A 72,089-nucleotide genomic window follows, 5' to 3' on the forward strand; every position below is an offset into this window, starting at 1 on the left:
TCCTTCCTCCTGTGTTTAGTTTGTGTCCATTTTCTTTGGTCTTTTCACCACTGAAAACAGCCTAGATCTCTCCTCTTTGCCCCCTCATTTCAGGTATTTATAGACATTAATATAGATCCTCCTGGAGCATTTTCTTCTCCAGGCTGAACAGCCCCAACTCTCTCTGCATTTTCTCATGGGAGAGAGGCTCCAGTCCCTTAATGATCTTACTGGCTCTTCACTGGATTTTCTCCAGTATATCTGTGTTTCTCTTGTATGAGGAGGTCCAGAACTGGGCCCACGACTACAGGTGTGACCTCAGCAGGGCCAAGTAGAGGGGCAGGATCAGCTACCTCCTCCTGCTGGCAACAGTCCTCCTAATGCAGCCCAGGACATCATTGGCCTTCTGGGCCACAAGGGCACATTGGTTGGTGTTACTGTCATATCAAGTACTTGTCATAAAATGGTTATTCCTTCTGCATTCCTATGAATTATTTGGAATACTTACTGAATTTTCTTGGTTGAATTCATTATTACTTCATCATTACATTCTCACTCTTTTTTTTAATTTAAAATTGTGTCCTTAGCCTCTATGTAATTACTATATTGCTGTCCATTTTATCTTGTTTTCTTCCCCAATGGGGACTTTATTTTTCTTTATATATGTCCCACTGTGTTTTTAGTTGCAGTCAATCTTGGTTAAATTTCCTTTTTGAAAGTTCAGTAGTTCTGCATTAATGCTCTTCCCATGCTTTTTAAAATCAGGGTTTTAAATTTAGTGGAATGACTAGGAGTCCAGTATCTTCTGAATTTCTTTTCAATGGCTGACTCAGACAATGTATTGGGTTTAGAATATCTTGTGAATTAATTTGACTGTGATAGGAGGAAACAACATTACCTTTACTTGAATATTCTTTACCTGAATATTCTCCTAGTCTACATATTTGGCTTTTGTCAGTGGTGCCAAACAATGCATGTAAACACATTCTTCTCTTTATTTTTCAAAGTAATATTTAGGAAAAAAAATTAGATGTTCCTATGCCCTTTCATTGGGAAATAATTTACACACATTTAGGCAATCTTCTAAAATATTGATTATTGTAAGTGCTTGCCTTGTCAGAACTTGTTATTTCATATAAAAATAATTTCACATTTTCAATTTTGGATAAAAATTTTTAGGGCTTTATAATGCAGCGGCCGTACTCAATGTAGAAGCCCTCAGCAGCTCTGATAACTTGAAGTTGTCCCTTCCACTATCACTGAACCTGAATTTTTTTTTTTCTGACATTAACACATCATTGAATTACCGAATTACTCATATATCTTAGTTTCTGTAACAATGTTCATAGTAACCCACGTAATCTGCATCATTACCATTTTTGCTTAATAAGTCTTCACTGCATTTTAGAAATTCTGTAATCAGGTCCAGTCAGATAGGAGAGAAATACTAATTATGTGAAAATTTCTGAGATTTAGTGCAGACAAATAAAGAAAAAAAGAATTCATAGATTATACAGTTTGGATTCTCTGCTACAAGCTCGTGAGTCACATGGAAATCTCAGGGACAATCTTGCCCAAGGCAAGACAAGTCCTAAAATGCTGGTGCTGTAAGAGATATATTAACTATCTTCATTCAGGCATGATTTCTATGAGAACTCTTGCAGCTAATACATGGTACTCAGTGGAGGACAAGTTGAAAACATTGTCTATAAAACTAGTGTCTTTTCTCAGGGAAAATAGTGAGAATAACTCAGGTGCTAAATTTATACCTATAGGTTTTGTGACATGTTATGAGGCTGCTCCAGAGCTGGAAGGGTCTAATGAGGACCCTGACAAAGAAAGGGATGTGTGTATACCTTTATACATAAAATTATGTGTACCCTCATATATAAAACTAGAATGGCTGTTTCTCTTTATCTGTATGATCTAATCAGCTATTGCCAGTAAGCATTTTGGCTGCTATGCAGTATCTGTGAAATTATCCGTAAATTTCAAAAGTTCACAGTGGAAGTACATTAGTATTGGTTGCATTCATGTTGAGCATCTCTTTAAATGTTTGTTATCCATTTAATCAGGAAGCAAACCTCCCTCCTGATCTGTGAATTACTCACTGGTCAAATGCCAAATCACCATCAAGAGCCAACAGCAAATAATCTACATGATTAACTTTTAGCATTTCAGGGAGTGGGTTTTGATCTCAAACAGTGAGTACCATATGGCTCATTGCCTTGTTGTATGATTCCTGGAGTGCTTTTCAGAAATTAGAATTACATTATGTTTTTATGATGCAATTACTTTCTCCATTTTTTCTCCTGCATCTTAGGTATCTAAACTTTATTGCATACTATGCAGAACATAAAGAACTGAGAGATAGATCTACTTCATTACTGCCTCTCTGTAATTAGCCAGCATGGGTGCTTCAGGAGGAGCAAAAGAGCAAGGCACCCATATATACTTCTCAATATAATTTCCCATCTTTTGGCCATCTGTGGTTCATGGGCTTCCCCAGGCATGAGAAATGTATTTGTGTTTGATCTCTTTTGGTATTACTTTCCTCTGTCAATTTGTCAACTCGTTTTTTGAGCCCATAGCAACACTTGTCTGGAAGTTTCAAATATTTTATTGGCTGTTTTTTTTATTTTTGTTTGTTTGTTTGTTTGTTTGTTTTTGGGGTTTTCTGGGGGGGGTTGATGATGATGATGATGGGGATGGGGATTATCTAGGGTGGAGTGCGCCATTTCTTTCTGACTGTAAAGAAACTACATACAGAAATTCAGCTTGAGTGAACACTGCACAGGTTGAGAAAAAAAGAACATAAATCAGAGAGAGGTATGTGTTTATGAATGCAAGAAAATATTGAAAAGTTACTAGTTTGTACTAAGCTTAAAATGTTCTAGCTGTATCAGCAACTAAGGAAATTTGGTTAAGGAATAAGAATAATTGCTCGATAGTTCTGCTAAAGAAACATTTAAAATATTTTCAAAACTGATGCAGTTCTGTATTTGCATTTGCAGGTTTATTAAGGAATTGATAAATGGAAACATTATTTTGGTGCAATGTATTTTCCCCTTGCAAAATCCAGAACCCTAACACTTTATTTTGTGTTTTATCGGTGACATATGCTGATGTACAATGATGTAAAATGTAACATCTGTATATGTATTTTTTCTTCAGTACCCTACATATTCCTATCATACCCATACAACAACTCTTAAAACTCAGGTTAAATGTCTCGTATATTTATAGACTGAGTAACCAAAACACCAAAATAATACAGGAAAATGTGCTTAGCAAGACATAATTTTTGTAATCACAAATTAAAACAACAGAAGGCTAGAAATGAGGATTAAAACCTTTACCACATTAGTAGGCTCTTTATCAAAGGCTGATTCCTTGGTCAGAAATTCTCTACATGGATATATACATATATTAGAGAGAGAAAAAGGCAGTAAGAAATTTTGTTTGCTAACATGATGACTATGCAACATGTTTTGGGTGTGAGAAAGAATTACACACTGACAAATCAATGGCTAAGTTTAAAAATGTGTCTTATATTACCTTCTTAAAAAGCACATGACACTGCGATAATGGACAAAATAATGAAAACCACTGATATTCTCTGTGAGAAACAACTGTCTGATTTTCTTCTCCTGTTTGTCTTCTGCAATGTTCATTCTGCATTGGATGCTGTATCTCCAATTCATCTCACATCCACAATACCACATCCTGGTGTAGAGTTGCCTGGATGGGTCGGTCATTTACCACTAATCCTGCCCCAGAGACAGTGCCTCAGTGTAAGAGACAACGTGATGCTAAAGCATGTGTGACATTATACACAGCCAAGGGACTTGGAGGACTCTCTGTTCATGTAATTGTAACTGGTACACGACCCAGTCTGTTCAGTCTTACGCAAAGGAACCTCTGGGAAAGGAGGAGCACTACTGAATCAATAAGTAAAGTACAGCTTCTTCTCTGGGAAACTTTGTTTTTCTCAGATACAGCAATTAAATACGACACGTCTTCTCAATATTCAGTTCTCTACATCAGTTTTTGAGCAGATGTCAATACATTAAAAGGATTGTCTTCTAGTGCTGTATGCCACAAAATGTCATGTCATCACAATATTTCAGCTGCAGAGATATCACTGCTAACTCTCATGGAAGCAGGGTGAACATGAGCGCTCGATTATATTTAACAACTCCAGCATCTGAAAAGTCTATTTTTTCAGCGTAGGGAGCTTGTTGTATATAGTTCCTTATTTTATGAATGCTAGTTTTGTGGTTGTGCTACTGTGGGGCTGTGGCTGCCGTGGTGATGCCTGCTTGTCCTCACTGTCCAGTGTGTCTATTTTACCACTTACACAAGCAGCCTGATGTTGCGGTGGGGACAGCAGCCAAAGGCTGGTGTGTGACATCCAATATACAGAAGGCAATTCTGTGTAACTGCTTCTTAACATATTAACCTATAATTAGTCCAGAGCCAGTAAGCTACAGAAGAAAAGAAGCTTGAAACAGAGCATTGAGTCAGATGGAAAGGATAGTTCAAAGATCCAATAACCTCTCGGAAAAAGTTCACCTTTCCCTTCATGCAAGCACTGAAATAGTTTGTTTTCCAAATCACTTCCTTTTGTATACCCATCCACTTACTACTCAGCACCTTTTCACTGGTGTGAGCTACTTTTATACTTTACTCTACAGACTGTTTTGGTTTGGATTACAACTGTAAAGCTGCAATGGTACTTGAGCTCAGTGTTTGCTTGGCAGAAGTGTGTCCTGCCTTCCACACAGAGCCCCTCAGGTTTGTGTTGCAGTCTCTCTGAAAGCAAGACATTCCTACTTGTAAATTATCTTGTGTGTGCTCTTTCCTTTCAGACCAAAGTGATCCCCAGCAAGCCATGGTGATCCTGGCGGCCATTAGAATCACAGCTTATCAGTAGTCATGTCACAGATGACAGCCTACTAAGATTTCCTATAACCTTAACTAGGCCACAGGATTGAAGCCAAGAAAAAGGCAGTAATCTTTTAACTATACTCTTCTGCATTATGGCATAGTGAAGAACTAGAAGCTATGTTTTGCCAATACCAGAAAGAAGAAATGATGCTGCCTAAATTGCTCACTGCATACAGAAGCTATCAGAAAACCGAAGAAAGTGTGCAAAATGAGGTGCTTTCACATCTTACTTGTTAAATATTTTGTGAAGGAAATTGTAGATATTAAAATCTACTATTATTTTAAGGGTAGGAGTGAAAGTGCTACAAATTAGTCCACTGGCATTGTAAAGAAGATGAGGAACTGAGACAAAGTACCAAAAATGAGAGACTTTTCTTCAAACCATTACTCAGGTAAATTTGAAGGCGAATTTACAAGAAATGTAACAGTCAGGACATGTGGCTAGCACAGACCTTTCCTGTGAGAATTCTTTTCTCTCTTCTTCCTGTGTTTTATAAACAAAGATAAAGTTTGGATGTTATTAAAAACAGTGTCTTGAGATTTGGACGGTTCAGGCCTGGCCAATCTGCCTAGGGGGAGGTTTTGAACTGACCAATCTGGGTGACCTTTGAACAGTCTATATAAGTTGGAATTAAATAATAAAATACTGTCTTTTATGCCACACAGAGAACCGGGTCTTCTTTCTCTGCTAGCGGCTCAACAGCAACAAGGACAAAATGTGGATAGAGGTTTACAAATAACAGAAATTTGGAAGTATCACCAGGAAACTACTCCATGAGACTATGGCTAAAAAAGAGGCACAGTTAAAGTGTCTTTGTCAATACTTTGTTAAATGAGATCTGGCGATTTGCAGGGACATAGAGAAGATGTCATTTGCTCTTCCAGACTTCAGGCACCTAAACTAGGAGTCTGAGCTCCTGTATAGCCAAAGTAGGGTGTTTTAGAGGTCTGACCAAAATGAGGAGGTTAACTTGGATGTTCAAAGTCTCCTTCATAATGGACATATAGGCAAACCATCCTCACTTAGCTACCTCCTTATATATGTTCCTAGTAAGAAGTTGTAAAAAATTTCTCTCAGATGCAGTAACGTTAATAGTCAGGACATTTGCTAAAGGAGCAGAAGCCACAATCCAGGTATGACCATTTGACCTTATGTTAGGAATATGTGTTCTGAAACTGCCACTTCAATTCACATAATTAACAAATGGATTATTTGTGTTATTGCTGATGACTAGGTCTAAATAAGGTTATTGGAATAAATTGACTCTGCTGTTGTGAGGAGAGTGAAAACCATGCTTGCCAATGAAAACATTAATAAGTAATGAAAGGACAGAATAAGATTTAATTAAAAAGGCATATAAAAGAAGGCAGAAAGGCAGAATAGAAAGACAGAGAAGTAGCTCTAACTAATAAATACAAATGAGGTGTTGCATTCAGCAGTCAAGGAAGGAAAAGAGACAGACAGACACAAGAGTATTTCCCTTATTTTCAACTACAGAGAATTACCAACTATAGCACATCCCCCACATGGAGTAAAATATTTCTTGTTGCAGGTATGAAAAGAAGATGATGATGCAAATCAGATTTCTCCATTAAATCTCTAAAAAATGGAAAATTGTAAGTCCAAATTCTATTAATAGTTTTCTGATAAGTAAAATTAATTCTCAAAAATCAAGTGTCTGTCTGAAACTAGATCTGCAGAAATGTAGGATAGTCTTTTAAGTAAGGAGGGTTATTTCGCTTAACAAAACACTATTACAGATTTTCTTTTAATGGGGAAAAAAAATGAAGTGCATTAAAACCACTTTCCTCACCAGGTGATCTTGGCTTACAAATAATCTAATTTAATTCATTATGTGTTGTTTTCATCAGCTCATCAATTTACCTGTGCCACAGCAATGTTTCTGTTAGTGAATTTAAATACTTACCAAAGAATTTCTTTTTTATCAATCATGTTTTCAGAGCTTAGTAAGAAATATATGGATTTTCTTCAAAGACAAATCAGCTTTGAAGTGGTTACAATTAAATGGCCCACCTGGAACTCAAAACAGCAGAAATATTATAAGAAGCATACCAGTTTGCTACTATCTGTGTATGATCACTGAAGATACTTTTAGACAATGAAGAGAAAACATGAGAAAAAACCAAGGTAGACTATATTTTTCAGTTCCTTATAGAAAAGGGAAATGCTTGCTGTAGTTCTTGACTCACTGATATTCCACAGTATGTCTAATAGCCATAAATTGATCGATAATCAATCAATCAATCAATCAGTCAAGGACATTGAAGTCAGGATCCATATTACGTTCTGTAGCCAAGTGAGACACTGAGGAGATGGGACTGTCACATGAAAGGGAGGGTTTTCCTCAAATCCTTTTTGTTTGTTTGGTCTGTCAGCACCCCAGGAAAGCCCAGATCCTCATGCCTGACCTGTCTGTCAGTGCCCTGTTATGGGGACTCTCCACTGCTGGATCAGAGGGTGGTTTGACCAATATGTTCAGGGACATAAACACACTCAACAGCATAAGAGGCAAATCCTCAGGGTCTCCACTCTTAGTCAAGTGTGAGACTTGACAGTGTCACCACTGTGGTGAGGTGTGTGTTAGTATTAAAATTAGATTATAATGAACCAAGTTCATCCAAGGAGAACCATTTCACCCCAGTTTTTGGTTCAGCTCAATACCCTCCCTACTGCTATGCAGCTTCTACTTCCATTCAATTAACTATTTTTAGCAGTGTTATTAAATTGATACTGTACTGCATTGCTACTTGAAGGGTAAAGATAAAAGCAGACATTGAAAAAAAGAAAATATAGGCACTTGCCATTTAATAATCAAACTTTTTCTGAAAATCTGATCTGTGTAGCAGGACCCAGATATCTTCTGTTGTTGCTATATTTGGTAATTACAGCAGGGGAAGACATGTTTTCTTGGGCCTCATCCAATTGTGTAGCCTGACCTACCATGTAAGGCTGGTGGAGTATAAGGAAAAGACAGATGGAGAGAAGACGAAAAAATAAATTCAAGGAAAGAGAAAACAATTATTGAGGAGCTGAAGGAAGAGAGACAAAGAAAAAAATGCCTATCTTGTTCCAAGAATGAAAAGAAAAAGACAGTGAGCATAAGAAAGGCAACAGGAAAGAGTTCAGACTTGTAAAACAAAACTGTGGAATGAAAGTGACTGAGAAAATTCATTCTAGCAGGCAAGAACTGGCTGGAACAATATTGTGGTGAACAAATAGTGGGAAATATTTTAAAAGGGCTAACAGTAGAAAAATATGGAATGTGAAAAAAGGTGGTTGTAAGTGCACAAAATATAGGGTATAATATTGAATGCTGAGCACACAAAAGAATCAATACATTCCAGCAAATCTTAGTGGATTCTTTGTGTTCAGTAGATAGTATGTAACAGTTTATGAGTTATTTAAACAAGCCCTCTGGAAAGGCTTCAAAATGTATCAGTCCTGGTTAGACATATTTTAGGCTCTGTCAAGGATAAATGGTTGTCCACAAGATCTGAACTGGCAGTTGGCCTTCTTGAGGGTTCTCCAGGATGGGTTGATACTTTCCACTTTCACAGGAGATGCAGTTGTAGGAGGCAGTGTGCAGCTTGCCTTGGCTTGTGTTACCAAAGGTACTGTGAGATTAGGGAAAATGTGGAACCACCAGAGGTCCAAAGCCAAGTGTAGAATATCTACAGTCCAAGAAAGAATCCAGGCTTCCCAAAAAGGTTTTGGGGTAGCATCTCATGCAGAAGGAAGGGCTGGTAGAAGGCATGGAGGTACCTCTGAGAACTGACAAAGGCACTGGACTGAGAGCAACAGCCTGGAAGGGTATGGAAGTTGAATAAGCAGTTGGTTGTGGGAAATGTGAAATATGATAGAAATATTTTCACGGTGATATTTTAAATAACTGCTCTACGTATGGAAATACTTACATTATAATTAAAGCTACCTATTAAAAACTTTAAAATTAGGAGGACTTCAGGCTTTTGTTTGTTTACAAAAATCCCTACAGACATTACCAATTCCAAAACATCTTTTCTACACATAATGCTGTTTATTTTAAGTGCCTTTGTCCTTGAAACTGTCTTAAATGTTGGAAGAAACTGCTTTCCTAGCATTTTTTAAAGAAGCATGATATTTATTGTACATCTGGAAATAATGCATTCTATAGCTCCCTCAGAACGTTTTTTCTAATGTGTATTTTGGGAACCTTAGAAATTTCAGTTATTTTTATCATGATTTGTTAAGTATAGATGTGAGTCTTGCTGACAGGTCATTTTTCAAAACCTTATCATATGTCAATGAGTGGGTGGTCCTGATGTCAGGAAGGGATTGAGAAGGGAAACCTGGTTGAGGTGAGAAAGCATGTAGAGTTAAAATCTGCCCAGAGGCAGGTGGGTCACCACATGAATGCTGTGTGGCTTTTTATTATCATAGCATTATTTTGAGTAGGTGATATGCTATCATTCATACATAGTAATTCCATTGTAAATTCATGTGATATGAAATAGTTAGGAGAAAAAGGCCACAATATATAAAAAATGTCATCCACAAGTTTTCACCAAAACCACAAAGATCAGTTTTCACAATCTTCCAAAAAAGCATCCAGCTTCTGAGAACTTTCTGAGAAGTATTTACCCCAGGCATAAGCACAATTTAAGAAAACCTCCTTATTATGCACCCTGACCACTTTGCACATCAGTGGCAGTGTTTTACCATTTCACTAGTTTTCAAAGTGCTATGATGAGACTTAAAAAGCAGAAACCCAAACCAAACTGCTGTATACCTCTTGCAGAATATATTACAAACCCTCAAGTATTAAAACCTTACTTTCCTAATAACAGACCAGAAACCAGAAATTTTGTGCTATTCTATTGCGAGACTGACAAGCAATAGCAAAGAACACAAACACAGCAGTATTTTGATTTGCTAACTGCAAAGGACATAGAGATTATCAACCATACATGAGGAAGAGCTCCTTTTTTCCTCCTCCATTATTGAATCAATATGATTTGCACAGAGGAAACAAATAAATCAAACTTTCCCCTTTGTAGCTATGCCCTTGCATGTGGGGAAGTTGCAGATCTGGTTCATTAGTGCTAAAAGCAGCAGACTCTGTTATCTTTCTCAAGTAGCCCAAATGTCCAGCTCCGTGCCATTACCAGATACACGTCTCCATAGCACAATCCCACTGTGACAGCCACAGGCACCTTGGCATTCTCTTTGATGTCTGCCAAAAGGATGATGTGAGGAAGCCCTCTAAACCCCTGTCTACTGCAAGATCCAGCAGTCCTACCACTGTTTGAACAATTCACACCTCCTCTCTCAAATAGTGCAAACTAATTAAAATAAAGCCATATCAAATTTCTTTCCCAAAGGAAGCGGACTTTGAGTAAATGTTGTTATGTTGCTTCCACTTGGCTGGACTGAATTTTATAGCATCCTTTGGAGGATCAGTTGCAAAAGACCATATGTCTCACAAAGCTTTTCCTCAGATTGGTCAGGTACTACTGCAAAGATGCCAAGATCCCTCCCAAAGCTCTCCTCATCAGGAAAGACCTGTCCCTTTCCCCCTTTTTTCAAGGCAAGAAGGAGCTGTGGTGTGTAAATATTGCAGTCCATACCCTCTGTAACTCTCTTGTTTGCACATATGAATACTGCTCCTTTAAGAAAAACAGACACTGGCACCAGTGTAAGAATGTATGTCTTAATGTTTGCACACATACAGATATCGGTCTGTTTAGAGCGAAAAGGCTGAAGAACAGGCACACACAACTGGCACAAAAGGGGAGCTGACCTTTCAGTATTTACCCTGGTGGTGTTTGCAGTGGCACCTACCTGGCTGACGTTGGCGACGCCGTTTTGGAAAGCGCCAATAGACTTCGCAAACCTGAAAGCTTCTTTGCAAAGCTTGTACTACACTGCTGGCTTGAACTTCCTTTGCTGGGGCCCCACATTCTGTAAGCAACTAATTATGTTTTATAACATAAACAGGTCAGTATTTTGATGTGTGTATCCTGCACTCCTTTAAAGGTGCTATTCCTTCAAAGCAGCAACTCAGATCCTCACATACCCTCTTGTAGCTGTAGATGTAGCTGTAGCTGGGTGGATTTGCCTTCCACTGCAGCAGCTGTGGGTACAGCATTTTCCCCAGTCTTGGCTGTGGTGCTCTGTTTTAACAGTGGGTCAGAGGAAAGAGGAAGTTTGGATTATGGGATGCAGAACAGCAGAATATGGAAGAATGATGAAATGGGAGATTCCAAGGAAAAAACAGTTCTCTAATAAACATCCCCTTATATTTCTCAACCACCTGTATATCCAGGCCCATACTGCTGCCAAATGTAGGATTTTTTTTAATGCACAGCCTTCCTACACAGGCAAAAAAGGCGGTAAATAAATGACATATCTATTTAGAAATATGTGCACAGTTATTCTGTATGGCGAGGTGGGAAGTCAAGGAATTGTAAAGACATCACTCCTGAGGAGTAGTCAGATTTCCCAACATGAGGCAGATAAGTAAATGTAGTAACAAAGTTGAAAAGGCAAAAAATAAAGGGCTGGGTCTTGCTGTGAGAGAGCACAGAGTTTAGCTGCTTGTAGGTGGAAGAACACAGCAGTTGTGTGGAGGGAGGGGGGAGTGTGGGAGTGGGACAGGAGGAAGTAGAGGGGAGAACTGGCTGATTTCCTTCAATTAACACTTGACAATGTATAGTTTAAAGAAGAAATGAGGGAAAAATGGTTCTTCCTACACCACCTGCACTGGAGGCACAGAGCTGAAAGCTGCTGCTGCTGCTGTTGAGGGTGGCAGGCCATCCACATCACGGTATCCTTGCAATGGTTTTACTCTTCCATGTTCATATCCATATCTTCTTCGTACAACCAAATGTGCCACATGGATCAATTCCCAAAGCCATTGTTGCCTCAAAAAAGACATTGCAGCAGAGGCCTTTTCCTGATGCTGGGAAAGAATTTACCCAGCATGAGGAATGAGTATTTAGAGGTGTTAACAGTCAAGACTACGCACTGAATTGTAAATGACTGGCAAATAAGCTATTAATTAAAATAGAAATTGATTCCATCTTGTGGGATTTAAAGAGAAATAAGATTCTCACAAGGTCTCTTTTGAGTGCTCTTTTAGTACAGCTAAAGGCAGTATTTTAATTTTCAAATAATCCAACCCTATAATTAAAGTTACATTTTTGCCACAAATTTTAAAATATTAATGAAACTTGAATAAGTCTGGCTGAAGTGCTCCCGGGCAAAATATAGAAATATGCTAATGACCACCTTCTTCAAAGATCTTCTTATGAAAGAGCTGTATTCCTACTGACAAAGTTCATTGCTTTCATTGTCCTTCATAATTCTAATTAAAACTTCCTTTGTGAATCAATTTTTAAACTATTCTTTCCTTTCATGAGCTTGTGGAAACACATATTTAATTACATTTATCTGGAAATTTAGAGGGAATACAATAGTAACAAAAAATAATAATATTAAAATCTTTGTTTTAAACATCATGTTGATTTTTGCCATTTAGAATGAATTGATATTGGAACCTGAGGTGATATGTAGGATGATATAGATTAATTCTTTCTGTGTTGACCATAACTGCCCATATTGGTATAATTTCTAAAGACCCTGTTTTGCACAGCAGGGTATGAGTTCTTTATACAGAAGAAAATGGATCACTAACAACTTATAAAAGAAGAATTAACATGCTTATTCATGCCGACATAAAATCAGAACTAAATACTCATACTGATTTTGCCCACATTAAAAAGACGTGATTCTGACCAAGCAAGGCCTGAGACTTGTAAATCATACTGGTTTTTACTGCCTGATCAGATAATGAATATTTGTTCCTAGAAAGAGCTGCTGGATGTGTGAGATCTCTAGGAAAAAGGTAGCTGCCAAAAAGACACTTACTAGGGTGGCATGGATGGTGTGAGATGTTACAGGTGCTAGTGCAAATGATTCTGTATTGGCACTTGAACATGTTTCTCACATGAAGAGGCTCTACTGGTGCCACTGTCAGCCTAGTTTGTTGTTCTCTTCCAGTCATAAGAAGTTTGACCCAAGTAAGTAGGTTGGTTCTTCTCCACTTTCTATCCTTTCCATGGCACACAGATTTTGAGAACCAGGATGATGTGGGAAGCAGAAGATGAATCCAAGATAGGGGCAACAAACATGGCAGAGTCTCTCCCAGGGTAAAAATGTGTTCTTTAGAGATAGATTATTCCAGACCAGTCCAGACATCTGAATTCCTCTGATTATGCTACAGGAAACTGTGAGTAAAGAGCAGCCTGTGTAGAAGCAGTTCCATTGGTTCTTTTTAATATTTGTTTGCTTTAATAACCAAACAAATGACACTTAGGGACATGTTCTAGTGTTGGACTTGACAGTGCAAAATTAACAGCTGAATCGACGATCTTAAGGGTCTTCTCCAGTCAATGATTCTGTGATTCTGTAAGTATGTGCACAACAGAGACAAAACTGACCCATGCATTTCTGTCAGCAGGAAACATTTGTGCCTTGCACCATTTCTAGCTCTGGGGCAGGGCAATACTATTTCCTATGCTTCTCATCACTTCACCCAGCCATGCATTTCTCCCAGCTAACTTACAAGAGCTCTGAATCCCCAGGATTTGATTTTCAAGGTACCTCACAGTGCTGGTCATTCCAGTGCTGTGTAACTGCTGCTTTTCCCAGGGACAGGGTGATAGTGCTGCTTAAATCAGACAATTTAACATGAAGTTACAGTTTGTCACCATCTGCCTTACTGCTACCATGAAGGATAAACCACGCAAACAATAAGACATCAAGTCTGACACCAATGCATTTTTACCTCCCTTCCGGATTGCGACATGCGTGATTCACATGCAGTCACACAGTAAAGGTCAGCCTGAAATTTGCTGGCAATATAATATTTGGAATCCCAAAATGGTGGCTTTTGGGTACCCACAGCATCTTCTTCACTGTCAGCGGGACTCCTTAGTTTGTTCAGTGGCCAAAATAGCTCAGCACAGATGCCTGTATCATTTTTCCCACACTGTAAAAATCACCAGTCATTTTTCCTCCAATATTCCCAATCATTTTCAACAAGGAGTAGGGATGAGGCCCTGCAGACATCACCATGGGTAACATGTGTGAGGCTGATCCTTGCAGACTGTGTGCCAGAGTTGTGCACAGTTTGAGCTGTACAGGTCATGCTGGAAATCTCCCCAAAGAGGCCACATGTCTCCCTGGCAAGTTGATCTTGCAGAACTGTTCACTGGGTTGAGCAAAAGCTCTCTTTGATAAAGGGCGATGACATTTCTATTCTTCTCTGTCACACTGTGTGCTGCTACTGGCCTTTGATGATGTTTTGCCAACAAGAGGAGAGCATGTGGTAGAAGGCAAGGTCCTCATGGAGGAGGGAGAAGAAAGGCAGAAGAAGGATGAAGAGTACTTATTACCATAGAAACTCAAGGGGGATCATGATAGTTAGTATATGCTGAAATTTCCTTGTCCACTGATGTCAGGGTCTTATTACCCAACACAAAGACCGTCTTCTTCTTCATCTTAGAGAATTATCACCACAGCCAGGAGCCCCATCTGCTCCTCAGTGTCTACATGAGCCTCAAGATGGGGCAAGACAACAGGATAAATGAGGGTAAAAATTTGCTTTAAACATCACCTCCCCCCAAAAAAACAAGCAGTCAAACAATCAAAATTTATCTAGATACTCAGAAGGAACAAAGAAGAAAGGTGAAGCAAGGTGGAGCAACAGACAGAGGTCTACAGGAAGAAATTTTCTCTTTCAGTTTTCTCTGTCACTTCCTTTTCAAGGGTGGATAAACTGAGGAGTCTCAGTGCAGCAGGAGATGTGATTCCTGGCAATAATGACCTGTTGCAGCAGCTCAGGTGGTAAATATTTGATTCCCCCTTCAGCCCCCAATAAGACAGTAGATGCTGTCATGAAAGCTGTGCTGTGAAGACATGAGGTGGGGCAGAGCTTGTCCTTCACCCCTGTCTGGCCTGTGCTGAGCTGCTCCTCAGTCTGCAAGAGAAACTCAGCAGAAAGTGGCTGGCTGAACTACATTCCCTGTGCAGCCTCCTCTATGGCTGGCATCAGATTCAGGGTGCTGGGCGAGAGGGACAGCATCCTTCTGTGCCAGCCAACTCAGACAGGCAATCAGGATGCCTGGGGAGAAGGAATTTAGTGCTTGGTGGGGACAAAAAACCCAAAGCAAAACAATGGAAAAAAACCCCAACCTTGAGAGCTTTCATTGCAAAAGTCTTGGTCCACTGACATACTTCTCCATAAATTCTCATTTGCAAATATTTTTTGTCCCATTTTACTTTGACTCTTGGCTGTAATTCATACATTGATTAAGATGCTATTTTCAACAGGGATATTGAAAAATTACTGATATTTCTACCTACCTACTTTAGAAAGGATGATATGGCTAAAACAAGCCATTTCTTTTCCAGAGAGTAAAGAAGGAATTAATGAAACTCATAGGGTCAACCTGGACAGGACTGGACAATTTCAATTAAACTGCTAAAATGTTAACCCACAGCAATGTTAAATGCTCTGTTCTAACTGGCAGGAAGGGATTTGTAGTTCAGTTTTCTTCCTCATACATGCAGGTCAAGTGAGTCATACATATGAATGTGGAATTAAATTTTCATCTGCATTTCATATAAAAGATAAGAAAAAGAATGAAATTTAGCATCAGGTTTTATTCCAAACTTATCATGATGAAACTCCTCTCTTGGAGTACAAGTTAGTTTTGGACAAAATGCTCCAGTTCTGTCTCTGCAGCAACACTGTGCAAAAGAGCAACATTTAATTCAGTTAATTTATGGGACAAATAGCTGGGGACAATAACCACCAACAAAGTTCTCAGTTGTATTCCAAATCAGTCAGTGACAAAGGGATTTAGAACAAAGTGTTTCTGTGCTTAAGGCTTGAATTCATTGGAACTGGCTGGGTGTATCTGTCTAGGCAGAAAAAACAACATGCTCATAAGTTCCCTATTCCCTCAAAACAAAAAAAGCGTATGGTTGTGAGCTTGAGAGTGAACATAAATGGGAGACTATATCAATAAGAGTATATATAAACCTGCCCCAATGAGTACTTTATTTCAAATACATGAAATGCAAATATTGGTTTTGAGTGTGACTTCATTTTACCAGAAGTGCCTTCATCACTGTATTACAGAAGTGTTGCTACACATATTTCTGGCTCAAAGTATAGTTGATTATTTTGTGAAATAGAAGTGACAGAGAGAATGTTGTTCTGACTCACTGTAACGTAAAGGCTGGGGAAATTAATCATGGCCAATCAGGTTCAAATTCTTTTAGAGAGGGGTGGAAATGGAAACCTACTCCTTCAGATGCTAGCTGATTATCTCTTGTGATACTGTGTAAAGGCAAAGGCAGTATGTGTTTGTCTTTTGCTACATTTTATGAACAGCCATATTGAAATAATGATTCTGTGCTAAAATCTGTCAGAGACTATTTCAAAGGAGTGCAATTGTTCTTTATTTCAAGAGATTTTTGTTTGATAAACAGAGAATTTTTTGATCTTGATGCACTTAAGAGGCAAGTGGAGCAAATTAACCAGTTTTATAATAAACTAGAGTTCAGAAATCAGACAATTTCCTTTACCATTCTTTAAAAATGTATCTTCAGAGTAATTTAAATCATGACATTTTTCTTTTTAATGATGTCCTGCCTTTCATCACCCCAGTTCCCCAGAGGCCTGCAGCTCTGACATTCCTCCATTGGTTAAAATCTTTATTGGATTTCATACAAGTTCAACAATGTTAATTGATGATAACTTTTGTTCATTGTTGATCTTAGACAAAATCAGACTAAAAAAATAAACTGTACTTAGTCTCAATTACAAGCAGAGTAGAAGCTGCCCTTAGTAGAAATAATTGCTTCCATAACCCATAAATACACAAGAATGCCTTTTTCAAAGTAATACAATGATATAAAATAATAGTTCTGTACCCATTCAATCACTGTGTTAAAATTTTAAAATGAAACGTTTTATATTAGCCACAAAAAAGTAAAAGCTTAATGCCATCTATTCATAACAAGTGTAAAAAAGTTATGTTCAACTAATTGTTTTAGGAATCTTTGCATGACTTTATTTAAAGGATTTCATGTATCTTTATATACCAATTTATATTTGACTATTTACTTTGATAGAATTTTATGATGACTCTTCCAGTTACTTTTGTGACATAGCTGGTGAGGATGGTGCAGAAAAACGGTTTTGCCAATCTTGCTCTTTATCTTGGCAATGGATAGTACATGATAATAGATACGGCTCCTGTCCCTGAAGGCCAGGAACTGTGAAGTGCTACAAGTATCTGTTAAATGCTGTTCTTTTAAATATTTTTCTGAGACACTGATGGGAAAACATGATCTTTGTGAACTCTGCTGTATAATAGCAAAAGCAATGGATACAAAATTTTCTCTATGATGCCACAATGTCTAAAGATGACCAACACTTCAATGAACATCATGAAGCACAAACTTTACCAGGTAATGCACAGTAACACCTAAAGGAAAAGGTATGGAAGATAAAGGAAAATGCATAGAAATGCTACCTGGTACCTGCAATATGTCCAGGCACTTGTACAATTGCTGATAGATGGTATGGGATCTTAATGGGATCTTAATGCAATGCACCTTTTTATTCTGATAAATCTAGCCAGAAGAAAGTTATGCCCCATTGTTTTATTGTGGTGGGGGATTTTTTTGTGGTTTTGTTTGTTTGTTTGTTTTTTCCTGAGTTCTGTCTCTGAATTAGCAATATAGCTGTGCTCCTCAAGAGGAAAACAGTTTGCAAAGCCTTTAACAATGGATGTGGCCAAGCCATTTTCAGGTGAAGGAATCTGTTTATCAAAAGATTTTGCAACGGTGGAATAATCTTGCACATTATTGTAACCACACTCAGAATATCAGGAATACTGACACCCATCATCTTTTTGCTTCATTTGTTGCCCTTGCCAGAAGTCTTTGGCATTTTTTTTTTTTTTTTTTGGTGACCAGAAAATTTAAAAGCTGCAGGGACAGTTTGGGCAAAATATTAATACAAGGCTTCGAGCAGAGTTCATCCATTTTAGTTACCAACTTTCAGATGGATATATTTACCTTCTCTGGCTCTATGTATATTTAATCATGGAAGAAAAAAAAAAAAAGAAAGGTTAAACAAGAGTCACCAAAAGCAAAATCAATTCAGACCACTCAGCAACATGGCAGGCATATCAGATGTCAGCAAAGAAGCATTCAAGAACCTGCCCCAGGTCAGGAAGAGAATAAATCTGAAAATTGGTCAGGACGTTTCTCCTGAAAAGTCTCCTGCTTGGCCATTTTTGTGGGAGTCTGAAACAATTTGCTCCATTGTTAGTACCGATAGGCAGATGGGGGTTCTGATTTGGGAGTCACTGGTGCTTATGTGTCTGACAGCAGGGTTGTGATATATGCAGTAATGGATACCTCCAGGGGTTGATATTCAGGTGTACAGCAGGTTTTTCTGGCAAAAAACGATCCTATGATTATTAATTGCCTACAGGCAATTAATAACCAGGTAACAACTAAACCCTGGTTTTGTACGTCTAACTGTAGGGGAAAAATTAGGATGTTCTCAAATTGTTGTGGTGGATCATACTTTTTAATGGCTATTTTCGGTCAATACAGTGCTGTGATGTTGTAACACCATGCAGCAAACCTCAAGGTAGATTAACTAAAGACACTCAGAATCAACAGAAAAATGGTCTGGGTTTGGATTCTTCCTTTTGTTTTCAATTGAAAGCCCAGCTCTTTTAATTTAGCAGATTTGTTAAATATGCTTAATATGTATTACAGTCTTTCTCCATCTTCCTTAATTGGTGGTGTCACTCTTTCATAGCCCAATTATCCATATTTGCATACCTCATGTGTTATTTCTATTAGAAAAACAAATTGATGATAAAGTAAAGTATATTTTATTCAGACCCTCGTTTATTTAAAATAAACTCCTGGAACTTGCTCTCGTCAAACGCAGGAAGACTCAAGCAGCAGAAGATACTTTCCCGCCTTATATGTTAAATCCCTTTTAGCCAAAGTTCAGGCTTAAATCTTCCTTTCCAGGATATTCTTAGTGCCATATTCTCTGTGTTTGCACAGCATGTACCTGGTGACCTCTTACTAATTTCTTTTAAGTGGGTTTTTGGTTGCAATTTTTGTTGTGGCTACTCCAGCTATTCAGAAAATGGTTAGTCCATCTGTCTGCATATGCCCTGTCTGCATGTGCCTTCAGTACAGGAGGATACTTAGTTTTAGTTTCAGAAGATGTAATGGTGCTTAAGTGTTTATTCAAATAATTTAAATTATGACTGGCAGTTATATCTCCAGTGTCAAAGGTTTGAACCAATCCAGAAAAACAAAAAAATGTGAAAAGCGCCTCCCCCAAGGTGATTAAGAAGAGATCCAGCAATGTTTAATTGTAATAATACACAAAAATTAGTCAATGGACTAATGTCAAAATACATTTGTCAAAATAATAGCACTTTCATGTGGCCACAAATCATAAAGCAGTAAACCAAACTCAAAGGGTACAGCCATGGAGTGCAAAGCGTTTATTCACTTCCTGATAAATTAATTGGTAACAAAAAAAAAACTCAATGAGGCTTATCTCTTTTTTCATTAGTACCTATTTTAATGAATCTAAAACTTGCATCCTAATGTAATAAGGTCTTCAATTTGACAAAGACCAAATATGATCAGGTGCTTTCTAAAAGTATGATGAATACTCAAATTTAAGGACAGTAGGTGACATCTAATCTATATTCTGTTTGAAGCCTGGCAATTGTGCAGTGCTCATGGAAAGGGGCAGCTACTGCAATTTCCAGTTGATGTGAACCCCATAAATATCCTCACTCCTTTAAAATTTTTCAGTCGCTTGTGTGCAACCATTACTGAGTCTAATAGTAAAGCTATTCTGCTGCCTTATAATAAAGTAACACTTGTGCCTGTAGACGGAATAAGTGACACATGCCCTTAACTAGGTGATGATGCTAAGCTTTGCCTCAATGCATCTTGGCCTCCAGAGGACTATAGAGGATGGAAGCAAGATGTAGCTATACAAAAGTGATGTGAGCATTAAAAAAAATCCAGATCTGATGTACAGACTTCAGCAAGTTCTTCCAATTTTTTGTTTCCTTCCTGTTTCTTCAAACTCTTCTGCATGGCCAGTCGGTAAGCCTGTCTCATTCTTCTGTACCCAAAATGACAAGTGATAAGTCATCCTGGTGCATAAACACTGACAAAACTTGCATCTAGTCTGTGTATCCAGCTGCACAGTGGCATTTTACCTCACACAGTTTTGCTAGAAAAAAAGTTTAGTGCACAATACTTGAGCACAGAAGTCAATTCTAGCATAGCAAGGAAAAAAGTTATAAAGATCAATATAGACTGTAAAATCTTTTGCATACCACGGTGCATAAGTAACAGAGTACCTATAGCATCCTGCACTTAGTTCCAAAGCTTTTAGGGAAATTATAACTAAAACTGAGAAAGAGAGAGCACAAGTAGCAGCAGTGTGTTACTTGCATGGCATTGTTTCTCTTGGGCCCATGAAATTTGGAAGCAGTTACAGAGCCGGTCTGAAGCCAGCTGGATTCTGACGAATTTTAACCTCAGCCTCTCAGTTTCTGAAAATGAAAATACAGAAAACTTTTGGAAGCTGGTACAGCAGTCCTGTGAAGACTGGAAGTTGGTCAATCCTGCCGTTAGCTCAATGTAACAAATTATACTAAGTAAATGAAATGTCAGCCCATCAGCTCGCACAAAAATTTCAGGTTAGCAGACTTTGATACAACAAAAAGTACATATCTGATGCCCATTCTTGCTTGGCACAGAAATGAGTGGTTACAGACTTTTGAATTCTACTTTGTAAAGAGAGTCTCATGTGGCTGGTTTGAATCCACAATAAAATTCCTGTCCTGGTACCTCCAGCCATATTCACATGTTCTGGACTTTTGCGGAGCTCACAGCTCTTTCTCTTCTCTGTGTCTCAGCAGGAGCAGGCCGGCTTAGCATCCCCTAGCCTGCTGCCAGGGATGGAAGCGGTCGGGGACGGGGCCCCCTCGACCTTTCCTGGGCGATAGCTTTTGCAGGACCGAGGCCAGCTTCAGGCAGAGGCTGCGGTCCCAGCCAGCCCTCGCTGCCCGCGGGACTCCAGGTATCGCCCGGCAGCTGATGCGGACTCCGCCGCCCCCGGGGAGCGCACGGCTGCCGGGGCGAGGGTGCGGGGGCCGGGGCCGGGGGCGGGCGCGGTGCCCGGAGCGCAGCCGTCCCGCCCCGCGGGGTGCCGGGGAGGGCTGGCCGCCGCACGTCACCGCCGCCCGCGATAAATGCCCGGCGGGGCGGGAGCGGCGGGGAGAAGCGCGGAGCTCCTCGGGGCGGTGGTGGCGACCCGGAGGAGGGCGAGAGAGGCGGAGGCGGCGGCTGAGCTCGGCGGCAGCCCCGCTCCGCTGCTGGACACGTCCGCTCCCGGCCCGCCGCGCCGCTCCCAGCGCGGCAGCCGCAGCGAGCGGGGCGAGGCCGTGCCCGCGCCCGCCGGCCCGACGCGGGCGTGGCGAGGAGGCGGCGGAGCGAAGCTGGCCGCGGGGAGAGCGGGCAGCCGCCGCCGGAGGGGTAAGGGCTCTGGCGGGGCAGCATCCTCCCCGCAGCATCCTCCCCGCGGCGGCGGCAGGACGGGCGGCCGGGGGCGCTCCGGCCGGGTCGGGTCGGGTCGGGTCGGGTGCGTGCGGCGGCGGCGCGCCGGAGAGGACTCGGGTCTGCCCGTGCGCCTCTTTGTGCTTCCCTCCCAGCGGCTGGGGCCGGTGCGGCGGGATTCGCGTGTGTTCACCCAGGGTGAAGGAGTAACTCGGCTTTCCGACCTAAAGCACTCAGTCAGGCGTTGGTAGAGTATCGCATTCTTGCAAGTGGTGCTACTTTTTCTGAGAGTTTTCAGTGCTTTCCTTTGTTTGGTGATTAGAATAACCCCGTCTCACCCGTTTCCTTGTCCTAGTTGAATACCTTTGGTTTCATGAGGGTTTTGGAAATCATAAAACAAAAGCTTTAATTAAAGTCGTATTTTGAAATGCACCAATAGACGATATTTTGTATCAATTTAATTGTGGATTTCAGTTTACATTTTGGCAATGACTGCAAACCTTTTACCTTCTTTTGTTCTTAAGTTCCAATACTGGAAGACCTTATCTACAGTCTGATCTTCATTGATGTCTGGCTCCTTTTAAGTAGATATGAAAAGCATGCTTTTTGCATGCAGGCACTGAAATGCGCATGCCAATGTGATATATAAAGCCACTTGAACAAAGTGAAGTCCATGAGGTTGAAGATAAGGTGTCTTCCCAAATCAACAGTGTGTACTTACTGGAGTAAAAAAATGTAGCATCCTGTTTGCTCCCCCTAGAGCAACAGTTCCAAACTCTGTATGAGCTAGAGTGTTTGTTGTTCATACAGGCCAGTCCTTCAGTCTACAAATTACATTACTCTCTCTTATGCATTTACAGCCAGCAAACCTGGAAGAAAGACTTTGTCTTGGAGCTAACTCCTGAGCATTTTGAGATCATTCATCATGAAGTATGTAGCACAGGACTGGCTCAGAGTAACTACATTGCTATTCATAGCTCAAGCAGTTTCTGCAATGGTTCTTCCCAATGCCACGCTGTTAGAGGAACTTTTGGAAAAGTACATGGATGAAGATGGTGAGTGGTGGATCGCCAAGCAGAGAGGGAAAAGGGCTATCACAGACAGTGATATGCAAAGTATCTTGGATCTTCATAATAAATTACGGGGTCAGGTGTATCCACCAGCTTCCAATATGGAATATATGGTAAGAAAAAATGGATAGTGACATGCAGAAAAAAATGTTCTTAGAATAGTTGCTATCACTTTATAAAACAGCATCCTTTCAGTCTTAGCTTGCTTGTTTTCTCATTTAAAGAACTTGTCACTTGTTTGTCTGTTTTTTCTGTACAGGTTTGAACTGTGAGATAAAAATGCCTCTTTGTGGATCAAGTGTTGTGCTCTACTGATGTTTAATCACTCATAGCTCTCTTAAATTTAAGTGGCAGTTCCTCAGTGTTAGAGGCCAATTTTCAAAACAACAGTACTCAATATAGTTGGCTGTGATTGTGGCCCAAAAATTTACCATCTAAGAGGAGTACTGAACTATGAAGTTTCAAAATAGCATGCATGTATTCTTTCCCATGCTTTTATGTTGGATGGAATTTCTGAGCTAAATGAGGGTCTTACAAGAAGAGTCTTCTATTTAAGTTGGCATGTATTATTGGAGGGCTGTATATTTCCATGTTCAGATTAATAATATAATGCATAATTTCTGTTTATTTTTTTTTCCTCAAGAAGCCTCTATATTTGGACTATTATTAGTGGCATTGAGTCCCATGTTTCTGAACTTTGGTTTTATGCCATAGTTCCAGGCTAATTCTATCTCTCCTTGCTAAGTAGTTGAAATCAGGTCATTAGAGCTTTTAAGAAGTCTAGAGGTTTGACAAGAATGGGCAACTTTTCTTGTTTCTGCACCTTTTTCCTGTGTCTACCTGGTGTGTTATTGACTTATCTGTTCATGCAGCAGAGAAATAGCATTCGTATGGGTTGAGTTCTTTATATCAAATATTACACACGTTTCATGACACTTTCCATGACAGATTTTTAACACATTTCCAGATCAAAATACCTTTCCCATACTGGAGTGGTGTCTCTCAGCTTGGAGATCTGATTGAATGGAGCACATATATGTCCTGGAAAAACCAAGCTTGCTTAAAGCATCAGCAGACTCATTGAATGGTTTGGGTTGGGGGGACATTTAAAAGTTCTCTAGTCCAACCCCCTATTAAAGACAGTTTAACTGAAGTTTACCTGTGTGAGTGTCGGTATTCCAGACTAAGACCCATCAAAAAATTAGTTCACAGAATCACAGGATATATTGCCACATATCATCTTCAAACAAAAGGATGATAATACCTGAAACCCCTTTAACCCATTCAGTTACAGTTGTGTGCACAGATCCTTAAACTTTGATTTCTGTTGTGACATTTTCAGACCTTGCTATAATAGGGATTAACATTTTGTTCCCAATCACTCAGGTTGATTTTTTTTTCTGGAAAGCTCAAGAAAAAGCTATTAGGTCTTTTTGTAAAAAAAGACTTGGGAAGACTGTTGTTTCCCCATATTGAAATACTGCAAGCCTCTTCCATGAGATTCTGTGAAAGCATAGCTGATTTGTAGTTAAACGCCTTTTTCCATTCCTAATGCCATACTACATTTGCCTGTCTTATATATCTTGGAAAGAAGAATTTGGATATACTCACTGAAGTAAGGTTTTTGAAATCTTTATTCAACGATCCCTCCAGCACTGTACACACTTGGGCTTAGACTCTGTGTTAGGGCTACCTCTGGAGCAAGTTTTTTTTGTTTTGTTGTTGTTTTTCTGTGCTCTCCAATGGTACCTGAGCCAGAGTACAAGTAGCATGGAAAAGCAATTACCCAATTTTTACATCAAGGATGTTACTCAGAACAGGACATCAGCTTTCAAGAGGGTGGGATTCAACTTTAGCATAATATCCAAATGAATCAGGGATTAGCCTAGGCAAGGGTTTGAGATCTGTAAAGGTAAAGAGTCTGTGTAAATTGTATGGTCAGAGGAATAGATACCTGTGGAGGGACAGGCATCCATGAGAAAGGCATGGGGAGAGCCTGAGTGGTCAAGAAGGTGTTGAGAAATCAGTGTTATGGATAGAAAGAGCATTTGATGAATAGATGTGGTTAGAGTAAGAGCTGTGACTGATTTGGATCAGAAGTTTATGGAAGGAGGTTAAGAGCGCAGAAATTAAGAGAGGCTATTTGAAAAGTCTAAACCTGTAAGTAAGTGGGGAGGAGGAGTGTATCTGGAGGAAGCAGGTGAGAGTCAGTATTGGGAATGGAGAAAGGATGGTTTAGAAGACAGTGGGAACCACACACTGCTTGAACAGAAAGAGGAAATGACGGGATTTCTGATTGTTTGCACAAATATTTTTATGGTACTCTTTGAGATTTTCTGTTCAGTGTCTTACCAAAGGTGATTATCAGTGCTCCAGAAGAGGGAAACAATCCCTCTAAATGCTTCCCTGATGTTTATCAAGCTAGATAAGTGCAGCTGAAATACTTTTGTCTACTTTTTGTAGATTTATTTGGTAACAAATTCTTACTAGATTGTAAGGCTTAATAAAACTTGAAAAACTGATATAGATATGGTGGCAAACAGATCTCCTGCTATGGGCACAGTCGTGTCCCTGCAAACTGCCCTTTGTACTAGTAAACCTTTTCCTTGTGAATAGAGTTAGTTCTCTTTGGGGGAATGAAGTTTTATGTCTCACGGGACCTGAATGGAGATGATCAAGGTCCTGGTGCCTCACTGATACACCTGTGTGTCTATAAATCTGTTGTACAGTTGAGAAGGTTAAGGTCTCCAAGAGTGCTGGGAGAAGTTATGCAGAACTTATGCAGTGGAGGCTGCATGCTCTCACTGCACTCTTCGATTACTTTAGATGTTCCAGACTTACAGGCAGCTCTGGCTGAAGTGTCTCTGTCCTGCTCCTGCCAATGCAACATACCTGAGTTGATGATCCAAGTACTTAAAGAATCAGATTTTGTTTTTAAAGATACAATTTTAGGGTTTTATCATTCTGAGTCTTGAAACTCTCTCTGTGTGGCTCAATCAGATGAGTACAAGTGCTGACACAGGAGTGTTGGAAAGCATAACTAAGGAAGGGGTGGGGTGGAGAGCCACACTGGGTAGGAGCTATTGGTTTTATGACTGACTTACAAAGTCCTGCCTTACCTTTGAGATGAGGTCTCCAGCATGTAAGATCTTGGTTTTATTAAAAACAAACAAACAAAAAAACCCCAAGGAAAGCTAAAAAGTTGCATTACTGAGCTGTACACTCTTTCCATATTTTTTGAAAAAGAAAACATTACTGGCTGTCATAGTTCAGAGACCTAAAGTTACCATCTGCAGAAAGATTCCCAGCAGATAGATCTAATGAACAAAGTGTTCTCATGGCTGTCTGGCTGAACTTGCTGGATGAAAAGTTCATCTTCTAAAGTACTGTGGCTCTGGTGGTGAGCAGTAATGGATTCCTAAGATAAGAGGATAAGAATAGAGCATGTGAAAAGAGAAACTTCTGCAATAAACCACCCCAGCTTCCAGCAAACAGTGGCTTAAGGACTTCCTCAATCTGCTGTTGCACTTTTTGAGTCAGATGGAATAGTCTAAGATGGAATTTTCTTTGTGACTCTGAATGCTTCTGAGTCCACTTGTAGTTTTTGAATCCATGGCATCAATTTGCAGAGCTTTTTAAATTTAATTATGCAGTGGGTGAAAAAGTACTTTTTTTTTGCTTTAAACTTGTTCTTCTATTTGATGCCTTGTTTCGTCTTTATTTTGAGGAATAATAATTTCCTCAGTGATCACAAGGCTTTCAGCTGAAGAATCCTAATTCCTTTACTTGAAAACTGTTCTATCTGAAAAGTTGTTCCATTTTGTTCTCCTTCTCTATGTGCTATGATTCTCCTGTTTTCCTTTTAATTCAAAGGGAACAAACCAAACTCTGGATGGATGGTTACAGCATACTACAAATGGATACCATTGCATTTATATTTTCTTCACTTCCTAACAATTTCTAACATTCTTTTACTTTTTGACTTACTGACCTACAGCTGGCATGTTTCATAGAGCTATTCGCAATGACTTCAAGAACTTTCTAATGTGCTGAGAGGTCATTTACTACACTACTGTGTATATGTAGTTGGCTGTTATCTCTAGCAATCTCCTTCTTACTTTGTATGTGTTTACACTGAATACTGTCAATTACTACCAATTATTTAGTCTTCCAATCACTTAGCATTAATGAGTCTCCTATCTTTATCTTTTATTTTTTCTATCCTGTTTTTACCTACCTCATGTAGTGAATGCTATATTGCATTCTCTTTTCTTGGGCTATTGTGAAGAAGGTATGCTGCAGAGACCATGAACACATTTGCAGGGAATCGTAAAAAAATACTTAATATTCTTAAATCTTTTTTTTCTGTCATTTATCACTTCTTTCTTTACCTTATGATAGTTTTATTTTATTTGTTTACTAATTTTTAAGTAACTTAGGAACTCTCTGGGTAACTGAACTGCACTTAACCACATGTTGTTGACACCTTCAAAGTGAAATATATTTGGGAGTAATTGTATATTTCATTTTTTTTTTATCTTACTCTATGAAATCATCCCAATTGAAGTAAATTTTTAGTTTGCAGTTTCTCAGGATCTTCTGGAATCTTTTTAAAATGTTATCAGCCAGGTGCTGTTTTTTGGTAACAAGGCCATTTTAAGAGAGATAGTGTACTGCACAGTAATTATAAGCTTTATGAGCAAGTTCTTCCAGGTTCTTGAAGGTTATTGTTTGCTCCTGGCAATTTGGTAATGTTGATATTCTCAATTTTGGCTATTGTTTCTTAAGGCTGTTATGGATCCTCCACCTCATCTTCTGCCTCTTTTTCTATATAGAAGAATTCTGGTGTGAGAATGTGCATAAGCTCCTCTGTAGGGAACAGTATTGCAAAAATTCAGTTAATTCCTCTGCAGTGGCCTTATATGACCTTATGACTGCATGTTAGATCATTCTTTCCTAGACCTCTTCCTTCAAAGCTGAGAGAGGTTTTGGGTTGTTGACATTATGCCTTAAATAGAAAAAGAAAAATCTTTTTTTGAGGTTTTGATGAACAGTGTGCTATGAAAATGCATGGCAAGTGCATGTTGTATATTTTTTTATCTGGATTGTTTCCTTTTAAAGAAAGGTGTAAGGAACATTTTCTTTTTGCTGCACACATGAATTTAACAGCACTGGAAAGAGAGGAGAGAGGAATGAGATTTCCCTGCTCTACTTCTAAAGCACCTGAACAGAGCTTAAAGCATTCTGTTTTTTTGGGTTTTTTAGTAAGCGTTAGTTGTATATCATGCACTGAAATTGCAAAACCATTTTCCCCCAATAGTTTCATTGGTAACATTGCACCTTAGTAAAGCTGAATATATTAATGAAAACTGAGATTTTCTTCATGATTATTGCAGTCAACACTTTAAAAATAATTATTATTTGAGTAGTGGAAGTTGTTAATTCCTCTATATTCCAAACGGTTGTAGTTTGCCAAGTAAAAGGATTCACCAAGGATAATATTCATAAAAGTATTTTTGATTAATGAGTTTATAATGCTCTCTATTTTAAACCATTTTTTAGTGTTCATTCCTTGATTTCATACATATTTTCCCAAACATAGAAGCCAGATGGTTCATGAGAGATCCTCATTCCATGGATGTGCCTTTGCAGTACTAAAGAGTATTCAGGTTTCCAGCTTGATAGATAGCAGAGCATTTCAACCTGGTATTTCTTGGCCCTGAGCCATACACTGCATTTTGTAATTATTGTGATTGAAGACATCAGTATCTTCTAGGGCAGGGAAGTCTTTGCTTATTTCATTATCTCTAGTCTTTTGGGCAGATCCTGCTAATAAATACCAGGTATGTCTTTGCAAAGCCCATACCTTGTTTCCAAAAAGTTTTATATTGGAAAATGTGTCAGGAAAATACAAAGATCTTGAGGTGTTTAAAAAAAATCGGATTAGAATATTTATTTGGTATAGCTGTGTGGTTCTTCAGGAAAATTCTGTATGTATATCTGTCAGCAGTATTTGACCCATATTTTGTTTACAGAAGGGGAAAAAAAGAAATATTTTTGTACTTAGTTTGTGTTAATACCTCTAAAGGTCTTAGTTTTAAAACATTGATAATGATGTATTGAAAGTGCTGATACCATGTAATTCCTTTCAAAACCATGACTAATATGTAACTTCTATGTAACTACTAATTTGTAACTTCAAGCCTCGTATTTTGGAAGGCTTGAAGATTTGTCTCTCGATTTCAGTAATTTCAGGAAGACTTCAGATGAAGAAAATTGAGAAAGATTTCTTATTTAGATTTTTAATTTTTTTTTCTGTAGGCAATATCCTGCTATATTTAAATAGGAACCATTGGACTTCAAATTATATGAACCCAGTAGTAGATGGAGCTCTTGCATGGATGATAGCAAAATGTTATTCATGGCATCATAGTGACTGAATAGGGGTTGAAATAAGCTTTTTTGCTATTTTGTGATGCATTTAGATCCTATAATTTGTTTAAGTCTGGAAGAAACAGTTTCTCTCTATGTGTATCTGTGGGTTCCCAGCTAAGATTTGTTTTCTGTAGTATTCCTAGGAGAATTGAAGCAGCATTAAGAAACATAAAGGAAGGCCTTGTAGTGGACACACACGTTTTGGTGAATTTTTCTGTTCTGAAGTGCCCTGTTAAATCTCCTAGACCTTTCTGACAAAACTTTTTGATGTCTCTGTTTAGTGTATCTTACTCATCTTGCTAAAACTCTTCTGGGATGCTTGGTTAAAAACAATTCCTGTTCCTTTTGAGCAGAGGGCTTTGGTTTGTGGAATTCCCCAAGTGGCTGAAGAGCACTTTGGGTGCCAAGAACAGAGCAGCTCTATTCAGAGTGAACCTGCCTGCTTTCCCTCTGGTTTTCCACTTTTCTGCTCCACTTCAAAGATTGGTAGGAGTGCTTCTGCTCCTTTGCCTGTGCTCAAAGGCTACTGACTCTGCATCAAAGAACACAGTGACGTTGACTTATCCTCTTATTCTCCCTGGCAGTTTTAGCAAAGGATTGTGCAATGTGAAGTGGCCAAGAAAAAAGAGTGGTCTGACTTCTATTGATGTAATGCCAACAACAACTAAGCAACTCCAAGTAAAGAAACTGAAAGTGGAAAGTAGCAGAAAGGCTCACTGTCTCAAAGTTTAAGGGAGCCTTCCCAAAATAAAATAATTAGCAACACAGGACAGACACTGTTCATCTTTTATTTTTGCTGTCAGAGAACTTCTTCATCCCCATATCAAAAAAGATCATTAAATAGGTAGTAGCAGACTCTGAGCTTAAGTACAAAATACAAACAGACCACAGAAAGGATCAATGAGATTTATAAAAGTAGTTCCATGTTTTCTGTCATCTTCATGATATCAGCCTTGGAATCTTCCTTTTTTTTAATTAAAAAAATATTTATTAACATTTTGTTTCATTGAAATGCTAGTTACAAATTTATTCTGTTATCTGTAAATATAATCATCAGCCTTAGGTTTGGCATAAGTTAGTGACTGTCGTAGAAAAGTGTGATTCATTTAAAAGATGATGAACAACTTTCACTTTATTATGAAAGAAGATAACAGTTTCTTAAAATGAGGCTGTTAAATCCAGAATTTGGCTGCCTGATACATATCATGATAGATTTGTCCTGAATTCCCTGTTGGAGGTTCACATGGTCAGGAATTCCTTTAATACATTTTCCGACTATTTTTTGAGATTTTATTTGAAAGTATTTCTGACAGTAGTGCCAGGTCACATATGATCAATGGATGCTCTCTGGCAGTGAGTTCAATTCACTTATGTCAAATCACAGTGGTCATCTTTTAAAAGCATTTAGTTTGACACATATTTGAGATACCATGGCTAATTCCTGTTCAAAGTTCAGGAAATCCTGTAGCATCTCTAAAACTGCTGTATGAAAGCAATCAGTTACAGTGAGTTTAACCTAGTAATCAGTACCAGGGTTTGAGGTCTGGTCAGTTTGTGATTAGTTATAAATATTCATGAATACTATTTGTAATGAATGTGTGCAATTCATAGTTTGATAATGGACAAAGTAGAGAAATCAAGATCAGCTGTTGCTTCTCTTCCATTCCTGTTAGAACATAGAAGTGAATAGATGGTTTTTAGTCATGTTCTAATAGAAAGTCTTAGTGCACTGCTTTTAAAAAGTAGCAAAGTAAATGCACTGTTTCAGAACACCTTGGAAAGCTGAATATTCCAGCAAGGTTTTTTAAACATGCTTAGAGTACACAGAGAATAAAACGTGATTAGTCATGTCTGCTGGTTCCTATTCCTGGTTTTGCTTTTTGAACACAAAAAGCTCTAACACATGGAGCTGTAATAGGGAGATACTTCTAAATATTGGTGCAATTTTTTCAGTGTTTGGGAACAATATTTTTGGCCTTATACCACTTTCCTGTTTCCAGGCAAAAGCCACAGTTTTTCTGCTTTTTACTCTTTTCCAAAAGAGTAGCTGAAACCTCAAGGTCTATTCAGGGATCTCTGCCCGGTTTAAAGCTCTATAAACTTCAGTCTGCCACATGGTAACGTGTAAATTCCTCACTATTTCATTTCTAGCCAGGCAGTAGTTTTCCAGCAGAAAATGGCTGTCTTAACGTTCTTGGTTGAGGAAAGTTTGGCAGTTTTATCTGGTCTCTTTTTTTTTTTTTTTTTTGTACTTTAAGGATATATAAGTACTATGTAGTATTGTTTGGATTTAATTTGCAAGGGAATTTTGCCTGGTGTTACAGTGCTCTGAGTTTTTGTGGTCACTGCTGCATAAGGGGCCTCAGGCTATGGGGAAGCCACATTTTATTCTAACTCAAATGACTGGAGGTAAGCATCTCAGTTGAGTGCAAGTTATTTACTTTTCAGATGTGCTCATTATCATTAGTTTTCATGGACTTCCTTCAGCAGCTTTGTCCTGATGAAATTGCCTCACTGAAGCATGACTGAAAGACAAGCTGATGAAAACTGCCAAGGTCTGCTCATCAAGAAGAGATCATGTCAAACCAATCTATTTTACTTCTTTGATGACCCAGTAATTAGAGGAGTATTAGGTGCCATATTTAGACTCTAGAAAAGTTCTTGACACTCTCTACTCTGACTTTTTTGTGAGAGAAAATTGACACAACCTCCCTTTTAAACAGGAGGACGATTGAAGATATTGATGCTGGAGAAAATAGTACACCTGAAAACTGTAGAATATATATAATATATCTTGCATGCATTACATATATTATAGGAATATAATATATATAATATGATGTACATAATATATAAAATTAATACAAATAATACATACATTATATTCAAATATATAAAATCTATAATAGACATAATATTTATAAAATATATAATAAACATTTTGTATATATAATGTATGATATATATAATACGGGCACAGGATGGTGTTGTTTCAGAGGACATGATAAAAATTAAAATTAGAACTTGAGAAGTAGAAGTAATGGCCTGGGATCAACACGGTACAAGACTTAACTGCAAGGTATGAAATAAGGAAGAAATCAAACAGGTGAAATACAAGGGATAAAATGTAAAGGTGAAACTGCGATAAAAAGATGCAGAAGTTGCACTGACTTAAAAAATAATAAGAGGCACCAATCTGTGGAAGGAGACTTCTGTGTGTGAAACTGATGAGAACTTGTCTGAGATGCAACATCCATTTTTGGTAATTTTTAAAGAATGGTCTACCCATTCTAGAGAGAATGAAAGAGATTAATGGGATTGATTATGAAGACAGAATATGTGATTTATGAGATGACTGAGGAAATGAAGCAGCTGAATTTGGTTAATCTGGGAAATAAATAGAGGTAGTTACAGGAAAGAGAGATTTCTTTTTTTGTGGCAATAAAACATGAGCTAACATTTCAGGGCAGGAGGTTTAGGTTGCATACCAAGGAAATCCTCTTTTCTCTTACAATAAAAAAATACAGAAGAAAAGGAAAGTAAATATTATTCGGAAAATACTGTTGCTAATTTTAAATTATAAAAATGCGGATAATACACATATATTTGGATCAGTGAAAAAGTCTAGATGGACTACACCCAGGATCAGTCGCTTGAAGTAATTTTTAACTGTACCTTTCTCTTTTTCCATGCTGATGCTATGCAGGTGATTTCTAGTTTTCAACTGTATTTCTGGCATATTTGCTCATGGCCTTTCTCATTCTATGTTTCATTTTTCCTTTTTTTTCCTTCTCAGTGTCATTAGTCTTAATACAGTGGATTCTTTTAAAAAGTAAATAAATACCCATACTGTACTCTGGTATTTACTTTACCACTCTTTCCCTATATTTAGAATATATACAGCAATGAGGTATTTATACTATGCCATGGTAAATGTTTACTTTCAGTGGTGCCCAAAAGTACTTACTTTTCCATCTTTACTGAGCTTAAATTTTAGCTCTTCTTTAATTTCCATATAGTCCCATTCCATAGGATTTTTTCTGCCTTCCAACATGTGTGAAAATATCTCCAATTCAAATGTTACCACTGTTGAGGGTTTTTTTTAATTTATTTTCACTGGAAAATGTTTTTTGAGCTACTGGCCTTTGCTGTTCTGTTGCAGTACCTTTTGATATAGTGGGTGGACATTTATGCTGGTGTGGCTTGGATGAGAATGTACACTTTGGATTTAACACTCACACAACACAAATGGTGGAATTCATCTCACAAAGCTTTTGTTGTCTGTGGTGTAGATGTCTGTGTTTAAGCCAATCTCCTTTATAATTAGTAGAGAAAAATGAGAATCTCCAACACACAGTTTATCTCAATTAAAAGTGGGTAACTAAAATTATCTTCCTCTATAGATGCTTATTTGTCTATGTAACTGCAGAAGTAATTAAGATAATTAGTTTAGATGTAGGTATCTGCTTTGAGGTTGTGTAAATTCAGGGGAGGTTAATCCCATCCCATGTAATTTGTTTGTATGTTGACGAATTTTTATTTAAGCTGTGGTAGCCTCACTGAAACAGCAGCTCCTCCAATAAGCAGAACATTGGTTTAGGTCTACACAGTACTTGAACCCCATGTTGACAGAGGTTAAATACCAAAATTTGTAGTCCAGTCTGTGAAGGTAAACTGGTTTTAGTTGTGGTTTGTTTTAATGTGATATCTGGTAAACCAGAAGCAGTCAGAAGATCCATATTGTCTGCAGCATCCCTGCTGGAAAATGTGGTGCAATCTCCTGGGGTAGAAGAAGAGTTGGCAGCTGGAGGCAGTAACTGCTGCTGCCATTCAGCTGAACCTGCCTGGCTGGATTTTAGCTTCAGCCAGGGTAGTGTATGAGAACATTTGTGAAATGCTTATAGTGCCATATCTGTGTGTCTTTGATGGTGACCTAGGTTTTTAACAGGGTACTGATGAAAAGAATGCCTGTGTTGGCAAGTGGTGTGGTGCCATGGGAACAGATTTGAAGAGCAAAAAATTGTTGCTGAGAACCTGACATTCATGCTAACTGCAGTTCAGGGGGGTTATTTTATGCTGGGTCTTTCTGTGTGGACTGAATACCCATGAACAACTGCAAAGTGTACTTCTGGAGCACAACTCCTCCCATTTTATCTGGAAAGAATCTGGTTTTTACTCCAAGAGTGCTCTGTTGTAACCCAGGAATTTGGAGTGATCAGGATTTTAATTTTGAAAGCATGTTCCTGATCTAAAAAAAAAAAAAAAAAACTGAAAAAATAATCCACTTTGAATTCAGTCATGAATGGGTGGGACTGTAACTCAGTCCAAATGATCGTGTTCATTTTCTGAGTGTGGGCATCATGAAAGAGAATATTTTAGATAGTAGCTCTGTGTCAACTCTTAAGAAATGCAGCAGAAGTAGCATTAATAATCATGATACTCAGATGGTATGAAAGTTGTTTTATAAAGCTGGAACAGGAAGATACTAGAAATATATGTATATAGCCTTTGTGAGATCATGAGGCTGAAGTATGTAGGGCAAAAAGTTTTCTTCTCTTACTATAAAATAGATACTTGCAGAGTCTGTTGAGTTTAGTCAAATGTTCCTGCTGTACACAGTGTCTCAAATATAAGTTTGAAATAAATAGGAGTTTTACTGTGTAGGTACAATGCTTGGGATAGCACAAGCATCTGAAGTATAGACCATGCCATGTTGTCAGTAGTAGGCTCTTCAGAGTAGATGATGAAATCAAGTCAAGAGCAGTATTGAGCATTGAACGGAGAGGTTTTGTGTGTGGATGAATTATACCATGGGAAAACATGCTTCCCAGGAATGACACATAAAAAGTTAATGTAGACCATTTCTGTCACACAGGAGTGTAAAGGAATAAAAGGGAAGTAGTTATGCCAATAACTTTCTACAGAGAAAGATGTCCCTTGATATTTAAAGAGGTAAGATAATGGGGTCAAGTTTTCACAGATTGAAATTTCCCATTTCAGTGGGTGATCACATATTATTTCATGTAGCTTTGGTGAACAATTATTTATGCATGCAGATGGTTAGAAAGCACTGAAGCAAAGGCTGTCTTGAAAATTTTACTCAGGGAAAATGTAGTTTATGAGCCAGAAAGCTGTATTTGTCATGATAACTCTTTATTCTATAGCATCATGAAAGAAATTGGCACTGGAGTTTGAGAAGCACAAAATGTTACAGCATGTATACCATTTTTTTAGACTTTTCCTGCATTGATATGCGTTTGTCTTGCCCTCTTTTGTATAAAGCAGAAAAGTACATGTGTTTCTCAAGCCAGATGAAGTTGTGAACTTGATTTACATGAGAGGAGGGAAAGAGAGGTACATAGCTTGGTAGCTAGGACCACTTTGAGATCAAGATCACTGATGGACAAGAAGAGAAAAACCCTTTGTACTTACCTACTACAGAGACAGAAAGAAACATCTTTTGGTCTTTATAATTAGCATCACTGAGGGATTGTCTCTTGGAAGTGGAAAAATGCAATATTTGGAAAGTGGAAGGACATTTTTCAATTTAGGACATTCTGACAACTCTTTTTACATTTGTTGCTACTCTAGCAGTGTTCTGCAAAACAAAAGGAGTAGTTTCAAGGAGGTTTATACTGCTGTGCAGTTAGTGATATTTTCAATGTCTGCCTGTGTCTACCCTTATCCAAAAGGTAGACCTCATGTAGTTTTCCGACAATGTGAGCTATACTTTTTCTTGATAAACAAGTTGAATTACCTTGCATGTAGTACCAAACAAATCCCCGTCAAAGTGCTTGTGAGACCTGGGAATCAGCTGTCTTGTTGCACTTTCATCTTCTGCTCCCTTCAGTATCCTGTATTTACCAATGAAATCTGATAGAACAAAGTCATGGAAACCTGGTCAGGTCAGAGCATGGATGAGGGAACTAGTGGATCAGAAGTCAGGTGCTCTGCATACCAGCATTTCAAAAAATTATAGTCTTTTATGAAAAGAAGTTTCGTGGGTTTTTTTAAGTAATGATGTTTAAAGATTTAATTCATCCTTTATCAAACAAAAGGATCCTTGCCTATAACTATGTGGAGATTTCACCTTTATCATTTGTATCATTTGGATAAGAGTTGTTTTAAAAGTGCCCTTAGTTTAAATATGTAAAATACCAACTGCTGCTGAGTATTGTGGAAGAATGTTTTGAATTAAGCTTAAAGATTAATTCAGGTCAGCTCAGTATATATTTCAGTAGCCAGACTTTAACATCACTAATTACATTGTTGTTAAAATATGAGAAACGCTTACTTCTGGTAGGATGTAAAATAAAGATGTTGCTGTGACTCTTCATTTTCTTCCATTTTTCTACTGGCTTCTTTTAAAATGCCAAACATCTTGGCATTTTAAATACCACTAGTTAGTTTTGTATTAATTTGAAGTTCTTCATTGTATAACTTGATCTGAACGAACATGAAAATTTAGGTGTTTATCTTTCTTTGTATATGGAGATGCTTTCATTGTTTGAAGCCAAAAGCTTGCCTTAATGAAAGTGAAACAAGGGAGTGCTATTAAAAGCACAAGAATAAAATTCATATTCCAGTAAATAGGTGTGTTTTAAATGCTTACGCAGATTATTTTATGTGTTTGTTCAATTTGGCTTGCTATCTGAGCAAAATGCGTTGTATTTAAAGCTAATCTGACAGGATTGATGTGAAAAAACTTTAAAACAGTATTTTAATCCTTAAAATTAAGATACAGTTTTTCTTCATTTAACTTCAATTAGAATAATTAATTTAGGAGAGAAATTTGAATCTCTTATTTTAACTGCTGAAAGAGAAGGACAAAATTCAAGTGATATCAAATGTGTAAAGCCTCTCCTTCCTGTTCTTGATCCCATATCTGAAGCAATGATTAGGCATGTTGATAAATCAGTAGAAAATCTTTTGAATTCTTTAAATTTCAACTATATGTAACTGTAGAACTGGCCTTTAAAATACCTTTAAGCTAATTTTCTCTGAGTAAGCTGTGATATGGCATTGCAATCGTACAGATTTCTTGTACAAGTTTTTATTTTGTTTTCAGAAATTTCCTACTTGTTTGTAATGTTATTAGCACTTGCGTATAATTTTTGCATTACTGGAGTAGTCAGATATAAATTTAAAATAAAGTTTTCCAAGTGGTTGCATCAGGGATTAGGATACTGGTTATAGAATCACAGAAGTGTTAAGGTTGGAAGGGATCACAGTGGGTCGTCTGGTCCAACCTCTCTGCTCAAGCAGGGCAATCCCAGAGCACATGACACAGGATTGCATCCCAATGGTTCTTGAATATCTCTAGTGAGGGAGACTCTGTAACCTCTCTGGGCAATCTGTTCCAGTGCTCAGTCACCCACACCATAAAGAATTTCTTCCTCATATTTAGATGGAACTTCCCATATGTCACTGTTGAGCCGCTAGCAGAGAAAGGAACCCAGTTCTCAGTGGCAAGAAGGAAAAGGACCTTTATTGTTTTGATTTCATCATATATATAGAGTTTTCAAAAGTCACCCAGATTGGTCAGTCAGAAACCTCCCCCTAGGCCAGATTGGCCAGGCCTGAACTGTCCAAATCTTGGGACACTGTTTTTAATAACATCCAAACTTTATCTTTATTTATAAAACACAAAAGGAATTCTCATGGGAAAGACCTGTGCTAGCCACACCCATACATTAGTTTCTGCTCTTTGTCTCTTGTCCTGTTGCCTGACACCACCAAGAAGAGCCTGGCTCCAGTCTCTTGGTGCCCTCATGCCTGGGGTTATTATTCCTCAGGTGCAGGACCCTGCATTTACCTTTGTTGAATGTCAGATGGTTCACCTATGACCATCTCTCCACTCTGTCCAGGTCCTTCTGAAGGGCTGCACAGCTCTCTGGGGTATCAGCCACTCCTCCCAACTTTGTGTCATCAGTGAACCTCCTGAGGAGGCACCCTTCATCCAAGTCACTGATGGATAAGTAAATAATTGCCCCAGTATGGAGCCTTGGAGGATGCCACTAGAACAGTCCTCTAACCAGACCCTGTGCCACTGATTACGACCTTCTGATATCTGCTGTTCAGCCAGGTCTCAACCCAACTCACTGTTCACTCATCTGGTCCACACTTCCTGGGTTTGCCTATGAACATGTGTGAGACAGTGTCAAGAACCTTGCTGAAGTCAAGGCAGACAGTATCCACTGCTCTCATCTCATCCAGCCATGTAGTTGGTTCATCGCAGAAGAAAATCGGGTTGGTCAAGCATGGTTTACCTTCAGTGAATCCATGAGTCTACTCCTGATCATATTGTCTTTCATTTTGGTAGAGATGGCCTCCAGAGTGAGATGCTCCATTGCCTTTCAATGGATTGAGGTGAGGCTGACTGTCTGGTAGTTTCCTGGGTCCTCATTCTTGCCCTTTTTGAAGACTGGGGTGACATTAGCTTTCATTCAGTCCTCTGGCACTACTCTGATCTCCACAGCCTTTCAAATGGGATTGTGAGCAGCCTCACTATGGTGTCCTCAGGTGGATGCATACTGTTAGGGCCCATAGACATGTGGATGTCAAGTTTGGCTAGGTGTTCTCTGACCCAAGCCACCTTGACCAAGACAAAGTCTTCTTTCCCAGATTCCTTTACCCTACTCTCCTCGATCAGAGGGCTTGTCTTGTCAGTGAAATCCAATGCAAAGAAGGTGTTCAGTAATTGCCTTCTCTGTGTCCTCTGTTACCAGGATCCCCTCTCCATTTGGTCACAGGCCCACACTATCCTTTGTTTTCCTTTTGTTATTGATGTATTTGAACAAGCCCTTTGTTTTGTCCTTGTCCTACTTGGCCAGATCTAATTCCTGATGAGCCTTGGCCTTCCTTCTCTCATTTCTACTGACTCTGACAACCTTTCTATACTCCTTCCAAGTGGCCTTACCCTTCCATCTCCTGTGTATTTCCTAGCTACACTTGGGTAATGACAGAAGTTCTTTATTTGTCCACACAGGTCTCTTGCCCCCTTTGCCTGATAGCACAGGCTATTTCTTGATTTCTTGCTTATCAGGATGCATCACTCTTGACCCTGGAGAAAATGGTCCTTGATATTCAAGTTTCCCTCTTTTTATTAAAAGCCATTAGAGCGATCCTGGAGATTGAGAAACCTTTTCATTTCTACAATGATTTGGATTTGTGTTTTACAGCTTCTATCCTGGTAGGCCTTGGAGACACAACTATGACTGCAAATCACTTCTGTCTCTTTTTCCGCTACTGGCTGTAGGAGGTTAGTGGTGGTTTATTACCACTTTTTCTTTGTAGTCTCTGGTAATCAAAAAAGTGACTTAAATCTCTAGGAAGTTCTTTGGAACTGGCCATTTGGACATTCTTCCTGAATGTTTTATAAAATTGATGTTCCTCAGTGGAGTTGTTGTTTTTTTTAATTTTGACTTCTGTTAAAGACATTTCGGGAAGTGGTGGCTTTGATGAGAAAATGAGCCCATTGAACAATAAATGCTGCATTTAAGTAAGGTCTTTTCCTGTAGTGCAATTTACATTTGACTGATTTTTTTACATCTGAATATGTAACACTTTTGATATTTACTCCATCACACCTCAAAATAATACTTAAGTGATTAAAATGAGAGAGAAATTAAGTTATGTCTTGGTAATCATAAATGAAACTGCTTCAAGGAAAGTGTGTTATAATGAGGCTTACCTCACCATAAATTGTAAATAAAACCCCTGGAAAACATCAATTGGACAGATTCAAGACCTATAACGTAAGAATCAGGGTGATTGCATCATGATGAACCTGAAGCTATGACCTCTTTCCCTTAAATAATAAGAGCAGATTCCTACATGAAATAACTTCGCACATATAAACCTAATCTTGGAGTCTTGCATGGCAGTACAATGGACAAAAACATCCACACACCCCAGGCTCCTCATTGCTGGTGTTGTCTCCTGCACTGTGCATCCTGTGAAGAGGTGAAGATGATCTGCTCAGACATGAATATTCCTTTGCTGCAGCTAAGACTGTAGCCTAGAAAGTGGGAAGTATGCATGTCTCTGGCTAGGCAAGCAAGGTAAAGGGAGTCAAGACAATATTTTATGTTGTGGATGAAGGCAGTGAAACAGTTAAAGAAGATGGAACTTTTTTTGAAAACCATATCCAATTTCAGCAGTACTTGGTGTGTGGGTATTCATCTGTCGAGAGGATTAATGATGAATTTCAGTTTTTCATCAAAAAGCTGTTCTTGCAGAGTTCTGGATGGTTTTGTCATGCATAGCTTTCATCACTCTTTAAAGAAAATGTTAAATGTGATACTTCACAAGGTGGAAGAGTTGCTTCAAGCAGCTACTATTGATTGTCTAGCTCTAATCTTTAAAAAAAAGTATCATTATTTCGGTTAAAATACCTGCATAAAATATTTTTAAACTTGTGTGGTGAGAAAAATAGAACAGTACAATTCCTTTAACCATGACTGCTGTTTTAAGAGTTGAAAATGTGGGGGAATGCTTTACAAGAGAATATCGGAAGCTCAAAAGAACTATAAGAAATTGTATCTAGCCTTGGAGATAGGAAGTTCTAAAAATGAGCACGTGCCAAAATTTTACTCTTTTGTAAGTGTAATTTAGAGTAAATTACACTTTGTATATACACTTAGTATTTACACTTTGTAAATTACAGTTAATATTTCATAGTCCAGTTGGCAAAATCATTCTTAATAGTAATTATTTGGGAAATGTGTTAACTTTATGACCTGTTCAAACTAAGAGCTAAATCTACATATTATAAGATTTTGAGGTGACTTAATGTCATACAATATATACAACAAATACAAACTGTATCTTTTGTTTTAAAATATAATGGTCTTGTGCTTTTGTGGTAGAAGATGAAGCAACTTTACTACAGCCTATAAGAACAAAGTATATATGTGGATATATAATGGCCCAGGCGGGTGAACTGAAAATTCATACTGTTTTCTAAAATCGGTGGTCTGTGTATCCATAGGTGGGTTAAAAGATTTATTCTGTCATTATTATACTGTTTGAGTATTTCTGTCAAAATAAATGTTGTATTTTGGGAGTCAAAATATACCCTGTAACTTTTTTCTAGCTGATGATATTAGTAATAACAGACACAATGCAATCCAATACACAGAGACTTCTGAAGAGAAGCAAGAACAGATATTCTAGGATCAAACTGACTGATAACAAAGTCTTTGCATAATTTTGGTCTTGCATAACCAAGGACATGCTTGTTTTTAATGAGTTATCTGATTAATAATTTGAAAACTGCATGTCAAAATCAATAGAAAAATAGATTTTAGCATGTGGAATCTGTCTGTTATATTTGTATAATCTTTGGCTGTGTTAAGGAGTTTTCTACCTTTCATCTAAGCCAAAAATTAGTAGATGAGATCTCCAGTGTCTGCATGGGAATTTGGATCTGGAAATATTGAATTACTGTTATTTAGATAGCGTAGTCTCACTTTATGAAACTTAGTCTGAACTTCTGATGAAATACTTGAGGTTCTATCACGATGTTTTTAGTTCTTGGAAATATCCCAGTTTCCTAATCTGAGTGTTGGTATTATAGATTCAGGTATCTGGAAACTATTTCTGCAGCTATCAGGGAATTCCAAAAGTCAAGCAGTAGTATGGATACTTTGCACAAGAGGGGTGGACAACTTTGAGCAAACCCAAGCTTAGTGCAGTGAAAACTATACATACACAGTATGGTATGACTTTTTCAAGAAGAGTACGTCTTAGTATGCTTCTGAAAGGAAGAAACTTGAATTTGCCTTTCAGCTGCAAGCCTGTTCTTCCACCTCCCTTAACTAATAAAAGTTAGGGATAAACTATAATTAATAATCTCTTTCTCTGACTCATTCTAAGCATGCCCCTTACTATCATGACTGTCTCTTTTCTTGCCAACCTAGCCATAAAATCAATGAACGGCAACCTAACTCTAGTTTTCATAATTTGTGTTTGAATTGTGTATTATTTCAACAAAAGCTGATTATAGAAAAGGCAGAGGAAATTGCATTCATTTCACATAAACTATTAGTTCAGAGGAAATAAAGCCCTGTTTGAAAGCAGGTTGGATAATACCCTTTTGGCTAAGAAAAATGCCCATTACTAAAAAGAAATCTCACAAGACAGAAAAAATGCACTTAATTTAGCTTGAAAAGTTGAACTAAGCCTTTCAGTTTCATATTTGTGTTTTATTCACTGCAGCATGGCTGCACATGGTTTTCAAAGGGAATGCTGTGAAGGGATTAAACCTTTTTTTCTCTTGGTGAAAACATTTTTCTTTTTTACGTAACACAAATGCAGCATACAATTTTCAAGTCTTACTTTTCAGTATTCTGACTCAGTAACAGAAACTTCAAAAATTCAAAAAGTGAAGAATCTTTTTGTTTGTTTGTTTTAGAGAACAAGATACACACCAAATATTTCTAAGAAGATTTCCTTTTCTTTTCTTTCAAATTTCAGACATGGGACACAGAACTGGAGAGATCTGCTGAGTCGTGGGCTGAAACCTGTCTATGGGAGCATGGACCAGCAAGCCTTCTTCCATCAATTGGACAGAATCTGGGGGCACACTGGGGAAGGTAATTCAAGATACTGTTTTATGCAGTATATGAGATTTTTTAAAATCTAACAAAATTTGGTTGTCACTTGAAGGAAAAATGATAGAAGCTGTCAGAATGAATGATCTAATACACTGCTGCTACTGGCTTTCATAGGTACAGACCTCCAACATTTCATGTCCAAGCATGGTATGATGAAGTGAGAGATTTCACATATCCCTATCCTCATGAATGCAACCCATACTGTCCATACAGATGCTCTGGTCCTGTTTGTACACATTACACACAGGTACGTAGGTGTGCTTGATTTTGATCAGCTGTGGAAAAGAGTGGCAGAGACTTGCATTTAGGTTGTTGTCTGACACTTGGAGCACACTACACTTGCAGTACATACCAAAGCACAAAAGCTCCAAAAGGGTTTATTTAAACTCCATAGTTACAAGCAGGGTTGTCACACAAGCCTGTAGATTTCATCCTCATAAATATGAACAGTATTGAGGAAAAAGCTTACAAACCCCAGTGTTAAACTGAGTGTTACTGCTCAGTGCACTTTGCATAATCTGGATAGTCCTTTACACAAAGTGCTGAAAAAAGAGCTCATTTAAAAAAAAAAAAAAAAAAAGCTTTCTTAGGTGAATTCCTTAGATCAAACAGTAGCTTTTAAGATCTTGTTTTAACATCAGCAAAATTTTAAAATTTCTTTCATACTTCTGAAATATGTGTATCTAACCTGAATTTTTGTAGAGAGGTACAATTCATATTTTCAGTGAATGGGAAATATGTGATCTTCAAATTACGCTATGGTCCACATAAAATTTTCAATATAATATTGATAAACTCAAAAATTATTAATTTTTAAACACTTATTTTCTGTTTACTAAAATAATTTACAATTGTATCTAATTTTAAAATAGAGTTACCTCCATGTTCTTATTTACCATTTCTCTAAAAATACCTATAATTACATTTACTATTACATGCAAGATCAATAAACATATACAGTTTTTTTGTGGTACTGGTTCTTCATAATACTTATGTCTTTCAACTCTTAAATCCTGCTGGATCTACAGATTTGGCTTACTTTGAATGAAGACATTTTCAACACCTGTCATATTTGTCTCATTTGAACATTCCAGACTTGTCATTCTGATTATTTTTGAGATCTGCAATGAAAGGTGAATAAAGAAGAGCAGCTACCTTAGAGTGCAGTGACATGAAAGCATATTCATTTAAAATCCATGACTTGGGTCTATTCAGTGTATGAATGTTTTGTGAATGGTTTTACCCTTTGTTACTTCCTTTTACAACTGAAAAATAGCTATTGTCTCAGTCCAAAGAATCCAAACCTGTCTGGGTCTTTAGGCTGTACTGAGAACTCCATCATAACTTCTAACTGACAATTTTCTATTAATTGTAATTCCAAGAACCAATTATTCATATGTTTTGTAACTCTTTTGCTGCAACTCTTTATACTTTCAAATATATGCTTAGAGCATTTGTATAAAATGAGAGCCGTATCTTTTCTGCCAAGGTAAAGCTTTTCACTTTAATTAGGGTGTAACTAAATGTCCTTTTGACGCTTGCAATTAGGTCACTTCAGGCCATTTGTAACAGAGGGGAATACATCACTTTGGTGATTTGAGTTTTGTGTATTGGAGATATTTTTGATTTTAAGTTAAAAAACTTTGGTTTTCACATGATTTTCTCTTTTCTTTTCCATAGGTTGTTTGGGCTACAAGTAGCAGAATTGGTTGTGCAATAAATTTGTGTCATAACATGAACATCTGGGGGCAGATTTGGCCAAAAGCAGTCTACCTTGTATGCAATTATTCTCCTAAGTAAGTAGATTGACACCCAAAAATATCTTGAGAGGGCAAGGTATTTTATAATAGTCCAGGAAATAATCTGCAAGGAAATCAGTCTGGATTTTCTGCTTTTTGTACTGTTACAAAATAGAGCATTGTTCCCCAACAGCCTTCGGCTGCACAAATACTCTTGTGAGTTTTCTGATGCTTTAGTTTTCTGGCCTGTGTTTTAGTACATATACAGCATTGGAAGTCTTTATTGTAGTGTGATTTTTTTTTTAAAAATAAATGTATCTCCCCACTGTGACTTAAAGGAATGTGTAACAAGAAGCCCATGGCTAAGATGAAATTTTATAGGATATTCCATCTAGGAGAGTGGAGCCTGTTCTCATGAAGTGGAGGAATTTAATCTCATGGTGCTATGCCAGTCTGAAATGATCTTACAGCAATTTATGTCAGTTCTATAATTTTTTTTTTCTTCATGGACTTTTCAACTAAATCCTGTGTATTTGGTGTAGAATCATAGAATCATTTGGTTATGAAAAGACCCTTAAGATCATTGACTTCAGCCAGTAACCTCACACTGGCAAGTCCACCACTAAACCATGTCCCTGAGTGCCCTATCTACCCATCTTCTAAATACCTCCAGGGATGATGCCTCCACCACTTCCTTGGGCAGCCTGTTCCAGTGCTTGGCAACCCTTTCAGTGAAAAAATGCATCCTGATATCCAATCTAAACCTCCTGTAGTGCAACCTTAGGCTGTTTCCTCTCATCCTATCGCTTGTTACTTGGGAGTATGAGAACAATGTTAGGGTCTATGTGCCTCCTGGTTTTCATCATTTATTTGTTGACATATTAAACGCTGTTTAATGTTAATATCTTAGTGTGTTCGTTGTTTAAGGCATTTTTTGCTGTTTTCTTTTTCTGATTTTGTAAAGGGGTAACTGGTGGGGTCATGCTCCCTATAAACCTGGCCGCCCCTGTTCTGCATGTCCCCCTAGTTTTGGAGGAGGTTGTAGAGAAAATCTTTGTTACAGAGGTATGTACTCTTTCATTGGTCCAACTGTAAACGGGAATAGAAATGTTGCCTTTCTTTTGATTTCTTTCCTCATTGTGCTTTAACATAATGGAATAAAATATATCTTGTGTGTGCCCAAAAACCAGTTAGGGCCCTAATTTACTACAATGAATGGGAACATCTACTTGTGATATGTGAGGCTGAGTCTCACCAGGGGGAATGGTGTACACTGAACTCCTGCTGATAGGTGCTGATTCAGGGGTTTTAGTACACAAAGATGGAGAATGTCACTGTGTGCTCTTTATACGATTTTCTGTAATTACAGTGGAAGTCTATGCAGTCATTTGTTTATAGGGAAACATCTCACTGACATAGTCATGTGGTGTGTGAGAAATCAAGAACAAAAGCTAGAAGACATTAGTAATTAAAGAAAATGTCAGCTGGATGACATTAATGTCAGCAGGATGATTATTAACATCTGACAATTTTTGGAATGCTATTCATATATTATAACATTGAAACAGCGTATTATGAAGCTGCTACTTTTTGTTCTACTCTGTGAACAACTAATTTAATAATTTTTGTTAATAACTTTTGAGATTTCGTATGGACCGTATGAAAGCTGTGTGTGAGGCCAAATACCTTCCGTATGGCTCTTGTCTAAGAAGTGTAGATTAAGTTATGAGTGTTTCATAATTATTTTCACTGTGTATGAGTGGAAGTGCCTCATTTTCAGGTATATGTTACTATGAAATGAGCTTCTTTAATTGCATGTTATCTATGAACTTGGTAAAACTCTACCCCTGTGAAACAGAGATTGTCTTTGTTCCATTAGTTTTCTGATGGCATGAAGATACTAAAAGAGGAGTATCAAGAGCACTTTCATACTTTAATTGTGCTACAAGTGCCGGGAAAAAAGTTTATCTTTGCTCACTATCACAAACATGCTTGAGGTGTTTTATTAATCTTGAGTTCTCCATCTTATGAAGCAGTGGAAGGTTTTATTTGCTTTCTTGCTTTCATTTGTCCACGATTTTATGAGAACATGGTAAGGGATTTACATTCCACAGTAACTTTTTTTTTCTGATATTATTTTTTTTGCCCATTTTCTGAAACAGAGGATTCAGAAAGACCTTATTCTCCTCATGAACCAGAAGAGGAAACCAATGAGATTGAACGTCAGCGATCCAAAGCCCAGGATGCAACTGTTCAAAGCCGGCCAAGAACACATCAACCTTCAGCCTCCACGGGCACTGATGACAGTGAGAAAAATGAAGTGATAAGCACGCAGCAAATGTGTAAGGAATTTACCTGATTTGCAAGCGGTCAACAAAATTGAATTATCTAGTATCAAATTCATTGCAGTGAATTTGCTTTTTGCTTGTTTTAGCTCAGATTGTTTCATGTGAAGTAAGGCTAAGAGATCAGTGCAAAGGAACGACTTGCAATAGGTATGGTAAATTTTACAGTTGTCATTTTGAGATTTTTCTGAAAGGCTATATTTGTACATGAGCTGGAATATTTTCCCTTTTTGTAATCCCAGGATTTAAGACCAAGTTGTATTTAATTCTCTTAGGTATGAATGTCCTGCTGGATGTTTGGATAGCAAAGCCAAAGTTATTGGAAGTGTACATTATGAAATGGTAAATAATTTTAAATTAGATTTTGTACCAGTAGAGTGTTTAATGAAATGTCTTTTCTATTGGCATACTAGTTAAAATAATATTAAGAATGGATTTTGAGGATGTCAGTGTTCACCAAAAGTAAAAGCTTACACCAAATGTTTAAGACAGCATCAGATGACCTAAATTTGCATCTGTTATTCTGTATGTACTGTGCAAATGCACTTCATGCTTACACATACACAGAAGTAGAATTTTTGTGTCCACATATTTGTGTGTAAATATGTGAAGGTGTGGCTAAAGGAGAAGTACAGCACTTTGTGGGTATACTTGTATAAATTGTTTCAGTAAGATGGGCCTGCTTGTGTAACCTTAACATTAGTTGAGAGTATATAATTTACTCATTAGAACTAGAAAACAGTATAGGAAATTACAGTGACTATGAAAAAGTATACTGCAAATGAGAATAATTTATCTCTGAGTAAGCCAAAGTGGTGGTTTCTTTGTTTGAAATAATACCTACATAGACCAAGTCAAACATAATAGACTCTTACCAAGTTTTTAATGACACATTATAATTAAAACCTGGGTTTTGTATGACATAGATCTGCTTTTCCTGCTCTGTTTTTCAGCAATCCAGTATTTGTAAAGCTGCCATACATTATGGCATCCTAGACAATGAAGGTGGTTGGGTTGATGTCACTAGGCAAGGGAGGAAAAATTACTTTATCAAGTCTTACAGAAATGGCGTTCAGTCAATTGGGTAAGTTTTTTCTTAAAATTGAAAAGTATGAAAAGGTTTTCACTTGTTTATTTTTACTTCATACAAAATACACCATATTTTTAACAACACTTTGCTATACTTTTTGTGATAAAGAATATGAAAATGCTGTAAAAAGTCACGTGGATGTGGAGGTATTGTATCCATTCTGACTTTAGTCAGTGCTTAATGGTGGACAGAAAATTAGCACAATAATAACGTGAAAGAAGGTTAGTTCACTTGGGCAGTTAGTTCAGTTGTAGTTAAATTTATTAACTAAATGTAGTTAATATTAAGAGTATTCAGTTAATTAATTGGTAAGAATATATATTTCTTGTCAAAAATTAGTATATACTGGCAAATTGTTTTACCTGTTTTAAACACGGACAGACAGAGCAATCTATGACAGTTAACAAAGCAATAATACTACAAGTTTGTGTTTGTAAAGGACCCTCTTGTAGTGTGCATATGAACCAAGAAGGAAATACACCTCTTCCTGTATGTTCAGTAATTTCATCACAGTTCCACAATTTACATATGGCATTTTGCACAAATATTTTGCACACTTTCTGCAGTGGCCAGTGATGGAATAGTATTCCATCCTGTGGAAACTTCATTTGAAGGTGTACTGCACTGTTGAGGGAAGGCTTTCCCTAAGACTGGGATGTGAAAACAGCTCCAAATGCTTGTAGACATGCTAAGGGAAAACCCAGAAAAGCAACACGTAGAAGTGGAGAATGCTTGGCTTTTTCATATATAATTATCCAATGATAGAAAAACGTCAGTATATTTGAATTGAAGATATTATTATTATGTGCAATTTACACTTCACCATATCAAAATGTATTCTTCAGAGCTGTACATTGCTGTCCTTGTTTCTGTCTGTTGTTAGTATATGTGTAATGGTGGTATGTGTGCAGCACATAGGGGTAATATTGAGCTGAAAAACCCAGAATTTTTCTGAGTGATACATTTGGCTCAGATGTAAACCCAAGAGTCAAGGAGATAGGTAATCATCAGAGGCTGTGCTCTCACTCTGTGCCATGCAAACAAATGACACAGGCTATGACACCTGCCATCATTTCTCTTTTCAACAGATATGTCTGATCCAGCATAGAGAGGACCACTTACCTAGCAGACTAAATTTAGTGGTCTATAATTTGGTCTACCTGGGTAGCACCTATTTAAGGCATTGATATCAATCAGTTGCTTTGGATCTTCCAATAACCTGACTGTGGTTTGATTTACCTGCCTAAAAATGAAGATATAGACAAATACTTCTTTTTTTTTTTTTTTTTTTTTTTGCTTGCTTTGAGACAAAGAGAGAAGTAAATCTTGGTTATATCAATACTAACATAGTAGGAGCCAGCTTTCTTACAAATGTAGTAGTAGATAAGCTGTAAAAAAACCTTTAAACTGGAAGCAATTGATTTCCCATCAGTTGAAATCTCTGTGTTCCTGTGTTATGAGACAGAATGGTGTGAGTGTCCAGCCTACAGAGTGAATTTAGCACATATCCTCTGAGAATTGTAACTCAGAACAAGGTATTTTGGCTGTGGAATAAAAAAAGATTATTTACCAAAGTTTCAAACCTTCAAAAGGTCCATCAGTAAAGCAGGGAATGCCTGACTAGAGAGCTGCCTGACTCTCACCAGTGTCTCTAGATAGAGCCTTGCATAAACTACATAGCTATTCAAGAATAGATGAAATAAAGTGGATTTCACTGCTACTGTGTATTGCAAAACAGAATAGAGAATGCAGAAAAGGGAGTGTCAGTGCAGCATACAGCGGACATCCTAATTTTCAGCTCCTTTGATTTCTTATGAACAATAGAATGCATTGAACTATTCCTATGTCAGTGTTTGACGATGCTAGGGCAACAAAAGTATGAGCTACCTCAGTGAAAGCAAATTGGAATCCAGTAGATGAGCAATGTGAAATTGATGGCCATACAACTAAATAAACCAATGCAGGCAAACAGTGGAGTCCACTGGAGCAATTTGCTCCAAAGGTGATTAGGGAATAATTTCCTTGGTTTTGCTTTTTTTTTAATAAGTAACTTTGCAGGTGTCAAAAGCATCATCACCTTCTTTGTTACAGATTAAAAATATTAGAATCAGAGGCATATCCCATGAGTTAAAAGAGGAGGAAAATAAAAGATAAGGGGAGTAAACTAGAAATGTTCATTAATTTGTAATGAACAACAAAATCTGTATACCTGACTTTTTTAACAACAGGAAGCAGATACATCTGGGTGCCACAGATTACTGAGAAAAAAGGCCTCTACATGTTATACTGTTATACTGGGTTTTTAATGATTCTGATGATAACAGGATGATAATGTAGCATCCAAAACTAAAATTTCATGAAACATTTCAGAAAGGCTGTGAGAAGAAACTCTTCTCAGAGTTCAAGTTGTATATAGGAATGAGCCTTTAGCAGAAAGTGAATTATCTCTTCTGGTAGGTGAAAGATTCTGAGCAACCACATGCATTATGAGGAACCAATATTTTGCATAATTGGTTCCTACCACACATTCTTTTAAAAAATTAAATTCCTGAAAGAGTTTAACACACACTCCTGTTTTTGAAACAGAATCACTGGGAGTACAAAATAAATGTGTCATTGCAGTAAATAGATTCCCAGCTGGGGAGAAGGGAGTGCAGTGAGTGAAAACTGACTGGGGATATTGCCTTGGGTTTATTTCCATATTGTCTAATAAAAATTCTCCTAGCTAAAAGAAATCACTGAAGTATGTTATTTACTGATAATTTTTATTATTTCTTCTTCAGAAAATACCAGTCTGCTAATTCCTTCACTGTCTCTAAAGTAACAGGTTAGTATTTATTTATTATAAACTCAGTACTACTCTGTTTTTTCTAAATAGCACTCATTTACTTGTTTCTGTTTTATTTTCTTCAGTTCAGGCTATCACCTGTGAAACAACAGTGGAACAACTGTGCCCATTTCAAAAACCAGCCTCACACTGTCCAAGGTAAATTTCATAAAATATTATTAATTAAAATAATATTAAATAATAAATAATACTAAATATATAATGATAATAAAATGTTATTAATTTAAAGTGATGCTTTTAATTTTTTAAATTAATTTTTTCTGCCACTTACTAATTATCATAAGTTGTCTTGTTGAGGAAGGTGACAACAGTATCTGTAAAAATGAAGTCAGAAGTGTTCAAGTGATATTTTAATCTTTGGTCTCAATAGAAGGCCAGGTAGGTAAAGATGATCTGCAAGATTTTTCATTAGGAAAATTTCTTTTACTCGTAAAGATCCTGTTGCTAATCTTAGTGAAATCATTAGACTAAAGACTGAATTAAAGTGCATTTTTATTTTTCATTGTCCATTACTATATATATGTACCTTGGGCAAAGTACACTTTATTTCAATTTATTTACCTCTACAACAAATACAATAGAGGGATAAAATTCAGATATTTATTGTAGAAGTTACCAATTTCCTTGAGAGTTCTGGAGAAACTGGATTAAATAAAAAATCTAAATCTATTTGGTTAAGGTAAGACCTAGTCTGCAGGTTGGCTTTAAATATCTGTGCCATTTCTTTGAAGCTTGTGTTTTAACTCTTCGAAAGGCGCCTGTACCGCAATATTTTGACAAAGGAATTTGGTAACTGTTCTTAAAACCATAGATGAGTCAAAGGTAAATACACTCTAGCATGATTTACCGCAAAATAAGCTGGAGATATCCACAGGATTACTTTCTTAGCAAACCTACAGCCAACACAGGAAACAAGTACAAAGCCAAAACTGCTAGGAAAACATCCCTTCATGTAGCACTTGGGTCCATGGACTTACTTGGTGTTTGGCTATGACTCCTGGCTTTCTGGCTGGAAGATGTGGAGAAGTAAGCTAAGGAGTGGAACACGGGAATGGATGGGTACAATCTCAGACTTCTATATTTTTCTATTTTCTTTATAATTAAAAGCTAAAACTAGATTCATTTAGAGAAAAACAGGTTTTGTCTTTAGGAAAACAAAAAAAAAAAGATAAGGTTAAAATTTACTTAATTCTGATGTGTTAGCTTAAGGAACTTCACAACAGCAATGATTCATTCAAGATTTTGTTCATGCTCTTAATTCTGAAAAGGTAGTCTCAGGAATTACAAGCAGTAATAAACCATGGCATTGATTACACAACCTCATTTTTCCCTCTTACTTCCAAATCATAAATCAGCAGGTCTTCAACAGGCTTCTTTGACTGCTTGCTTCCTTCTGAAAAAATATCTTTCCTGACTCCATCCACCTGTTTTAGTTACCCATCTGGTAAGACTAGCACACTCAGGTGATGTGACTTGTCAAATATCAGTTGGAGCCTGGAAAACGTGTTAGAGAAGAACACTTGCCCAGGGCTGCCTCGTCTAGGGTGGCTCCATTTTTAAAATGAAATAGCTCAGAGAAGACCTAGAGTCAACAGAGGGTTCTTTCTTGCAGCGTATCACAATTAGCAAGTAAGATGCTGACACCTTTTGTACTACTGTTAGCTTCCCACGTGGTGTCCCTGTGCATTTTGAAGATACAGAAGACATGAATCACAGAGAAATTTTTCCTCAAAGGTTAACAAAATGCAGTTAATAAAGACAGTCTTTGTTTTGGTAGGTTTCTGATCTCCTAGAGATCAGCTAGGAATCTCACTACTTCCCATAGTTTTTCATTCTAGCCACAGATGCCAATACTCACCTTCATCATAAGCTGCTCTATTGGCTTGCATCACCAGGTCATCAGTATCAAAGCAGGTCCTCACTCAGATCTGCCTCTTCTGAGAAGGAATCTGGCTGTACATTTTGTATAGGATGCTTAGAATCAGATAAATTATAGAATAATGAACAGTCTCTCTTCTCACTGACTTTTCTACTTGCCTCACATATGCTGAACATGAACACCTACTTATCCAAAGGAAAGAAGATCTGACTTTGTTAAAGTATGATTTTAAGCACTTCATTTTGAACCACAACATGTCAGTAGTGCTTTCACCAGGATGGTCAAAGCCTCAAAAACTGACAGCTTTTAAGTAACATTATAGACCAATAAGTACAGATAATCAACTTGATTTATACTTAATAATGCTGTCATTGAATGTGATATTGTAGTCATCTGATACTCTTCCTAACTGTGTGTGGTTTGTTTTTGATCTTTCAGGGTGTATTGTCCTCACAACTGTATGCAGGCAAATCCACACTATGCTCGTGTAATTGGTACACGAATTTATTCTGATGTAAGTATATGGATTTGCATTATGTTATATAATGAGATATAAAATTATATGAAAAACTTATAATGTAAATATAATAAGATAAAATATTCAAATACCGTTTTTCTCCATATGCTGATTTTTCACACAGTGTTTTCAATTTTTTTTTTCAGAGGCTCCCCTTTAAGTGAGCGTAGTCAGCTGCTGAAGATATAGAAAGTTATTTGAAAACTCATTGTAGGCTTCACTAGTCTCTGGACCCATAATTTAAATTTTTTATCAAAAGTCCCACTGATTTGTTCAACATTAGCAGTGTGTATTCATTTAAACCCTTGAGCTTTAGATCCTGATGCAACCATAACTTTTGTCAGACTATGCAAAAATTATTACTCTTAAAATAAATGTCCACAATCTCATTATTTTGACTATTTCTTATCTGTGTAGATAGATGGCTAAAATTTGCAACAGAATTTTGACATATTTGTGTAAAATATTTCACACTGTCATATTACTTTAACAGACTTTTTTTCTGTCATTCTGTGTCCTACTCAACTTTTTTGCACTGTCTTTTCTACAACATGTTTAGTCCTGAGGTGGGTAAAAAACCTGAAAAGACAGTTTTATTTTATGTGCCTCCCTTGTCATCTACATTGTATAGAAATGTGTGTAGCCATACTGCTTTTAGGAAAAAACGGACATAAATACAGGTAAGAAACCAGAGATGGGAGTCTTCTTATCAGCTTCAGATGCCATCAGGGTAGATATTTACACTGAAGGTGCTGTTCTAGATTATGTTTGTAATAGTTTTTAGTGCAGAGAGTGGGGTGGTAAAGGAGATAAATAGGTATCTGCAGAGCAGAATTAATTTGACTTTTTCAGAGTGTGTACCTTACTTCTTTCAGGGGCTAGAGATCAACAAATATCTTTTATCTAAAGAGTTTGATGGAGTTGCATAATTTTATACCATTTGAGTACTTTGGTCATACTAATTTTTGTTTCAGTAACCATATATGGAAATCTTCCCTGAAACTTTTGCAAAAGTATTCACAATTCTCTGCTATGGTAAATTATAAAGAATATGGTGTAAAAAGCTATTAAATAGCTCCATACTCCTGTGATGGTATGTTAAAGACACTTGTGATTTAAATGCCTTCGTAGAATAATGCTATGCTGTGGTAGATATGGCTATTTTTTGAGCATCTGAAGAAGGAAAATAATTAGGCAACTTGGTATTCAGATCCTATGACAGGTTAAAATACTAACAAATTTAGGAGTCTTCACAACACAATAATAAAGCAGGGCCATATAATGCTGTGTGAAATGTTTATACTAACTTAAAAATACTGCCTTATGTATCCTTGGGAATTTGTTCATCAAAATCAGAGAAACAACCCCAGATCTTTGATGAAATCATCCAGAAAGTGGCACAAGAGTACTGATGTAAACCAGAAATAAAATGCTGAAATTTGTGATAGTCATAGGGGAATCCTGTTCTGATTAAAATCAACTGGAGGCTCACCTTAGTGGTTCAAGGAAGAGTGCTCTGGATGACATAATATTGAGCATGGGAAATACTATAGTGTCAGTACTGGAATCTGATTCCATTTAGATGAATGTCTAATGATCTCATTCCAAGACAATGAGAAGCTCTTGAGACATAAGGACAGATAATACTCTGTGAAAAAAATATATTCTGTATATGTTGATAAAACTATATGAATCTAATTTATATTCTTATAAGCTAATTCATAATTATGAACTTATTTAATTGTTCATATATTCAAAAAGTGTGCACATTTGTTTTCCAGTCTCATCTGGAATCTAGCATCAGAATATTTTTCAGTTTATTTTTCATCTGAAAGTAGCCTCTGAGCTGGCTTCATCAACCCCAGTCTTCTGATGTCTCCTTTTTCCCATGTTCCATACAAGTGTCTTGCCCTCACCTCTGAAATGTTCTGCATTGTCCTGGCCATACTTTATTGGTCCAGTTGTGGTACCAGCCCTAACAACAGCCCCATCATTTGGTGGAGTTAGTTTCCAAAAAGTAGTCAGCCTCTTCTGTCAAAATCTTATCCCTTGATTTTTCCTTTCCTTTTTACTTGACTAGAAACTTCCAAATAACATTGGAATAGCCAATATCTTAGCTACCCTAAAATGTAATTATGAAGGTATATCTCTGTCTCACGGCGTAAAGAGCATAGCATTTTGCTTACTGTTAGGGAGGTGAAAAAACTGATCTTTCTTTTCCCCAGTTGTACCTCTAGCCTTTTTTTATATCTCCAGTGGGAACTGAAAACAAAGTTACTGCTGTGTTATTGTGCTAGGAATGAATAGAATGAATAATATCTTTGAGTTCTTAGTTAATTGCTTGCAAATCTCATCTTTTATGTCTTCTGACTGTAATTCTGTATTGCAGAGGCCATTTTCCCCCCTGTGTATTTGAAATTGCACATGATCAGTCTGCTCTTTAGTTACTCTGCAGTATGGATAAATAAGGAATTCTATCATCGAAACAATAAGACATCTATTGGTGTTCAGTACATAACAATAGCTCTACAACCTTGGGAGGAGGAAAGGTACAGAGGGATATAAATGGCATCCTTTCTGCCATGTTTAAAAACTGCACCCAGCAGTGTGGAAAGAAAAATTCTAAAGCATCTTTGCAAATGATCATTTGCATAAATTATTTCAGATCTTTACTCCTTTAAATATTGTAACATTAAAAGACAAATGATGTATGAATGAGCCTGAGGAGTCCAGCACTTAGAATAAAAGTAAGAAATCATTGCTATTTTAAAATCCTGATTTTATATAGCATTGAGATTGCAAAATGGCTATGATAATATATATAAATTATTCCAATTATAACTGCAAGAAACGCAATTTTTGTTTAAATAGTGACCAGTTTGACCAGCTATTGATACTTATATTGGCTAAGTTTTTTAAGGTTGCTTGTGGAGAAACCTATTGCATTGAAGACAGTTTCCACCAAAAAAAACTTGTTTCGATATGGAGATTCACTGTAGCTGGAACTCCACCTTACTATGTTATGTATTAAAGATTGGGACCTACCTCTGGAATATCCAAGTTTCAGTCTTCTGAAAATTATTAAAATGGTGAAAGATCGGTAGAGTACTGCAAGTGTAAATCAATTATTTAAATTAACATTATCAATATTGTCACTGAGCAATCCTTTTGTGGATATTGTTTATTCTTCATGGGTTCCTGAGGGAAATTAGTGACCAGAGAATAGAGGTTTCAAGCATCTAAAAGTGCTGTCAACTTCACAGAGAATTTTTATTTTCGACCTTTATCCTCTGTCTGATGGTCACATTATGCCTTTCATCTAATTAGCTTTTAGTATTTACCCATGCCTGGATAGGAAACTGTGGTGGTCCCTTTGAATATGGATCATTTCACTGAAGTTTGAGGTTTTGGCTGGTAGAGTCTTTCATTTTAGTAGGCATAAGAATTCAAAAATGTTCCTGATCTTTGAACTGAAATAGCCTGAAAGAAATGATTTTTGCATCATGGTGAAATTGATCTGAAAGGTAATGTCTGTATTCCTATAATTCCTATGAAGCTGCTTTAAATACTGTAAGACTAATACAATTAGTCATGCAATAAATGTAATCATTTTATGTTTCCCTAAATTTGGTTTAAATATCTTTATTTGTCTTCTTCTAAACATTTATGAAATAGAAGTGTGATGTCAAACTAATATTTTTCTTCCCTCCTTCTTAGATCTCCAGCATCTGCCGGGCAGCAGTGCACGCTGGCGTCGTCCGCAACCAGGGCGGCTATGTCGATGTTATGCCAGTAGACAAAAGAAAGATCTATGTTGCTTCCTTTCAAAATGGGATATATTCAGAAAGGTACAGAGCCCATTTTCAAAGATTACACTTTACTCACTTCGCTCTTGACCTCTGTAAGGTTCACAGTCTTGTATTGTGTCTGTTTGTACCTGGGGCAGTGCTAGAAGCCAAACAAGGGGTGATTTACAGAGCTTGTGTAACAGCTGTGGTGACTTTGGGGAAGCTCTGATAGTGGAGCTGCCTGCCTCCTCTAAGCTCATAAAACATTACTCTGAAAAGCTGCTTATGAAATAAACCTCTTGTTTGCTTTGCTGGTTCTGTTGCAACTAAAACAATATTTGATAAGAAAATTGCCTTTACCTCCTTAGGCGTTTTTTATAAACTAATATTAATGATGCAGGCTCATTGGTTCTTGATGAACTGTTCATTAGTGATTTACATGGTATTGAACCAGTGATCTTGAATCATAAATAATACTCACAAACATTATAATTCACAATCATTGAAACATATTTTTAATTTCCTTTGTAAAAATAATTTGTTGTTAACAGTGTTTTTCTGAAAGACATGGAGATGCTGCAAAAGTTCACTAGTTATATTCAGTGTATTTGTGCATTGTATGATGAAAACACATGGCTATATGTTGCAGACTAAATTGAATCATTGAAAGAGTTATCCAGGTTCTAAAGGAAGAGCAAGGAATTACTTAAAAAAAATTGTACCACTTTTTGTACTTTAAAGCTAAGAATGTTTCCTAGACTGAGAATGATGCATAACCAGACTTTAATCTTTCCAAATGTGGGAAAACACCTCAAAAAGTTTCTGTAGGAAAATATTGAGAAGTTTTTACTTGTTTTTAATTGAGGGTAGGGGGATGTCTTCTCTCTTTCTCTCAAACCTTTCAAAAAATTTGGACGCTTGTAAAATGCAGATGTTCTTTGGTCAGTGGACAACGTATTTTACATGTTTTTGACTTTTCTCCATGATCTTCCAGTTCCCTTAGAAGGAGTGCTTCCTTACTGACACTTTTGCTCTACCTATAAATTTTCTCCTTGAGTAGAGGTGCAGACAGGAAGAATGTTGCAAATTGGTCATTATTTACACTTTATATCTAAGATGCGTATTATATACTATGTATAAATATAAACTTAAAAATACATACCAATACACATATATTTACACATAAATCATCTTAGTAAAGTTTGGGATGTCAGCAGTTTGGAAAACAGTCCCATGCAAGTTTCCTGTGAAGCAGAAGATGATGAATTCTAATGCCATTGCAGCCAACCTGTTCCATTGTGCCTTTCCTTCCTTTCACCTCCATTTCTCTTTCCTTCTCAGATAAGCTTCAGACAGGGTTTGCTAAAGAGAAAACAATGGGACCATTAAATAGGACATGCTGGTCCAACTTTTAAGACAAAAATACTTTTTCTATCAAAATTTCATTGGAATTGGGTATTTTTGTTTCTTTTTTTTTGAAGACTGATACTTATCCATTCAGAAGGCATTCCCTTCAGTTAGATATCAGGTCTCTGTAGAAATCTATTCTTCATTATATAAGCAACTAACAAACAAGTGATTTCCTGGGTCTGCAAGTTCTCTTCAAATGCAGTTGCTAGAATAGTAAGCATAAGATGTATGTTTTCTCTTTTTCCAAAAAACTTTTTGTATTTTGCTTCAATTCCTTAAACCAGAATTCCTCATCACAAAGGATTACTTGAAATTTTTTTATGTTGTGATTTGCTCCTAATAAGCTGCTTGGAAAAAAATAATCTGAAATTTATGTAGTTTTTATTTGTAGCGGTTTTAAAGAAAGCTTAGATAGCTAAATTTATGAGTTGTCACAAGAAGTGGTGCAGGCTACTAGAATTAAAAATTAAAAATTGAAAAAGTTGTTATTTGGGAGTGTTGCAGTCTTGAAAATAACATAAGCAATGTTTTTATGTTTCAGTTTACAGAATCCTCCAGGAAGCAAGGCTTTCAGAGTATTTGCCGTAGTTTGAGTCTAGCAAGTAAAACATAAAAGAGGCAAGTGAAACCAGAACACTTGGAAGAGATTGATACAGGCCATTTCTTGTAATTCCTAAAATTTGTATAAAGCTGTAACATTATTGTACAGAAGATTTATACTGCTTTCCACCAAAAAGTTTAAATTCCATATAAATCTTAATGAAAAAATCTGTAAAAATAAACATGGGAGAAAAATTAATTTGAAAATCTACAATGATATATAACAATACTTTGAATCCTGTGTTAAATATTGCTATATTTTCTTAGCAGTTACTCCTATACAGTTAATTCAAAACTCATAAATGTTCTTTGTTTTCTTCATCTGAAAATATTATTATATGGTGCTTTATATATGCCACTAACAGTAACCTTAAAACTATACCATAGGGAGGCCTGAGTTTTTATTTTCAATGTACATAAAAGAAGTCATCCCAATATTTTGATAAAATAAATAATGCCTTTAAAGTAAAATAAAAACACATATAACTTTCTGATGATTTACAGTAGCATTAGCCATGCAAGCATAAATGGAGAACTGGACTGTTCTCCATTTCATGCCAATCATGACAAGTACAAATACCTATTTTGAAATAAAATGGGAAGAAGCCCTGGGTCATGTTAGCATGTTTTCCTTTAAAAAATATTTTTAAGAGACTGGGCCATTCATGTCTATTATTTCTTAAACAGATTAATAAAATATTTATTGGGTGCTGCTAAGCTCTTTAGTTCAAATAACCAATTCATTATGGCCCAGTCCTTCACACATATTCCACTGTCTTGGGATGGGTGCCTGAGAGACAGACATATATAACCTTGAAGGATCTGATAACATTTTTGTATTGACAAGTGCAGGAACCTGAAATTAAGGAATAAGCCTGCAGTTCTGCACACACACACATGCTTTATTTTTGCCATGTGATTCCTTCAATCTCCCTAAAATGTAGAATTATACACATTCATAAAAATTTGCAAGCTTGTAGCCTTGAGCTCTACATGTTATCAATATCCTGTGCATTAATATGAGGGTAAATGTTGAAAAAAACCAAAGAAAATGGTAACAAAGGCTAACCTTGCTCCTTGTGACCTGGCAAATACTCCTGCAGGCCAGGAAGTATAGTGGTATGAAGCCCACTGACAATTATGTCATTTGTTGCTTCACAATTTTAAAGAATTCATTTATGGTGAACAGCTTGATGCATTAATTTTACCATATTATGGTATATGAAGAACATGTAGTGGTGATACTATGTTTCTTTCTATGAAAAGTGTATTGGTGCTTTAAGACTGAAAAGCTGTTAAACTTTATTTTTGGTGTATTTTGTTTCTGTTGTTGAATTTATTTCACTGCAACTTGTAAACTTACTCATATTCTTCATATTTCAGAATACTATATTCTGCGTTCTCTTTTGCTACATGTACTACCTCATGTAGTTAGGCAATCTTTGTTAGTTTTTTAAATCTGTTTTGAATAAAATTTATTTACGTTTTAAGAATACCGTTTACAGCTTTTATTTTTTGTTTGTTCTGATTCAAGAGAAAAAAATTACCAGCCACGCAAAATATACTTTTTTATTTTTGTTTTGTTTTTCTGACCTAAACATTGCAAGCAGCCACCATCTGAGGTTCTAAAAGCTGTAAAGGCAGTTTAGACACAAAACTTCCACTAATTGCATCAGAAGTCTTATGGCTAAATCTCATTTTTTCAAGTTTTGACCAGGGTCAAATCTATAATGGAGACAAAGAGTTCTTTGTGTATAACCCTTTTTTTGTTCCCCTGCAAGTGGTGGCCATTAAAAGAAGCTTTTATATAGCTTTTGCAATACTGTATTAACCATTTTTCAGGATTGAAACCAAAGTGCAAGTAGACTTTGACTGTGATGAATCTCCAAGTCAGTTAAAGGCTTGAGATAGACTTGCACCTTTTCTTGAAAGCACCAAAGAAGTAATGCAGAAAGGTCTTGCAGTACCTCAGTTGGGATGAGCAGAACATAAAATGCAGTAAGGCCACCCCTGAACATAAAGACACACAGAAATACTTCGGGAGGCATTCAAAACAATACATTTCGACTGCAACAATAGTGTCCCTTTTCAAACAGGCAGGATGCTTCCTTGCAACCTGGCCTTGCCATCCAGCAGCTCTCCATGTCCCCTGCCTGTGATGCCCAGCAGTGTCCTCAGAACCCCTGGTCAGCCTGTGGGGTGCTGTGGGGCTGAGCCTGGTCCAAGCCCCAGGGAGCAGAGTGCATCCCTGCCTGGGGAAGTGCACAGCCTGCGGGGAGGGAAAGAGCGAGGAAGTCACACCTTCAGACATAACCACAACTCCTGTGGGTAGAGGGGCAAATGGAGTCCTACATGGAAACACAATTGCCACACCAAGTTTCTGCCTTTTTCCTCTGCTTTTTTTCTGGTGCCTTTTTTTGTTGTTCTGTGTGTCTTTGCTTCCTCTTTTCTCTCATCTGTAAAGTCTAACCTACATTTCCTGGATGTTCCTGTGCAATGGGGCAGCGTTGGACCCTTGGGGCCATAACAATAAAGTTTGTGCTTGGTGGGAGAAGAAAGACAAATAACTCCAACATTTCATGTGTGAATAATTGCTGTGAGCAGCTTTACTAATCAACAGAGTGACAAGAAGAAAGAGTTGCGCACCATCTTTCCTCCTCATGTATTCTGTTGCCCAAATTTTTGGAGTTCTGTTACTTTCTCACATGCAATGACTATTCTGTTCTTACCTAACAATTCCAGCTAACAGTGGCTTTTTGAGAAATTTTCTTCTGTATTTACTGTAAGTAATAAGTCGATGAGTAGACATTTCCAGACAGTTGTAGAATGGGAGGTACACTTTGGTATTTCTGTCTGCACCAGAACCAACTGTAGGCCAGATGCTCACAACTAATTTACAGAAAGCCCGAAAGAGTAACTAACAGCATTGGAAAACTTATTGTTGCCTAATGAAAAAAACATATGAGAAAGTCAGTTTTTGAATGCTGAAGAATTGCTTGGTTAACTGAGCAGTTACAAAATTGTGTTCTGAACTTGAAATTTAAAAGAAAAAAAGGATAATCATAATATTCATAATATTTAGCTTTCCTCTCTGAGAAGATCTAGAAGTAGGTAACAAGAATTATTACAACTTATATGCGACAAAAATGTATTAATATATTGATACTGTTACTGTATTAATACATTAATACTGTTTTGATATTTGCTATTTATAACTTTTGAAAGGCCTAAATTCCAAAAAATGCAAGCCCACTAAATGCATTAGGCCATTAAAAGCATAAATGAAGTAGCAAAGAGTACATATGAACCTTTTCCCCCAATCTTGTAGTACTTCCCATTAAGACTTGCTTCATGAGGAATCTTTTCCAAAGAAGTGCATGGGAATTATTTGGAGAGGAGTCAAGCATTTTTCAAGCAGAGGTGATTTGCCTGGTGAGCTGTTCAATAAGGACCAGTTGATGCATTGCTCTGCTTTGCTGCATCCTGCCCAGCCAAAGCAGCTGATTTCATAACTAAAGTGGTTGTACCCAAACAGACGATTTTTTTAACAGTTGCTTGCTGTTTTGAGAGGTATGTGAGAATACTTTGGTTTTAGGGAACTTGGGACCCATGCTCATGTCAACAAACAGCTCATAGGACTAGCTGGACATAAATTAAGGAAACTTAAGTAACATTTTTTAAACTGTGGATGCTGAGGAATTTTTATTAAAGAGTTCACAGACTTCCTAGTATCTGATTTCTGCATAGAAGACAGTCTGATCTAGACATTTTACATAAAGTGATTTTGAAACTAAGCCTGAAACACAGATTGAGATAACCTGCATGTAAGTTTACAGTTTTTTTAACTGAAGAAATAGATTCAAGTTTTGTGTAAATATTAAGGGTGTCAGCTGTATATGGATTCTCAGTGGATTTGAAAGAGGAAAAATAACATCAGCTTTTTTGTGTACATATTAATACATATGTTCATTAAAATGCATGACCCTTTACTTCATATGACAGAGATGTAAGCAAGTTACTCACATTAACAGTGTCCTCTGTGTGGCAATTGCTTTTGAAGTATGTTTTGAATTTGGCTTAAAAGTTAGATAACCCAGATTTCTGTAAATACACAAGGGAACGTTTATTTCCTGCAATTTCTGTAGTCATACAAAGGGTAAGATTTAGAAACATAAATATTTGGAAGTTACAAAGATTATTCATACAGTGCAATATTCTGTTCAGAAATGTATATAAATACTGTATGAAATACTGTACTGTCACACATCTGCGGCTTAAGGGTTTTTATAGCATCTGTGGAACTCCAGGGAATTATACAAGGAGTGAAAAGCCTGAAGATTTTTGTTTCATTCAGTGCATAATATGCATCTTAGAGAGCTTTAGATATACAAATGACAGCACACTAACCCACAGAAAATTGCAAATGATTTTATAAAAACATGAATTGTGGATATGGGAAAAGAAGCCATGCTGTCAGTCTTAGCTTCAGTCTGTCTTTGCTGTCAGAAATGAATGATGGAAATAGTATTTTATATATGGTCATTATTGATATTGTTTTTAATAAAGCAGAAGTCCTTGTCATGACAAAAGAAAATACAATAAAATGTGATTCCTGCTCCATGTTAGCATAGGATGATAATGTGACACCTGAAATTTGCAATCACCTGTTCAATGATGTGTGCTGTCTTTTTTTTTAACCCATTTGCTAGGAGATGGATGCCTACATTATTAAACCATCATAGCATTTTTTAAAAAGTACTAATGGCAAGTGTAATTCAGAAGCTAGCAAAGCCCCCCAGTTAGACCAACTTGGTATGGTAAGGTACAGGAAAATATGAGAGCCTGAAGGAGAAAAGTCAAGAATATGCAACCAAAATGGCCAAAGTGGCCATGATGCCCCATGTGTTACTATCTACATGGATTCCTGCAATAATCACCCCAGTTATTCAATTCCGTAGCTGCCCCCAGTGCAGTATCCAGTGTTGGTTTTGTCTTTGCTAACAACAGGGTTAGTGTCTGAGGGCTGGCAGCAAAGCTGGTGGTTAAGAACTGAGATATGCTGGCCAAAAACCACTGTATCTTAGGCACACAAAAGACTTCAGTTGCCAATATCAGTAACTCTTGGGCTTTTAAATCTCCAAATTTAATTTAAAGCATAAGCATTATAACAATATTAGCAATAATCTTCTTGAAATTTATTTAATATAATGTCTGCTTATCAGTTTAAAAACCTTTATTTGATGTGTTTGCAGTTATTTCTGAATGAATGATTTTCTATGACATTATCCGTATTAAGAATATGATCTTAGAATAAATACAAGAACTTGCATTTAGGTTTGCTCACATATCTGCAGGCTGAGGAGCTCATAAGACTTTGTAGTAATCCTAATTATTTTTAGGATCTTCAAGAGATAGTGCTAGGAGGTAATAAGACTTCCAAACTTAACCTACACAGTTTGAAAAACAAGTACTTCAGTGGCCTAATTATTCACTTAGGCTTGTTTATATGCAACGTAAATAGCAAGCTGGCTCTGACTTATAAATTGCTGCTACTGTATATCCCAAAGAAAAATTGGAAACAGTTGCTAAATAAATCTCCCTGAAGCCAGTTCAATCTTCAATCCTTATTTATCTATCGAAACCCATCTGTTTCTTGTTGTGGTGGATAGTTGTTTGCCTACTGAAGATCATGTCCTCTGGATAAGTATTTCTTTCATTGTGTCAGAATAACTCCAAGACCTTTGGGGCTGCAGGCTGCACTGAACACAGAAACAGAGCAATCATTTTATGCAAAAGGACTTAGTCTCAGATCTTGGATTTAGCTCAGTTCAGTACACAAAGAAGTGCATTGTATGAACTGATTTAGTGCTTACTGTACAAGAAGTGATAGTCCTATTCCAGCATGGCTAGAAAACTGAGCCAAGGAATAATTTTGTGAAATACTCTGAGCCCCTCTCTCTTATCCAATAAGAGTTGTGGAGTTAAGTAGATTTTAAATAACAGGAATAGCTAGACAGATAGGTTTGGTGGCTTATTAATAAAGACATGCCCTTCTGCCAGTGATTGAGGGTTTATCCATGTTATACCAAACAGGTTCAGTGACATGCAGGTAGTGCAGATGGTGTGATTTTTTTGGCTTGGTGCTAATGTTAAAAGGATTTGAATTTGCACATTTCTCTGGCAGTTTTTAAAGCATTTTAAAGCAGTTTTCTAAAGTTACAAGGCAATTAATTTCTGATATTTTATTGTTTTGAAATGAGTAAAGATTTCTCCTAGAAAGAAGGACGTCACACCTTGACTGAGATGTGCTGTTGCATCTACTACACAATAAAAGTATTGTTCTTTCTTTGCTGCTAATTCTTCAACAATTAATAGTTTTCATTACAATTCCTGGAGAAGTACAGTCCAATCAAAACACCTAAATATACTTGAGGAAAACCGTCATCTCTACCTAGGTCTCTCAGAAGACATTAAGCTCTTATTTATCTCACATCAGTACAGCACCTAAATACAGCTCAGCACCTCTCCTATAAAAATGTCAGTCTGTGACTCCTGAGAAGGCTGAGATTCCAACCCAGCTTCTTACTTAAGTCAAAAGCATGGGAAAAGGTTTAACAACCTTTAAAGGCTTAACAACCTGTTAACAACCTAAAGGTGAGACAAATTTGCAGTAAAACCCAGAATAGCTGAGATATCAGAGAATACAAGAAATGCCTCTTAAGGAAAGCAGTGCACTTTGATGTATTAGGAGATAAACTTATGTGCCTGTATCACATGATGCATGAGTAGAACTGGTAGAGGCTACTACAAAACAATAAATCTTAATTAAGATTGATCTCAAAACTTTGAAATTGTTTCTGATCCCAAATCAAATAACCTTTAAGTAACATCTCAAAGTTCATTGTGTTTCTTTGCTTTGTAAAATTGGACAAATACTGAGGTCAGGGGGACTGAGAATGAGGATTTGTCTGTTATTTGACTGGAAGAGGGATAAGAAATTGCTAAGGTATATTGATGCACAAAATCTGATGCAAATTTTAAAGTTCATTCACAAGTACTCAAACTCTCTGTAAACAGTTTTCCTGTGAGCTTTATTCTTTCTGACAACAAAACCCTTAAATGGGTACGCATTTGAGTTACACTTCCCTGTTTTGTAGGACTGGCAGAAGAAATTGATTTTCAATGAGTTTTAGCAAATGTGGGTCTGAAGTCATTTAGTGATGGCTGTAAGATGAAATAAGAAATATCCCTCATTGTATTTCAGCAGTATTTCTTTATGTCTTGAAACTGCTTATAATACAGAGCTACAGCTCTCAGTATTCTCTGATGAAATAAAGACTATTGTGGATCTTGCACCTTTAGGAGCTATTCTAAGAGTTAGGAGGTGATGGGTGCTGAAGACAGGATGGAGGATTTTGTGTTTTGTAATTTTACCATAACAGGTTTTCCAAATTGCTTAAATTATTTAGCAAGTACCTCTTCATATCTTCTAAACTGAAAAGTCTCTTAATTTTTAGAGTAAGATATTTAATTATTTACATTTGTAGATATAAAGGTGCCAAACCATAATTTTATTTTAAACACTTTACAAGAACTTAAAACTGAACTTATATTCCGGCAGTCTGTTAAACTCAAACCTCTTCTCTTTTCTTGTTCTTTCCAATCTTTAGTTCACTGTGTATCTCTGCCAGTTTGGTCAGAAACACTCTCCTGGCATATGTATTTCTACACAGTAGTGTGTTAGGAGTGCAAATCCAGAGAATATGCATTGGTAAAAAGTTACAAAAGCTGTAATAATATGCAAGTTATCCTCACAGTGCAAGGAAAGTAATCTGCTTGTGGGGAATGCAGTTTGTTTCTCCCAGAATCCAATGTAAAGGAAAGAGCATCTTTCAACCTACTAACTTATATGTGTTAGTCAAGGACTTGTTATTCAGTAAAACTTCCAGGATTGACCCTGGAGTTACAAAAAGTATCTGCACAGTTGAAGTTGCCACCCAAGTGTCATAACGCATGCCTAGTGACAGAAGTGACTGTGAAATAGAGGCAGTGTCTCTCCTCCCACCTAACCCAGATGCTTTGTGTCTCAGCAAGAGCATAAATGCTTCTTTTCCTTCCTAGTCAAAGGTGGAAGTTTCAAAAGAAGAGAAAATCTTGAGAGGATGTCTGTGGTGATATTGCTCTGCACAGCAGGGCTAGAGGGATGGCAGACTCCTTGCAGGGCTCTGTCACTGGAAATGATCATGTGAAATCAGAGACAGGGAGAGAGGGAGGGAGGGAAGGAGTCCTGCCATAGCAGGAACATGTAAAAAGAAGCATGATAACAAAGGCATCTTCAGCAATGTAATAATGATGAAAACAGAGTTTTGGTGCACTAAGAAATTTAGCAAAAAGTAATGAAGTTATCAAGCTCTTTATTGCTAGATATAGTGGTGCAAATTTGATAAATGAGAGGTTGGATTATCTTTTTAGTTAAATTGGTGTAAGTTGTTTGTCAGAATAATCACACCAATATGTGTGATTCCCCAATTCCCCAAAAACTGGAATACGCGTATCTTTTCTTTCCCAGCTATAATAATACTTCAGCTGTTAAAAAATCGTGACATCATCTTAAAATTTTGGCTATGCTGGTGTTTCAAATGTTTTTAGTGGAAGAAGGGCAGCATTGCCTGTTCTGAATGATGTCTTATGTGACTACAAGGTGCTTTAATATGAAGAAACCTTTATAAAAGGTAGCTAATCCACGTCACTGGGACATTAAAGTGGAGCATGATCATGGAATCACAGAATGGCTGAGGTGGGAAGGTACCTCTTGAGGTAATCCAGTTCAACCCCCCTGCTCAAGCAGGGCCACCTAGAGCTGGTTGCCCAGAACCATGTCCAGACAGTTTTTCAGTGTCCCCAAGGATGGAGACTCCACAACCTCCCAGGGCACTCTGTGCAAGTGCTCAGTCATCCTAACAATAAAAATGTGTTTCCCTCATGTTCAGAGGCAACTTCTTGTGTTTCGGTGTGTGCCCATTAACTCTAATCCTGTCACTGGGCACCACTGAAAATAGGCTGGCTCTGTCCTCTTTGCATCCTCACTTCAGGTATTTATAGACATTGACACAATCCTTCTGAGCATTCTCTTCTCCAGGCTGAACAATCCTAGGTCTCTCAGCCATTCCTCATTGGAGAAAAGCTCCAGTGTCTTAACCATCTATGTGGCCTCTTGTTGGACTCTCTTTAGTATGTCCATGTCTCTCCTGCAATATGTAGCCCAGAACTGGACCCATGACTCCAGGACTGGCTTCTCCAGTGCTGAGTAGAGGGGCAGGATCACCTGCCTATATCTGCTGGCAGCTCTCCTCCTAATGCAGCCTAGGACAACACCATTGATTGTCTTTGCCACCAGGGCACATTACTGGTTTGTGTGCAGCTTGGTGTCCACCAGAGCCTCCATGTTCTCTTCAAAGCTGCTTTCCAACTGGGTGTCTGCCAGTATGTATTTGGTGCATGGAGTTGTTCCACTTCAGCTGTAGGACCATGAAGTATGGCCTGGCACTTCAGCCACTCCTCCCAGTTTGTGTCATCAGCAAACTTGCTGTCCCCCTTCATCCAGATCATTAATGAAGATGTAAAGCAGGCCAGGACCCAGTACAGATGCCTGGAGAACGCTGGTCTCCAATGAGACTTTGTGCCACTAATCACAACTCTCTGGGTGCCGCTATTCACCCAGCGTTTAATCTACCTTACTCTCTGCTCATAATTCATTAAGCTTCTCTGCAAGGGTCTTAAGGGGGACTGTGTTGATCTATTGACTGAAAGTATCTTCTTTATGCCTTGCCTCTAGTGCTTCTTACTAGTCTGCAATTAATCTGCTCAACCAGTGGCTGCAGGATCAGGAAGTTTAATGCAGGGATTAGTAGGGATTAGTTGATGCTTTTCATTCTTTAGGTGAGGGCAGTCTACAGGCAGTGGCAAACACTATTCTTAATGTTCTATATATATTTTATATATATATATATATGTGCAGTCATATTTTCCTATTATTTTCCATTAAAAAAAGCCTTTCAGTCTCATCATATGAGTCTTCAAGCTGGATGGATGTCTGTGACCTTCATCTAGCCCTAAAGAGTATCCCAAATTTCCACAGTCAGGAGCCCAAAATACCCACCTCAGAACAGGTCCTTTACAAAATAGAACAGTCAGCTGAAAGTGATGTCCAGTTTTGCTATTTCAGATGGCTCTTACTCAGCCTTGTAGTTACTGGCAGACATACTCAAACTTAAAGCACTGTGTAAGTCTGTTCATGCCTATTTGAATCAGCTAAAGGCACAACTCAGAAGACAATGTAAAAGTGGGAAGTGTTGCAGTACCATGAGATAAGACAAAACTCTGTAAAAAGCAAATGCTTTCTCTATGTTATATCAATAAACTAAGCAGAGGGATTTGAGTGTGATGAATGAATTGATTTAAGAAAAATGTTATTTATCTGATTTCACCAGAACAGCTCTATGTGGAACAGAGGAAGTGAAGCACTTTGGTTTGAAATACTTGAGGAAGCAGCATGAATTATAGAACATTCAAAACAATAAGAGATTATTTCAGAGGAAAAAAGTTGTAACAAAGAGGTGTAGAGATTGTTCGAAATACTTTGCCTCTCTATCACATAAGAAGAATGACTGACTCTCATATTACTTCAGACAACTGTTTATAATTTCATGAAGAGGCTTAGTCTTCTCAGATCATGCTCCTTTCTCTCCACCGCACACAGTCTTATCCCCATATGTTTTTTTGGGGTGCTATCCTATGATCCAGTTGTGTGTACCCCCTGTATGCTAGCTTTTTTTGCAAAGCAAGCCGACTAATCTTGTTACCCTCTACTACTGTGAATAAGAATAGCTCACAAAGGCACAGGAAGATCTTCCAAGCAAGGTACAATTTACTTCAGCCAAGGGAATGAAACAGACAGGAGGATGGTCCCATTGCAAGAGGCCTTTCTGCCCAAGATAAGCCTTGAACTTCCCTGTCTTCTCTCATGTGGGCTGGTCTGAAACTTGGTATGCCAAGTTTGGAGATGAAGTTACAGTTCTTTTGGCTTTCAGACAACCTCTGTGCTTGACACAGCTGACAGAGCATAAATACCCTGGCATAATAAACAGGATTTATTGGTTTAAAGGACACAGATTTAGTAAAAAAAAGAGTCTGCTAACTTTACTGTCATGTGGAAGAAGCAACTGCCTGTAATGGCCTATTGTCCCAGCTGCCTTTGAGATGCATAGCTGAAACTCTTCTAGCCCTGAAGCTTTTGCTTGATTTTTCACTTTGGCAAACAATCTTAGTCATGAAAAACAACACCAACATTTTTTCACAGCGATTTTTAAAAGCTCAAGCCAAATTTTCTGCTGGTGTCAATCAGGCCAGTGATCTTGACTACAAGGAAAATTTTCTAATTTATTTGAGCTGATGGTATAGTTTAGAATTCTAAAGCTATGTTCTTCAAATACAAACAGAAAATAAACATTGGCAAAGCTTTTTAAAAGAACATCTAAATTGGTTTCATACAACAGACCATGCGAGACTTCCTGTTCCCAGGCTCATTTCCTGGTTAACAACACAAAATGGTAATGCAAAAGAGAAAACAAAACTCTCAATTGATGGTGTTTTTAAAAAAGAAGTGCTATCGAAAGAAATACTTCATAAATACATGGTTATAAAATGGAGCATATCTCTTCCAGCAGGAAGGTTTCAGGAAACAAACAGGAGAGAACTGGATTTGCTGCATGGATGGGACAGAAACTCTAGCTTGCACCATGAAGTAATTTTACTGTCAATAATTTTCTATGACTGAGAGAGAAACTCTCTTCCATGACTGAGAGAGAAACTCTTTTGGCAACCCCTGCAGAGCCCCCAGCACACAACCTATTTATGCAAGATAAACTCAGAGCCAGAATTTAACCTAAGCCCGGTAAAAATAATGGGTAATGTAAAAAGCCAGGTGTTTAGAGTAGTGTCACACAAACTAATAGGTATTTGTTTTTATAGGTGTGTCATGGTGAGCCAGTTCTAGATGATATTTTGCCTGACCCCAAGATGTGCCAGATCTCGTGGGAATGCTCTGATTTTTTTGCTCTGCATCTAGTGAATATTTAGGGGGACTGAACAAGAACCTCTTTAAATTAGTTGTGTGGATTTAGTCTCTGGGATTATTTGGTGGAATATAGATTACATCCTATGCATATGTATGGCATTGCAGAACCCAAACCTCTCCTCCTTAGCATTGCTTCAGGAATACTCAGAGGGCAAAATACATGCACCTCTTGTTTTCTGTTAAGAAGGGAAAAAAATCTAATGATGCAAAGGGTCCTAAGTGAACCTGAATGAAGTAACAATGGTAGATTTTTATTCAATAGATACACATATAAATACTCTTGGTTGTTTGTTAGTACATAACCTGTACATTTAGGGACAAATTTTCTAAAAGGTAAGTACATAAAAAGAGAATAAAACAGTACCTAATGCACCTAGTCCTTTGGAAAACCTTTCCCTTATAGAAGGCACCCAATAAGGTCAGAGGTATTTTGAAAACCTAATCATTTTAGTACATAATTCTGGGAAAATAGCTACACTAAATCCTGAACATATTTTAACTACATTATGAAACAATGTGATAGTCATATTTTTTTCTTATTTGCTTCCATCAGCCTTTTTTGTTTGTACAATTTTTATAACTAATAGCAAACCAGTATGTGTGTGTGTGTGTGTGTGTGTGTGTGTGTGTGTGTATGTAAAGATGCAGAAAATATTGAGATTTAGCTAAAGGAAGTGAATAAGAGAAGAAAAGGAAATAATCTTTCGTAGACTGTCAGAATTATTTCTATATTAAAATAGGTATGACAATTTTTGCATTCCTTTAGAAAATGGCTCTGCTTATGCATTCTGATCAGACAGTAAGTAAAATGTGCTAACAATTGGCCTGGCATTTACTCCTTTGAAATCAAACCATTCCAACACTGGAAAAATATTATACCATCATCTGCTGAGTTGGTTTTCAAATTTCAACAATAACTTTGTACACGGAATACTGCAATTCATATAAGCACTATTAACATCACATTTCACAGAATCAC

The 72,089-nt window shown here is 37.3% G+C and overlaps 1 protein-coding gene across 2 annotated transcripts; it reads left to right on the forward strand.

Moving 5' to 3' along the window:
- Nucleotides 1-21,356: 21,356 nt before the first annotated feature.
- CRISPLD1 (cysteine rich secretory protein LCCL domain containing 1) lies at nt 21,357-60,467 on the forward strand. Of its 2 annotated transcripts, XM_085053067.1 has the most exons (15): nt 21,357-21,613; nt 22,495-22,817; nt 42,619-42,737; nt 42,873-43,005; nt 44,439-44,554; nt 45,462-45,562; nt 46,660-46,839; nt 46,932-46,992; nt 47,118-47,184; nt 47,796-47,926; nt 50,716-50,759; nt 50,846-50,918; nt 53,098-53,173; nt 56,894-57,024; nt 58,916-60,467. In XM_085053067.1, exons 2-15 carry the CDS (start codon nt 22,560-22,562, stop codon nt 58,965-58,967), a joined length of 1,542 nt encoding a protein of 513 aa, XP_084909193.1. In that variant the 5' UTR covers nt 21,357-21,613; nt 22,495-22,559; the 3' UTR covers nt 58,968-60,467. The 2 variants fall into 2 exon arrangements, with proteins under 2 accessions (XP_084909193.1, XP_084909194.1); XM_085053068.1 differs by lacking the exon at nt 21,357-21,613 and having other exon boundaries at nt 22,548-22,689.
- The last annotated feature ends 11,622 nt before the right edge of the window (nt 60,468-72,089 follow it).

This window comes from Lichenostomus cassidix, chromosome 2 (genome assembly GCF_008360975.1).
Source record: "Lichenostomus cassidix isolate B80296 chromosome 2, HeHo_3.0, whole genome shotgun sequence".
Taxonomy (NCBI): domain Eukaryota; kingdom Metazoa; phylum Chordata; class Aves; order Passeriformes; family Meliphagidae; genus Lichenostomus; species Lichenostomus cassidix.

Coding starts and splice junctions, on each gene's coding strand:
- CRISPLD1 (XM_085053067.1), top strand. CDS start 22,560: ATGAAGTATGTAGCACAGGACTGGCTCAGAGTAACTACATTGCTATTC. Junction 42,738..42,872: donor CTGGGGGCACACTGGGGAAG/GTAATTCAAGAT, acceptor TGGCTTTCATAG/GTACAGACCTCCAACATTTC. Junction 45,563..46,659: donor AGAAAATCTTTGTTACAGAG/GTATGTACTCTT, acceptor TTTCTGAAACAG/AGGATTCAGAAAGACCTTAT.